This window comes from Uranotaenia lowii, chromosome 3 (assembly GCF_029784155.1).
Source record: "Uranotaenia lowii strain MFRU-FL chromosome 3, ASM2978415v1, whole genome shotgun sequence".
Classification (NCBI taxonomy): Eukaryota; Metazoa; Arthropoda; class Insecta; order Diptera; family Culicidae; genus Uranotaenia; species Uranotaenia lowii.
Window position 1 is genome coordinate 249,507,864 of NC_073693.1, and position 72,089 is coordinate 249,579,952.

At 33.2% G+C, this 72,089-nt stretch overlaps 2 protein-coding genes across 2 annotated transcripts; one reads left to right on the forward strand and one right to left on the reverse strand.

Moving 5' to 3' along the window:
- Positions 1-778: 778 nt before the first annotated feature.
- On the reverse strand, positions 779-37,639 carry LOC129756406 (uncharacterized). The gene is made up of 9 exons (XM_055753269.1): positions 37,553-37,639; positions 37,354-37,487; positions 36,946-37,192; positions 36,193-36,399; positions 26,000-26,095; positions 24,769-25,931; positions 12,495-13,287; positions 11,510-12,002; positions 779-1,106 (listed from the first exon to the last, which is right to left on the reverse strand). The coding sequence occupies exons 1-9, from the start codon at positions 37,606-37,608 to the stop codon at positions 969-971; spliced, it is 3,327 nt and encodes a 1,108-aa protein (XP_055609244.1). The 5' UTR covers positions 37,609-37,639; the 3' UTR covers positions 779-968.
- A 13,031-nt stretch (positions 37,640-50,670) lies between these two features.
- On the forward strand, positions 50,671-52,189 carry LOC129756495 (uncharacterized). Its single transcript, XM_055753396.1, has 2 exons — positions 50,671-51,348; positions 51,614-52,189. The coding sequence occupies exons 1-2, from the start codon at positions 50,676-50,678 to the stop codon at positions 51,685-51,687; spliced, it is 747 nt and encodes a 248-aa protein (XP_055609371.1). The 5' UTR covers positions 50,671-50,675; the 3' UTR covers positions 51,688-52,189.
- The last annotated feature ends 19,900 nt before the right edge of the window (positions 52,190-72,089 follow it).

Here is a 72,089-nt window from a genome sequence, read left to right on the forward strand (position 1 = left end):
GTCATTTTTGTCATTTTTGTCATTTTTGTCATTTTTGTCATTTTTGTCATTTTTGTCATTTTTGTCATTTTTGTCATTTTTGTCATTTTTGCTATTTATGCCATTTATTCCATTTATGCCATTTATGCCATTTATGCCATTTATGCCATTTATGTCATTTTTGCCATTTCTTCCATTTATGCCATTTATGCCATTTGTGCCATTTATGCCATATATGCCATTTATGGCGTTTATGGCATTTATGACATTTATGCCATTTATGCCATTTATGCCATTTATGCCATTTATGCCATTTATGCCATTTTTGTCATTTATGTCATTTTTGTGATTGTTGTCATAACTGAAATTTTGTAACTTTTTAAACTTTTATGATTGTTTTCATACAACTCTGGAACTTTTTTTTTGTAAAATGCTCTATACTTAAACTTCATTTCTTGTTTTCTCGAAAGTAGCTTTATGGTTCATAAACTTCTTTGGCTTTCAAAATTTCATTTAAATGGTACGCGGAATATTTTCAAACTTCAATTCTTTATTTATGAATCCGTTGTTCATTTAAACTAAAGACTTGCACATTAAATTTCCAAATAAAATTAAAATGTAGGGAATTTGGTCATTTTTTTTAAATTATTTTTATGCTATCGTAGTCCATTCAATTTCATAGTTCTACATCAAACCTCCGTAGAAAACTAAAAAAATTAGAACAAATTTTCAATGAACAAAAACACTGGAACTGCTTGATTGCATTGAGCGTCTGTCGCAGCACTGAATGATAACCAAATTCCGTAGTGAAAAGTTTCGGCAATCGTGATTGCGAGTAATTACAGTTTAAAAACGCACCAGTAGCTGTGCAAACCAACTGATAATTTACTGTTCCCGGGACCAAATACTCGGGGAGAAAAACCGTACATACAATGACCAAAACAAATATGTAGCCTGGAAAACTGGTGCACAAACATGGATGGCCAGAGTCAGGAAAAACTGCATAAACGAAGCTTCTGCAGCAGCTGGGCGACGTTCCATTGCAGCAACGGTGGAGTTCTGGCCAACAGTTTACGCGAGGGTTCCTCCAGGGTATCCTTCAGCAGATTGTAGACGTCCGGATTGTACTGGATTGTTTGTGTGTGTGTGGACAAGTGTGCAGAAAAAAAGGAAAAGGATTACGTTGATTTTTCTGGTAACCTACAGAAGTGAATGGTTGCAAACGGTGTCTTTTTTGATGACTTTTTCAAAAAAAAACTGCTTCCCTGAAACAGACCTACAAATTAAGGAAAAACAAATATTGAAATAACAAAGGTTCATTTTTTTCCAAAAAAAATAAGTTCATTGTTCTTTTTAATATTAAAACATGAAAAATATTTAAATCATTAAATGTTTTAAGGACTACTTTGTCGTATAGAATGATTGAACTGTCGAAACGAGAGCAACTATCTCTCCGGCCAGTAAGGAGTGTATTCGAAAAAATGCAACACTTTGTTTTGTGAATAACTTTTGAAAACATCGATGGAAATCGATGAAATTTTCAGCTAAACTACCTGATAATGTAATCTTTACGAATGAAAATTTTTGTGATGTTCTTACAAGTTGTTTTTGAGATAGCGTCCGATGAGGAAATTTTTCGACAACAATGTTTGGGAAACACGGGCGCCATCTCTAATGTAGACTATGAACCGCCTTTTTTTTCAAATCAAGGCAATTATTGATTACGTTTGCTGTTTTCTGAAGCTTCAAAATAACTCAAAAATTTGAATTTTTTCGAAGTTATAACAAATTTTGCCGATTGTTCTCCTTCGGCACAAAAACGACAAACGACATTCTTGACTTTTTACCACTCCACCACTGTTTTAACGTAAAAGCACGATTCCAGAGCCAACTCACACAGAGTTTAAACTTTGTGGGACTTATTTAAGAGCTTTTCAGAGAAAACGGTTGCATTTGGAGGCAGCTTTCTGTGAATTTTTTAGACATTCATCCTGTCAATCGTTATGAAAGAATGAGTAATTTGCAAGTTTCCCAGATCGTAAGCCTCCTCAAGAGCTAAACATCAATTTTTTTTAAAATTTTCTCCTTTTTCTGACTGCGGAAAATACAGGCGAGACTTGACATCGAAAAATTACTGGTTGAAAACCTGCCAGGTTACCGCTAAGGAGTTCGTTTTGCTGTTCATTACGAAATTTTTCAAAATATCTCTCCACAAGGAGTCCAAATATTTTGCGTACGATTTCACCACCATATTTTGTTTGTTTTACCGGTAGGGCTTTTTACTTTGTAGAAACGAATTCAAGCTTATTTATAAGTCAGCTAAACGAACCAGTCAAACCTCTCACATTCCTCTCACTTCATGAAATCAACAATCTTAACTTTTATTCTAATTTTAGCTCACTATTGGGTCCTCTAGGTCTTCTTTAACGGTTTACCATGTGAGTTTTGGTGGATTAGTTGATTTCCTGCTGTATTTGGGTCTCCCACCAGGAGTTTTCTGAAAAAAATTGTCAATGAACTTCAGTATTGGATCTCAAAAACCACTGGTTATATTGTTACCAAATTTTGTGTACGTACACATTACATTACTAGATAGTTTCACTGAAAGTTTCATCAATGTCCATCCATGCATTCAAAAGTCATTCACGAAACAAAGTGTTGCTTTTTTCGAATATACTCCTAAATTAGTATTTGAACAACCCAGCTTGCCTAATGAGATTTAAATAATCGTAAAAGTGATCAGACAAAGCTTTGCAAAACTAATAAATTTCTAAAAACAATGTTCATGCCTGGTCATATTAAAGTTATAAATAAAAGGGCTCATCTTTCAAGACATATTAAGTGATGTTTTAATGTAAATCTGCGCAGCTCAACCTTATTTGAAAGGTGTTAAATTGAGTGGCTACAATTTCCAACAATGATACTTGGTATTGGTTGTTTTCTCTAAAAATTGTAGTAACAGTACCGTTAATAATTGTATAGAAATTGGAAGTACGCGCTCTTTCACTTTGACTTAGAACTTCAATAACTTTTACTCTGATGATATTTTTTGATCAATTTTTCTGCGTAAGTAGACCAACTATCACACTATCTTATCACGAAATTTGAGCTTTCTAAAGATTGTGTGGCGATAGATACAGTAGTTCTACGAAAATCGGATTTTTTGGACTTTTACCATTCAAACTGCAATATCTCAGAAACCACGCAACGCTTTTTATTGAAGTTTTGTAGAGTGCTTGTTGAAATATAAAACTTACATGTCTGAGTTTTTGGAAAAGTTCTATCGATGGAATCAAAAGTGCAAAAAAAAAATGATCAAAAAATATCATCAGAGAAAAAAGTTATGGAACTTCAAAGTCAAATGACAGAGCGCGAAAAAAAAACTTATTCTATACTCACCCAAGCTTCCAAACTATACTGCACACCCAAAGATTTTAACCTTTGATGGAAATAAATCAAATTTTCAAAAAACAAAGGAAGAGATAAAAATTATCCGATTTTCGGATCAAATTTTCTTGATGCAAACTTGAACCAAATTAATGATTTTTGCATGAAATTTGGCTTCTAAAAACTGATTTCTGAATCTTAAAATACCAAATTTTGGTGTCCTTAATGTGTTAATATTGTTAAACGATACACTGGGAAAATATAGAAGTTTGTGCAGATTGTTTAGGTGAAGATGTTCCTTAAACAGCAATTTATTTTTGTAAAGAATCAATTCAACAATGAAAATCCTGTGGATGATTTTTGAAAACAAAATTTGGGTTTATCGGATAAAAAAAGCACTTTAATTTAAGCTTTAATTTGTGTTTACAATCTAATGTTGTTTAAAAAATTTAAATCTAGAAATTCAATTGACAAACAATCTCAACACATTAAGGACCATGAAGAAATCTATGATGAAAAACACCGAAATTCGGCATTCTTTATCTCAGAAACCCCTGGACTAAATGTAACGAATTTAGCATTTTTAAGTTACGGCTAATGTTGTGTTCAATTTTGTCGAACAAAGTTTAGTTTCAGTCCATTCAAGTTATACTCCCAAGTGTACACTCTGTTGCCAATGAAAAAACTAGATATCTCATGTGATAAGTTCATGATCACTTGAGTTCCTCAACAATTTATGTTGATTTTAAAATCCAGTTAAAAGTTAATTTTTTTCTGAATTTTGAATCTGCATTCTGGATTTTAATTATGAACCTGAATTCAAAAATTGCACTTTTAATCTGTATTAGAATTTCAACGATTTTTCAAATGCACAAAGAATACGATTTCCAAATCTTATTCCAGATCAGAATTTTCTGAGCCCTCATTTATGAATCTATTATTTTAATTTTGTGGTTTAGGTTGAATCTGAATTCACTATTTGAATTATTTATTTAATTTTTAATCTGTATTGTGAACAAAAATTAAAATATGAATTTACAAAGATCTGAATCTGACTTTTCAATTTTGGATGGTCATTTCGAAGCTGTAAATATTTGAATTTTATGTAAGAACTAAGTTTAAGAAGTTCAAATTTCAATATAAAACTAAATTTCTCTTTTTTCATATTCGGACAACTTTTTTCCAAAATATTTAAAATGCAATTGATCTCGAAAAAAAATTATTTTTATTCATTTCATACAAAATGAATACCCAAATTTGAACCAGGATTTCAAAGCAGCTTTTATTTTCCAATTTCTTGTGATTATTCGAACCGAAAATCAAGAATCCTGAACTGGATACGGAATCCGAAATACGAAAATAGGAGTACAATTTTGGTTACGGAAATTATAGAATCAGAACCTCCGAAACGGGTTTAATTTAATTCAAAATTTAATATTCAGACTTGCATTTCGATGAAGAAGTGAGAAAATTTTGAAAAACTGGAGAAGAATTCTGGACTTGGGATGGATTTTTGAGGTTTAGGCATAAATTTTTAGTCTAGATTGCTACTCATGATTAACCTTACTCTATTATCATAATTTGGTTCTGAATGTTAAACTTTGAGTGTGGAGGAGAATACCTCGCTTGCTATTTTGGAACCTTATGGGGGGGGGGGGGGGGTTAACCCCCAAACCCCCCTCCTGTTCCTACGGCCATGTCTCCTTCACACTTCTTGTACATTTAATCAAAAATGTTCTCTAACAGATTGCCAATTTGCAACAGAGGGTTAACAACTTATTTTTCTAAAACATTTATTCTTGCTGTATCTTCAAAACTACTGATACCGATTTTTATAAACTATATCATTTTTTAAACCGTCTACATCAGTGGTTTTCAAACATTTTTCTCTCACCGCTCCTCTATTTTTAGAGCTCACCGCCATCCTTGGAGTATAAAAGAACAAATTTGTATGAAATACAACAATTGTTAGATCTGGGCTTTTTTACCGCCCCTTTGAAGCCTCTTTAACAAGGCTGCTGAAATTATAGAAAAATCTATAATTTAACAGGATTTTTAGCATTTTAATTTTCATCACAGAATCTGTGTCGTAAAAAACAGAATTTCAAAACTATTCACAGACTTCACGGATTTTTAGATTTTTGTTTTTTTTTTTTAAAATTCAAATCTTATATGTCAGCATTAATATTGGATATCTAACTTTGTTTTGGAAAACATGATAATACATTGTTATCATTTTTTAATTTTTTTTAAGTAATATGTTAAAAAGACAAAATTCCTTATGAATTTTCAATTAAATCAATGATTTTTTTCGTCTCAGAAAATAGTCACAGAATTTCTGAGTAAAATCACAGACAGACATAATTTTGTACACAAAAACACAGATTTTTTTGACAACCTAGCTCTCAACGTCCCCAAGGGATGGTAGAGACCACTTTAAAAATCAATGTTTTACATGTTCACTATCTATTTATGAAAAAAATAGTATAATTTTGTTGACCATAAGACAAAATGGTTTAAAAATGGCGTATTTATCGCACAAAGCAACAATCGATAAACACTTCAATATTTTAGAATTCTATGATAAATATTATACAGAAATTGATAACCCTATCAGTCACTTTATAATTAATTTATCAGTTTTTTTTAAAGTTCTTTATTTGATTATTTTATCAGCTTCGATTAAGGGGGGGGTAGGGTCTAACACTTTCAAAAAATCGATTTTTTTATTTTTTTATTTTCTTATTGTGAAACATTTCAAGAATGTTGTGTCAAATTTTCAAGTCAATTGAAGCAAAACTGTAGAAGTTATAGGCCTTTATCTCCTCCTATCTTATACTGCAAGAAAGCAAGAGCAGAAACTTCAAACGCGTTTTTCTCGAAAGCACATTTTTAAAGTCCGTGGACATCGTCATTTGAAAACTACTTATCCGATTCTTTTCAAATTTGGAACATAGTTTCTACATATAAAATACCAGACCCCAACGTTTTTCTTTTTTGATTTTTTTACTTTGGGGAGATTTTAGAGGTGAAAAATGGCGGATTTTTTCGTGAAAAATCGTAGTTTTTACTTCAAACAGCCACAAAAATTTCATAAAAATATTTTTAAGTTAAATAAAAACGTTGGGGTCCAGAAAAACATCTATTAAAAATATTTTGCTCTGATTTTTTGACTTCAGATGATTCTGTGCTGAGATACAGTGTCCACCGCAAATCCTGTTTTCTAAAAGGCATCCTCGAAAATGCTCCGTCACCGGCTCATTTTTCAATATTTTTCTACGAAAAAATTACTAAATGTTCTTTTAACAATGCTTTGTATAATGCAAAAAATTTGAATACATTTGTTTGAACGATAGCTCTAGAAAAAAATCGAGAAAATGGTGTTTTTTTATACCCGTTAGACCCTACCCCCCCCCTTAACAAAATGTGTTTTAAATCAAAATAACTTGATTCTAATGAGAATTGGAATTGGAAATTTTGTGTTATGAACATTTAAAACAACCATTTATGGGCTGAAAACCCAAGCATTTTCACTGATTCGATATATGCTTCAAATCTAAGTTTGCTAGATTGTCGGGGTTTCCCTTGACTTGCCCGGATATTTCTCGCGTGAGCTTTCATTACGTCATATAAAACGAAATTAGATAGTTTTGTTGCGAAAAAATACAAAAACTGTTATTTTACTAGTCACAATTTCTTCCCATTCTGAATACTTGCAGCCTGGACAACATATTCTGTGTCTGAAATACAAATTTTAAAGTTATTTCGATTACTTTTTCTGCAGTTTTCTGTGAAATCTTAAGATGTTTAATACGACGTTATGGAAGCTCACGCAAGAGAATTAATATTTGGATAAAAAATCCGATCCTGCCGGGTAACCTAGATTTCCTTAAAAATAACCCGGATTTTGCCAAAATTTATCACTTTATTTGTTTAACGGACAAAAAAAATCAAAATGAGGTATTGTATTTTTTTTGTTTTCTCCAAAACGAAATTTTAAAGAAAGATTTATCAGAATAATAATGAAGGGTTTTCAAAGCCTAAAATTCGATTTAAAATCCAATGTTCCGAAAATCGCTCAAGAAAAGCAATCAGGATTCATTTCATGCAAGAATACTTATATCTCCGAGTGCTGTGATACGCACGTGGTAATAATGTCCGTTGAATTTTATCGAACATCAACACTAACTAGATACAAGAAAATATACCATGCCCCATCGGGGGCTACCGTTGCTTTTCGTCACGTGGCTAATCAATGGTGATCGACATACTTGATGATTTTTAACGTCGCTCCCACAATCGTTCATTCACGTCTATCCTCGAATCATTGTTTATAATGTTCGTTATTGATAGACGATCATGAATGTATCAGAAGAAAAATATGACAAAATGCCAGGACCACATGTTGAAAAAAGCCGTAGCACATGCTGGACAGTTCATTGCGGTTATTTATAGTGTTTTTGTTTATTGGCAGTGGCAACCTAGTTACTCACGAGTTTTGCCCTAACTGCTGTTATTTTGTTCGGTTATTAATTCAGAAGTCCACTAGTTTTGCACGAGATTTGAACCTCAAGCAGGCGGTTGCACCCCGTAAAATTTGTCAGTGTTTGGGGTAAACATAAGGGTGAGTATAGCAACCATATATTTGCATCGTCCCGGGTAACGATTTTGTTTGTTTATTCAGAAAAAGTTTTGCCCCGAGCTAGTGGAGAAAAACGAAAACGGCATTAGTATTGATTTTGTTGTTCTACGCAAACCGAAAAATTAAAAATCATGTTGTAACCTTTACACATCTCTCAGAAGGTTGAAAACCATCAAGGAAGGCAATCACCATCGAGACGTTCGTTGCTGATAGTCTGCGCCCTTTTATACCACATCATGTGTTTTGGGAATGTATCAAATTAACGAGCCTATAGTAAACAAAGAGACGACATGTCACGATTGGAATTTTTGATTTTCTGTCAGTGTCATTCCAATCGAGTAAAACCAAGCAGTCTCAAATGCAGCCGTACAGCAGGGTTGCAAGCTCATTATTTTGAAAGGGATCAGATGGCGCCTCTTTGTTTACTAAAGTCTCTTTATATCAAATACAACAGCGTCGTTGTCATGCATGATTGTTGAAATGATTTGGTTAGAGAGGAAAAATTGACTGCTTCGATTGCTTGGTTCTGAATTCAGTAAAGCATGGCTGATCGAAAATGATTGATTCTCGGAACATTGTTAAAATCTGCTGATGTGTTTAGCTTAAAAAAACTTAAGTGTTTTTCTTCTTATTTTTTGTTGCGTATTTGGAGTTGAAAAATCTAAATCTAAATCATCTAAAAACCTTAAAAAATCCGGGCATTGGATTTCAAAATTATCGACCAACACTCCGGGCAATATTCCAAAAATTTATGTCAAAACTCAAGAAATATTCAACAAAATAAAAAAAAACCATAGGATTTTATATTTCATCAAATCTCATCAGAAGATTTTACATCGTAGCTTATACTTCCATAATACCTTTCATGATAATTTTTCTTATATTAGATCAAAACGTTTCGTTATGATCGCATTAAAAATAAAAAATTACAACGCAATTTGTTGTTTTTTCGTTTGATTTGGCATATAAAGTGAATCTAAATTCGGGCTTTATTCAACAAAATCCGGGCAACCAGCCGGACCAGAAAATAACTTTTACAACTTATCCCAAATGAAGTTTTAACATCCGGGCAAACCCAGATTAAACCAGGTAACTTGGCAACCTGGAAACCTTATCCTAACCCCATAGGAAGATAAATATTAGAAAAGAGGTAGACTTAATTTGGCAACGATATCCAATCATACGGAAAATTGACGCCTGAAAACGAATATATAATTCTAATCAATGATTCTTAAAATTTATGATTTTGGTACTCGGGCAAAATGTTAAAAAAAATAAAAAAATTAGAATAAAATCACAGGTTTTTATATTTTGTTACGATTTCAAGTCTTTGCTGTAGTTTGCTTGTAGTTTAATCAGAATTAAAATTATTTTGAATAATATGTGTTTTAGATTATTTTGATTAAGATATTTTGATTCATAAAATAATTTCCTTTTGATATAATGTTAAGGTTTCAATAAGAACATCTAATAGCAAAATTTTCTCTAGAGCCACTTGTCATTAAAAAAAAATGCATGTTATGTATGTAACACATATCCACGTGAATCATTGTTTTTTTTTTCAATCAATATAATAAATTGAGTGTTCATTCTCGGGAATCCTAATTGATAATTTCGAGTAATCAACACATTTCTGGAATTTCCAAATCCTGAAAAACCATCTTAAGTCCCGAAAATTCCTGAATGGATTTCTCTATCCTCATACACTTTGATTTTTTTTATTGATTTTTATTTTTCTGAGTATACTGATTAACTTACTGCACTTTTTCGAATAAACTGATCCTATTTACATGATATACGATTTTTTGTCATTTTTTTATCTAACATGACAGTTCATCATTTTGAACATAGGACTTCAATTTCGAAATTTTCTAGTCTTACGATTTATTATGATAACCTAGAACAAATTCCATCAAACGATTTTTGCTAATGCTGAAAGTTGTGGTCACAATCGAAATTCATATATTTATTCCAAAACTCTGCTGATTTTCTCGTTTGCTTGTTCTTGCATATTTGACTGTTATGAAAGTAGGGACAGTAAAGAGCTTGTAAATGTAAATAATCCATAAAATTTTGGTTATCCTTGATACAGCATGACTTTGGAACAATACTGAAGCAGGATTAAACATGAACAAATATCATAAACACATGTGTTTGGTTTTATTTTTTTTTTCGTAGAGGGTTAAAATATCCTTTTTCAAATTTCTCCCGGGAAAAAGATTCTCACATTTCCCGATTTCCGGGAGTAAAAAAACGGCCGGGAAATGGACAATCATCCAATAACCAATGATGAAAATTTTGAAAATATATTTCTCAGCATATCAAGCTGAAAGTCATTGAAGGAAAAAGTAATTATAAATCAAAATAAGAAAATTAAAATCTGGAATCACTTTAAATAACAGGCTCAATATTTTTAATATTTAAAAAAAAATCAGTGTGATGATGTTTGGAGTCGTACCCCTTGGTGAAATATCATTACAACCTTTTATGAAATGGAGCTTTGGCTCAAAATTTTTGAAACTGGTTCGGTTCCAAACTGAAGCCATGGAGTCGGGAATGGGGTGATTTGCATTGAAGATTGACCGAACCAATAATCCGAAGAATGTAATTTAGCTCATACGTTGGTGAAACTGCGGCGAATCCATACAAAAATCAGTGTAAAGATGTTGCATTTTTCTTCTGTAGTTTTTTGCTATGTCATTTGATACTTTCAGAAAAATTAACGAATGTATTGATAAATTAGTGTTTCGAAAAATTCTAACACTCTCTGGAGCCATCTTTTAGCAAATTTTGAAAAACTTAGTGTGTTTTCTCTGAGCATTATCTTTTTTTTCGACCACTTATTTTAGATTTTCTAGAAGATATTTAGAAAAAAAATCAAAACCGGGTTGCAGATTCCTATTTTTATCTGGCTACGTGCTGAAGAAAATCTGGTAACCTTATTCATGAGTCATCTTCACTATCGCCATCGATGTTATCATGTTGTATAACAATGTTGTCAATTGACGTGATATCAACAAACAATCATCCCAAAAGGAGAGGGTTCAATTCTGAGGATTTTTACATGAAATCAAAATAGTGACAAAATCGGGTCAAAAAAGGTGACAAAATTGGAGTTCGACAAAATCTGGGCAGACATAATCGGTGCGTGACAAAATCGGAGATTCACTGTATTATCTTTATGGTCTTGATTTTGAGTTTTTTTTTTGTTCATGAGTGATCACTACTGACTGATACTACTCAAAATTGATGATGGAGATTAATCATCAAAACTAGAAGTCGAAATCAACTTTGAATTTAGGCCTTTGATGTCCTTCTAGAATCATTAATAACGTGCACTGAAAATTATGTTTCAATAATTAATGTCAAAACTTTGAACGCTGTTTTTTTTTTTAAATTGTTCTAAAAAGACACCGTCTGCATTGCATTGTTGAATCAAACAAACAGAACAAAAAGTATAAATGAAAAAAGACAAAACAACGCAAGGCGGAAGGAGCTTACCGGTTGATTGTCCGGCACCGGGTGATACTCGAGCAGGATTTGATCCAGTGGGGAGCAAAGTTCTTCCACCGTCACGGTTGCCGCCTTCCGGGGGTTCATGAGCACGGTGCCAAAAGCTGGTTCCTGGCGCCCGTCGATGAGCTGCCGGCACTGAATTAAGGCATCACGCGGACCGGAAAATTTGTTCCAGAAACAGTTGCTGAAGTTGTGCGTCAGGCAGAAGATGGCCATACACTTCAGATTGTGCAGCTCCATTGAGTCCTGCTTGGGCGAGGATTGGCCCTGCAGGTAGCACTGGGCGTCCTGTTCCGGGAATATAATCAGATTCATTCGATGCAGCTGCTTTTCAAGGTCCTCCAGCGAAAGTTCGCCCTTCGGTGGGACGATGGGTTGGGGAGCTTGCTGAAACTCGATTCGGTAGCCGGATTTTCTGACATGAATCAGCACCTGAATGGCGGTACAATCCAGGGTGACGGTGACGGTTAGGTCCGATCTGGAAAAAATGAAAGAAACTGCATCAATATAGTGAATGGCATTCAGAATGCTTCAGTTTCATCTTTGTAGCAGTAAAATCAATCTCATGATAGGGTTGAAGTGTTTTGTAAGTAAGTAAGTAGATGATTTTTTATGCAACATCTATTCCCTTTTTTGAAAAATCTTGTTGAATGATTAAAATTGGTTAAGAAATGCGTTGTTCTCTGGATGGGCTTGTGATATAGCTCAGTTGGCAAGTCTGTTGTCTCCTGAGCCGATGTCCACGAGTTCGAGCCCAAGAGTAAACATCGAACACAGTTGTACCGGATAAGTTTTTCAATAACGATCCGCCAACTGTAACGTTGATAAAGTCGCGAATGCCATAAAGATGGTAAAACGACTATAATCGAAACAAAAAAAAAAAAGTTGTTCTCTGGATCCAGGAACGAATTTTAAATTTTGAACATATCAATTGAATAACAAAAAGTGAGATCAACATGCTTCGACTTACGCTTTTCCCGTTTTTCTCATGTCCCATGATCGGAACGGCAAATTGTAATACTTCTCGGTAGCGATCCCGAATATGCCCAGCCGGTCGACCGTAAACGAGATCCTCTTATTAACTGGGTCGTATTCCTGCTCCTGGATGTTCTTCGTCGACCACCTTCCAATTGGATGTTCTCCAATTTCAACCGGTCTGTCATCTTCAAGCGAAGGATACTCTGTACTGGGCGCATTATCTTCAATGAATGACGCTTGCATTGACTTTCGGCGTTTCTTTTTGGGCTTTGGGCGTCTTTCGATGGACGACACTCTTTTGGAGAACCTTTTGAGGAACGCTTCCAGTGCCATCATTCGTGAGGTTTGTCTCGATACACGTTGCTGGGAAGAGCGTCTTCTGCTAGTGTCACGACGTTCTTCATCGATCTGTTCCTCTTCCGGGGGTTCCGGAAATATCGGTTGCTGCACTTCCCTCAGATAGTGTAGAAGTTGCATAAAGTTAGAAAGTAGATCTATGATTGCATCAGAACTGAAAGGGTCCTCAGAGGGGATGTTTTCGAAGAGTTTTTGGAGCAGATCTTGGAAATTAGACTCTTGCACATCGAAAGATTTTTCGATGATTTCCACGCACGGAATGACGACGTTGGGGGCAAAAAGATATGCAGGTTCTTGTTGAGCCGTTTTCAAATCGTATAGTAAAGCTTCGACAGGGATTGGAATTTCAGTGCTTATCAAAGGGCCCCAAATTGGAGCTGTCTTTTCTGTGCCACCGACATCTTTGTTATCAGGAAGCTCGAATTGTTCTGGAATCAACGAAAATAAAAAATATGATACAAATTCGACAGGGTTGTACTTTTATTTTTTGTACTTTCATTTTGTTTACTAGTTCATTTGATTGGAAAAATTCTGATTATTTTGAAGGGAAATGCTATCAATCAATGCTATCAATGCTTGTTTTTAGCAAAATTGGTAAGCTTAGTTGTATTTCAATAAAGGACGGGATTATTTCATAGTTATGAGCCAAAAATTGTGACTAGTGACCCATTCTTTTCATCACATGTCGTTAGTTTAGTTAGATTTTTCGAAATGAAAGCATGCTATGAATGATTGTTTTGGTAAAGATAGATTTTTTTATTATGTCATTGAACATTGAGATCTCCAATATTTCGGCTACATGATGGTCATGAGAAAAATTACCAGTGCTTTTTCCGGCAACTTTGCTTCCCAATCTAATTTTCAATACCTGTACCAAACGCTTATAAACAATAGTAAAAAAAATTGATATAAGATTTTAAAGTAGCCTTTTTTTTTAAATTACATTTGGTTTCCAAATTTCATTCATTGCCCACTCTTCTTATACGAGAAATATATGTACTTCACGTGAATATGAATGGTATTTACATACACGTATTCGGACTAAATCTGCCATGACATGATCCATGACTCATCTTATTTTCTTAGGTATTGGCGATTTGCAGCAAAACAATTTGACATGCAGCGTAAACTGATATTTGCTTATGGAACTAACAAAAAGGTGATGATAGCTGTTTTTTTAACGTGGCAGTACATACAAATTGTTTTTGAAATCGATTTTTTTTATGGAAACTGCCTATATCTGATACCCTTTTTAAAAATAATCCTTTGCAAGTTAGCTTTAATTTTATATGAATTAAAATATCAATAGTAGGAAAACTACCTTATGTTCCAGTGAGAGATGAACTAGCTGTGCTAGATTTGGACTACATGTTCGAAATCTATCATTTTCTAAAAGCTATCGATCTTCTTCTATAATTCTTTTTTATTTTCATATTTCCCTTTCTATCTTCCTTTATTCTCTCACAAAGTGTTAAGTTAAGCCAACAATTGTAAACAACCAAAATTGACTTTGGCTCCTTAAAGCCTAAAGGTATGAGCCGTTTCAAATAAAGAAATTGTAAAAAAAAATCAATATTATAAATTATTCACTCCAAAAATTTCAATTCCATAGAAGGCTATTTGAAGCTCTATTTGAAACTTTAGTTAAAGGCTATTTGAGAGATATTTTGAAACTTTCAAACATGTATTCGAGAAAATTCGGTACCCTTTGTTATCAAAAATTTTAAGGCACGCGGTTAAGTAGATATGAGACTTTTTGTTGATTGGGTAGATTTTCCTCCATGTCAGTTTTATTGACTATTTCATCCATGATCTAAAATAAGTTTAAACGTAATAACATTTCAAACGGACAAAACAAAAACTTTTGATAACTCTTCAAAAATGACCAAGAGTTTTCCCATCAAAAATAATTGAATTCTTGACTAAAAAGTACAAAACCTCAGATTCTTATAATTTTTGCACTTATAACATAACTATCTGGTTTCGAGTTCTGAATCTAATATTTGAACTCAGACAATTATAACTATTCATTTAGATCTCAATTTTTAACTTTTTCCATCAGGCAATCACATAAAATGCACGACAACACTACTAAATCCACAAAACATCAACCACATTCGTATTGACTGACAAAGTTATCTGTTGTTAGGATTTCATCAGATTCGGAGATTTTCTTACAGAAAAAAAAATAAATCTAAGAATGAAAAATCAGAACCAACACTTTGGTTGGCTTTCCTTACAAAAATATGAAACTTTGTTGAATTTATCAAAATTCTATCTCTTTTCAGAGCAGAGTAGAAAAAGTTTTATTTAAAAATAAGTTTTCTATACTTAACTATAGTTCGATGAGGATTTACATGAATGAAATGTTCTGAACATTTGTTGCGACATACAAATTACACATTTTGCACAAGATTGGTATGGAAACACGCAAAACACACCAAATATATTCTTGTGGTGTTCAAATATAAGCGCGTGGAGACAAATGCTTCCTAAAGACATGAACCCAAAAAACTGTCCAGAGATTCGTCAAATTGAAACGTTTTGGGCTTTGACGAAGGAAAATCAGAAAAAATACATGAAACCAGCAGACAGTGTTGATAAACTTAAGAAAGATTGGCCAAAAGTGACCAGTTTAAAAATTTAAGTTTTGCTGGAAATAATAACAATCTTAAAAAATTACAATAAAGGAGGCAATTTATTTCATAAACCATTTTTATTCATGACCATCACACAAATTTGAAAAAATTATAAACTATACTGATTCGATTCAAAATAAATCAGAATCAAAGTTTCAAATCCATGCTTTTTCTGGTAAGTTATTAATTGATATTTAAAAAAATTGATTCTTATTTTGAACTAAATATATTTTGTCAATATCATCCAAATACTAAAAACGAATGAATAATTAAAATCTCGACTAAAAACAGAGTTTGAATCTTTGCACATAAGATTCAGTGCAAAGAAATAGAGCACATAAAATATTTAACCAGGTTTAAAAAGAAATCGAACCCACATTCTAAAATGAATTTCAGATCAGCTCAGTAAAATATCGTGGTTGAAAATTTTTATGCAAAATTCCTCTGTTCAACTTCAATTAAAAATGATATTTAATCACGATTTGGAAAGTAAATCAATATGGAAATAATATTCGTCTTGATCTTAAAATTTTTTTGTAGAAATCACATAGATGATGATTGAATCTACGTCTCGGTGGTCGAGTGGTTAGCGTGGTAAGGCGGTAATCGCTGGTTCGCCGATGGCATGGGTTCGATTCCCATCTCGGTACTGGGTGTTAAATGTTAATCTTAAGTTGTCCACGTCATTTATTCAGTCTGTAAAGCCTAAATCGGCTAAGACGGTGTATATCTTTTTTTTTTTAATCGAATTTTATAAAAAAAATGTTTAATTTTATTTCAAGAGTGTACAAATACAAATTTGTAGGTCTTCAAGAAAATTATTATTGCAAATCAGATCAATGCAGAATTGAAAAAACAAAGGCAAACTCATTACAAATATTACAAAAAATTTGATTCGACTTTAAAATTCCGTAAATTTATTTGAATATAAAAAAATTAAATTCAATTTATCGGCCTTGTCAGTAAAAGTGTTGTTTTAGTGAGAACATTTCCAAATTATGAAAATGAAAACCCGATCCATGAGGAACAAATTGCTTCTGCAAACTTTCTAATCAAATTCTAATCGCTCATTTTAAATATATATTCATTTCTCCTTATTTTCATAATCTTGAAATGCTCTTACTTAAAGAATATACTTTTCAGCGATAAGGTCGATAAATTCAGTTAAGAAACATAACTAGCGGTGACTTCACTTATCATAAATTAAAATGAAAATATAATAAAGAAATTTCGGGTACCTATCTTCTTATTATAGATTTGGAAGATTTTGGTGTTTTGAACCCGAATCTTTTGTCACATTTTTGTAACTATCCCTCGTTTTGATAACATGAAGATTAGAAGATTAAAAGTGAATCAGTTTTGAGTTTAATCAATCGTTGATAACTGATTAACTATCCTAAATAAATGAAAGAAAAAGACTAATTTTAAAATGTTTTTTTATGATTAATCCAATTAAGGAATAATATTTTTAAAATCATTATCATGATGATGTTTACAATGATGCTTCTTCAATAGTAAAGTTCTACAGTTTGTTTTTTAAATTTAAAAAAAAAACAAGTGTTTCTAACATTAATTAAGAAAGTTTTTTAAAAGTTAAAGATTTATTTCCTATAACACATTAGCTGAAGTTTGCAAAACGATTCGATTTTTGCTTTTAAATTTAATTCAATTTTGTTGAAACTTCTTAAAAAATTCGTTAACATTCTATTTTTCACAGGATTGGAAAAGAACAAAAGAACAAACAAATTGAAATCTTATATAAATTTTTTCGTAGATGACAATTTACATGAGATTTTGAATGAAATTGATAAAAACCTTTATTTTAAAATTTGATGTAATGTTTTAAAGTTTTGTCAGAAAAGTGAATAAATTTCTTACAAAATTTGTAAAGATATAAAAGATTTTTTAAGTAACAAAAAGTGAGTAGTAATAAACTGCCGCTTATAGCAAGTCCGTCCCATTTGCGTTTTTGTTGAGTTGAGGAAACAGCAATTGAATTTTGTTACTTGTTTTGAGAAATTTCGTATTTTTCCGTGGTTTTGATGGCAGCAATCAACAGCATTTGTAACTTACGTGACAAACAAAAACTTTTGCATCATTGCTCGTTCAAAAATTCCAAAATTTAGTTTGTTTGTGTTGAAAATTATATTCTTAGACGCATATGCGACTATTCTCATGGTAGGTATCTAGCAAAAATGATAGCAAGTCAGTCCCATTCCATAGCCAACTGCAAACGCTGATGAAAAAACAAGGCTAGAAGAGAGCTAGTTCCGGTCTATCGGAACCTATTTCTTGGACAATAAGCATTCCAGATTGCCCAATTTTAACCAGGCTATCGGATCTTTAAAGAACAAATGGATAGTACTCGGTCTGGTGCAGTTGCCTGGATATCGAGGTAAAAAACCCGATTTTTTCAAAATTTTTTTCACAATTTTTGCAAAGCCCAAACCAAAAACATTTATTTAAATCCTGAAATGTACTATTTTTGGGACAAATTACTTCGAATATTAAATAAAATAGCTTCGCATACATTCTTGGAATAGTAAAATAAGATTTGAACGCCCGCCGTTGATGTGCCTTGGTAAAAAATTTGTTTTCATGTGTATATTTTTACCTTTTCTCTTGACATTTATAGGAAAATACATGGATTTTGACCGGATTTGACCGGTTATGGCCCGGTTTTTTGAGTTCAAACTTTAAAAATCCATTGCCCAGGAGATTGCCTTATTTTTGGGTGAAAATGATCAAATTTTCCCGGCCGGATATGTTCAAAAATTAACTTAGAAAGCTTAATGTAGGGTATGAAAAGGACTGTGAGTGAAGACCTCTTTTTCGTTATCATTTTATACAATTAAAATTTTAAAATAGAATGTTCGGAAGAATAGCAAAAAATATGTCACTTTTTTAAAACATGCGAGAAATTGCTGTAACAACCAGTTTGATCTGTATCATATCCAATATAACTGCAGGCTGCACAACTGTTTTTTTTTTTTTTTTTTTTTATTGAAGATAAAAGATAACTTACATCTAAAATTACAAAAGTTTTCCTCTTTTCTATCTAAATTTTTCTATTTTGTATTTCTATGAATAACCTGTCTAATTACGAAAATCGTTTAACATTTCTACTCCACATTTAATCTATTGCCGAACTGCTTATCAAAAATCTTTCGATTCTCCCATCGTAAATCACGCAGCTCTTTTTTGAAAACAAACAAGTTTGCATTTGGATAATGTTGAAGGCAATGCGAAATCCCACGAATACACCACCATAAAGTTGCTTTATCATCTTTACTTTTATCGTCGATCTCAAATGACAGAACATCTTCCAAATTGTTGATCCTTTTTTTTACATTTTTTCAATACTACCATTCTTATCCAATCGACTACTTCTTTAGCATTTTTACACTCAGATATTCTGTGGTGGTTACTATCAGTACTCGCGCAGAGTTCACAGTTACTATCATTTAAACGGCCTATATTATACGCAAATAGTTTTTCTTTATTTGGAACAATATTATTAGTAAAAGCAAATATACTAGATCTATCGGAGAACGAAATAAACGGCTTGTTGAAATTTTTCCATACTGTGTCCCACTTAATAGCTGAAAAATCATGTTTTATTTGAGGGACAATTTGTTTTCTATCTATCAAATGATTACAGTCCCTCCACTATCATGGGTCACACGCAATTATTAGTCACCGGCCATTTAAACTCCTGATATCTACTGAACTAAAAGAATTTTTTTCATAACACTATTTTTAGTTTATCGATAATATCATAAAAATGCATTAAAATTATTATGTGTGCGCTTAATACCAGTAAAATTGCAGTTTGATAAGTTTTTGTCATACGTTGATAATTATCTGCTGAACTATCGCAAAAAATTCCAATGTTATAAGGATGACATCTTAAACCGTTAAGCCCCTTATGCGGGTATTTGAAAAATTCCAACAAAATAAATAGGTTTTATATAAGCAAAAAGGACGAGTATACGTTTTCCAAATGAAACTGAGCGAATAAAACGCGAAATTTCAAAATTATTTACAAAATAAAATTGACCCATAATTGTTACAACTTCTACCAAATTTCACACAATCATGGGTCACTTTTTTGCTAGCAAAGCCAAACATTTCTTGGTTGCTATAGCTCTACCCAAATGCCCCTTGAATTCATACTATCAAAGAATGCCCCTGAATGTTTGCCAGAATCGCGATGATTTCCATGTTGATATTCGGGTGTTGTCATGGACTTCTATGTGACTAATAATTGTGAGCAATTTGACTAATAATTGTTACGTGCTACAATTTTGACCCATAATTGTGGTTTGGAAAAACGCTTTTGGTTTCGGTAAATTATGTTATTTTTTAACAAAACTGAAAATAAAAACACATTCGAACTCAAAGAGGAAGCATTTTATGACTGAAATTCATGCAAAGCTTGGTATTTGGTCAACTATCACCCGAATAAACAAGCATTTTGTGGTGAAAGGATACGTTAAGTGACTAATGATTGTGGGGGGACTGTATATATCAAAGCACAACTATTTAACTCAGATTTCGTTTTCAAACCACTTGCAGCTGCTAACCAATCTCTGAAGTAGTACGTCAAATTTTGTGGTTTAGAATAATTCAGAATGTACATTTCTTCACTTTTGTTGTCTATTAAAATTGTTTTAGCTAATAAGGATTTCATTTTTGAATCAGGATCTACCAAATTCAATCCGCCATCAGTACATTTTAGATATAACTGTTCTCGTTTTACTTTGAAAATATATCCAGACCATAGAAATTTACAAACCACTGCTTTAATCTCAGCAGTATGCTTGTTCGATGCTGGAAAGACTTGGGATAGGTACCACAACTCAGATAGAACGAATGCATTCAATATCCAGCTCTTTTGGAAAATATTGAGATTTCGTGTTCCGTGTGTATGCAAGAAATAGTTAATGCTTCTTATTACTCGATCATAATTAACTGTTGTTATATTGGTTATTTTGCTGTTGAATTCTACGCCAAGAATCTTAACAGAATCTACCTCTTTAATAAGTCAAATGATTCAAAACAATTGAGACTTTGCATAAGTTGGCTAAATTCTGCATCGTTCCTAATGAATATATTAATATCATCGGCATACGCGATGATATTTATGAATTTGTTATAAATAAGTACTCCAGGAATTTTGTTAGATATCCGCCTCAACAGTGGTTCTATATATAAAGTAAACAGTATCATGCTTAGAGGACATCCTTGTCTTACAGACTCTTTTATCATTATCTCATCAGTAAAAAATCCATTGAAAAGTATTCGCGATTTGCCAAAATTTTTGTAAATAACTTATAGTCACAGTTCAGTAGACTTATTGGACGAACATTGTCTAACTCATATTTTGATCCTTTTTTGGGAATCAAAGTAATTATTCCTGAATTAAAGACAGAGGGTGGCTCAACATTACCGGACAAATAATCATTGTAGATTTTGACTAACTCTTCTTTAAGAATATCGAAATGTTTCATGTAGAATTCTTAAGAAAGTCAATCTGGACCTGGAATTTTTTTCTTGGAACATTGTTTTAAGGTATCTTGAATTTCTTCAGCAGTTATGTTTCTGATTAATTCCCTTTTCTGCTCTTCTGTTAATTGTTTGGTGATTTCATTCAAAGGATTTTGTTCTGAATTCCTATTATTTAATGTTTGTTCTTCAAACTGAGTTGCGAAGTGCTCATAGATTTTCCTTTTTAAATTTGAAGTTTCGTTAATTATTACACCGTTTTCTTTTAATTTTAAATTTCCTGTTTTAACATATCTTTGTATTGAAGATGAAACTTGAAAAATAGTGATGGTTTCTTTTTGGATTAGACTAAAGTCATCTAGCTTGTTGCAGAAATATTCTAACCTTTTGGATTCTAATTCCATTAGTCGAACTTTAACTAAATCCATATCTTTTTTAACATCTTCACCGTGGTGTTTTCTCAGTTGCCAGTTGTTCAATATCCCATAAAAATAACTCTTCTCCTGTATAGATGCCTGATTTTGTTTTCAATTTTCTGTTTTGTACAAATATTTCGTTTTTGGTTTAACTACGCTGTTCCACCACTCACTACGATCTCTGCAATGTAAAGATCTAGTCTTCCAGCTGAAGTAATCTCGTTCAAAACTTTCGTTTACTTGATTGTTTTCCAAAATTTGCCTATTTAGTTTCCAATAACCTCTACCATTTAATGACAGTAAATTAGCATCATGTCTTGTTTTTATCACCACTGGCAATGATCTGAAAACGGAACTGATATTGTTTCAGCATCAATGACTACCTTAAAAAATTCTGACTGTACGTAAAATCGATCAAGTCTTGAACTAGAGTTTAGTCTTGTGAATGTAAAGTGATTTTTTTTTCAAAGCAAGAAGAACATCAATCAAATCGAAACTTTCAACAAGCCGCTTTAAACCATTTGAAAAATTTTTTTGGCCACTCGTTGTGTCTGTTGGATTGAGAACACAATTGAAGTCCCCACCAATAACATTTTGAACCACCCCAGATTTAGCAAAATGTACAGCTAAGTTGGTCAGAAAAATATCTTCTCTTTCTTTCTTTTTGTTATTTCCGGAAAATGCATATATGTTAATATAGTTGATACCATTCACAATAATTGAAACAATCCTGCCATTTGGATCCAATATGAGGTTTGAGTATTCGAAGGATTTCCTCAACAAGATTCCCGTACCCATCCCCTGCGAATTGACATTTACAACAGCGATATGCGATGGAATGAATGAAAAATTTTCGTAACTAAGCTCCTGAAGAAAAACTAAATCCAAGTCCCCCCCCCCCCGAAGATTTATTACTCGCAGACACTTTTCGTTGCTTCGACCTACCTCTCGTCAACATACTCTGGGCAATGGAAATACTTGCCGTCGGGACGCTGCCACCGCTTTCACACGCTTTGGAAACCGATTCGGATGATGATTCGGACTTGATTCCTCCTTCGATCTCCCTCATCACTCGACCACGCTTCGTTCTTTTTGCTGCTACCGTCGTGAAAACCTCTTCGTCATCAGCATCATTCGCCGTCGTGATATCTTCATCGCAAAATTCCACGTCTTCGGATCGCTCGTGTTCGTCAGGTTTTTTGATGATTAAACCCGACTCATCCATGTGGGACACAAGATCATCTCGTGCCACGACCTCTTCTTCGTTGTTTTTTTCCGTCGATCTAGCGTCGATTTCACTCGATTCTCCTCGAACCGATTCGTCAGTTCTTCCAGCTTGTGGTAAGGTTCCAGTTTTTTTCAGAGGAGTAGTGCCCAACACCGTCATACCCCCCTCATCCTTCTTCTGTTTGGCTCCGGAATTTGGAAGCCAACGACTTGAGCCAGCCGCGACTTCGCTATAACTTGCAGGAGCGTTCTGATGTTGGTTAAGACGATCACTCACTCTGACACGTTTCGGGCAGTTCACTTTTTTATGGTCTGTACTGCCACAAACGAAACACTTGTGCAGAAGCCCATCATAATACACACGGGCTTGGAAATTCCTCACATGTATAGCTGAGGGAATTTCGTGCTGGATTTCCATGTGCACACCTCTCACCGATGTCCATATAGGAAAGCTGGTGTCCGCTCCGTATCGTACCCGAACCATTCTCTGGATGATGCCAAACTTCGACAAAACCTCGGAAATCTCCCCGTCTTCAATCTCAGGAGACAGATTGAAGATTCTGACGTACTTGAAGACACTTGAAGCAGCCGAAAACGTCACGGTCGTTGATAAATTCTTATCATACGAGAACTCCATAGATGAGGGCAAGCGCAAAAGAGCTTCCTTCATCTGGTCTTCCGTCTTAAATTTCACGTACACGCAATGTTCCTTAGGTTCCTTATACATCGCCAGCAAATTCTCAGAAGAAAGTCTCATCTTCAATTTCATAAATTGGAAAATTCCCAATTCCGATGGTTCCTGTTTACCGGGTCCGAAATAAATGCGGAGCGAGTTAGTTCGTGCTTCCTCCATCTTATATGATTACAAACTTTTTCCGATTTATTTAAGATGGCCACTGCTCTAAACCGAACAATGGCTAGACTCTTCGTAAACAGTAGCTTTAGCTACACACGCGATGAAAATAGCCGCTCTATTGTAAGAAGTCGACTGCTCTACTCGGCGTCTCAAACCGAACTACTGTTTCAATATCAACGTTATATTTCAACGTTATTTTCACACTACATGGTCGTCTAAAACTATAATTATTGACTTTGGGGCCGACTTGTGATGATTTTCTCGATGGGACCGACTTGCGAGCCACCGCACGTATTGGAAACAGGAGTTATGACTGTCTTACCCTCAATTCCTTTACATTTGGACATGAAAACTTTAAACCAAATCAGAATTATTTCATGCGATTTTTTTCCGAGGAATCCAATGAAGGCTATTTGAGCCACCGCACGCATTGAAAAATGTAGTTATAGCTGTTTATACCCTCAATTCCACTACATCTTTTCAATTATTTCAGAAGAAAGCATGTTCGGACTTGAAATTGCAAAAATTGCATAAGAGAAGACTTTTGTTGTTCAACATTTTGAAGTCTAAATTTTTTTTTTCGGGATTGTTAAAAAAATATTGAGTAATTATGGATTAAAAAGGTACTATAACTCCGTTCGTATATTTGTGCGGCGTCTGAAACTACGTCCAATCGATTCTCTGGACATTTTCACTATAGAAAAGTACTTTATAATGGATTTGTTTCGTGTAGGAGGGAAGATATTGAATTTCTTCGCGGTTTATTCACTTTTTTCCCCATTGTGCAATAGCCCTCAATGCTCAAATCTCCTTAAATTCAGGCAAAATTTTCAACGTAATCAGTATTACAATTAAAAGTGCATTAAAAAAAAGCATAAAAAAAGTGATTGAACTTTTTTTTAACAAGTTCAAAATTCACTGTTGAATCGAATTGAAAGAGTTGCACTGATTTACTGATTTTGAATGTTTATTATATTTTTAAATTTACTTTGAACACAGAAATGGGATTCGGTCTCAGGTTTCACCATTATTTGTATGATTTAAAATGGAGATTCTGAATCTTATCTGTGTCAAGATTTTCATCTGTTATCTTTGCTTTGTATCTTGTTCGACTTACATAAATGTTGCTTGATCAGATAAGTTCACTAACCGACTAAAGTCTGTTAAAAAAAAAATCATTCTCTACTCTAAACTGAATAAAGATTTTGATGAGCGATAAATACCTAATTAAAAAAAGACGATATCTTGTCACAATTTACCCACCTTGCGGTTGGTCGGAGCTTTCCGCGTCCAAATCCTTCAACAAGTGGAACTCTTTGTAAAGCATTTCATTCAGCTTTTTCTCGATGAGAATTTTCTGCTCCCCGACAAAAGCTTTCTTCAGTGCCAGGTACAGGGCGTGAAGCTCGGCAAAAAACTTATACCCATCCGGAAGCCGCGGCAGAATCAGATCCTTAATCAAAAAGTGTAGCTTCGTCGAAACGGGGACATCGGTCAAGTTGATGTCCCGAACAAATGTTATTTTGTGTGGGTTTTTGATGATTTTCGGTGCACTGAAGAGTTTTTTGGATTCCTCCTCTTCAATACGCTCCTTGTTGAGATGAGCTTGTTGCATCTCGATTGGATATCGGAAGAAATCCTCGCTCTGCTCCCAGTACTCCCAGGTGCAAACAACCGGGGCGTTCCACCAGAAGCACTCGCTGCGAAGTTGGATATCGAATTTGATAAGTTCCGAATCCGATTCGCTAACAAAAACCTTTTCGGTCAATTTGAGCCCCAATGGAAGGGTTGTATACAGGAAATCAGTTCGCATTTCCGAGGGTTGGGGAAGTTTGCACAATCTCCGGAATGTCAAAAGACCGCCCGTCAGTCGATGGGAGCGTAAATTTATGTAACCCTTCGGAAGGTTTAATGAATTCGGTCCAATCCGTTCCATCTTTTCCTGGTACTGCTGCCATTCAAGTGTTAAATATTCAGCATCAATGTCAACCGTCGTTTCACTTGTCACAATTGGCGGTGGAACAGCCGGTAAACCGTTCTTTGCTTTTCCCTTTTTGCCTTTCTTTTTGGCGCCCTTTTGCTTGGCTGCCGGTCCAGGTTTGGCCCCCGGAGTACTCTTTCCAGCTGCTTCCGCCAGCTCCAACTCCCTCTGTTTCAAATCTGCCTCGTACTTCTGCCGCACAGATTTCATCTTGTTCAACGCTTGTTCCCGCAGCCGATTCCTGTCGGCCCATTCCATCTCCTGGGAGGCAATCAGATCCGGAACCTGCTCGGCGAGACCGCACTGGAAGGTCGGATCCAAATCCGAATAGTGGTCGAATCCACTCCAATATCCTTGAAGCATCGCTTCCTTCAGATCCAGAGACAGGGGCCGGTGCAATTCGGTCTGCAGCGAGCTCATCGAGAAAGATTTCGCCAGGTAGTTGCTGGAATTAGGAAGATTAATGACTTTGTTTGGAAAATAAATGAAATGCGCATTGTTAGCTTTTCATACTATAATGGCGGCAAAGGAACGTCACGAAAGCTCCAAAGATAAAAGCATAGGATGTCCGATGAGAAGGAAAACTCGGCCGTTATTTCATCCAGGGCTCTGGAAACAGAAGAGAAGAATTACATCTTCGTTAAAGTATAATTAATTGTGACTTTGAGAAACAGAAACAAAAACTAGCTCTCACCAGAACTATACCATTAATAAGGAATTTGTGTGAGTCGTTCGTCCAAAAAAAGGGCATGATTATTTGCCCATGGAAACAACAACCAAGAGACAGAGAAGTAGAAGAAATTAATCAACTGAGTAATCAAATGAAACATTGGTACACAGACCACAAGGACACTTCAGATTAAGATTAAACTGAAATGCATAAAATCATGTTACAAAGAGCTAAGAATGATAATCTAACAAAAAACAATATGGCCCAAATTTTAGAATCAATATTTAACCTATTATAGAGTCAGATAATGCTCTCGAGGAGCCCGTTGCAATAGACTGAGTCAATTTGGGGTCATTTTTGAAATTCTCAAACCCTGGGGCCTTATAAGTTTTGTTTTGGTGCAAAACTTATTCATGATTTTTTGCGGAATTTTTAAGTTTCGTTCACATGAGTAAATTTGAACTTGATGATTTTTATCAGAATTTTTAAGTAACGTTTACCTACATGAGTAAATTTGAACATTTAGGTTTGTATGGGAAAAATTATTATTTTGTACTGAAAAATCAACAACATTTTTGTTGCTTCAGTGGGAGCGAGTTGGCTAATAATTTTTGTGCCAATTTATGAAATCTCTAAAGGAAATTTTCCGTTGGACAATTTTGTTTAAGATCTTAACTTCGTATCTTATTGGGCGAAAAATTTATTAGCTGTTTAACAAGGGTATCTATGTCTTTCGGCATTGATAAACAATAAATTCCATTGACAGCACTGCTTGTGCTCCGCGAAGTATTGCATGAAAAGTTGTCATGCAATACCTCGCTAAGATTGCAAAGATGTCAATTGAATTTATTGTTTATCAATGTCAAAAGACATAGACACCCTTGTTAAACAGCTCATAACTTGTTCGCCTAATAAGATACGAAGCTACGGTCTTGAACAAAATTGTTCAACGGAAAATTTCCTTTAGAGATTTCAATAATTGGCACAAAAACTATTAGGCGGCTCGCTTCCACAGAAGAAACAAAAAATGTTGTTGATTTTTCAGTACAAAATATTCATTTTTCCCATACAAACCTAAATGTTCAAATTTACTCATGTAGGTAAACATTACTTAAAAATTCTGAAAAAAAAATCATGGATGAGTTTTACAGCAAAACGAATCTTTTAAGAACCTAGGGTTTGAGAAATTCAAAAATGACCTCAAATCGACTCAGTCTACCGGGAATTTTCCAAGGGGAGGTCCTTAGCTTTTGAACTTTTCTTTCAATAATATGATTGTAGCAGTTTGTTTTAAATCTTATCTAATTGATTTTGAATACAAGTTACATTTCTGCATAACACGATTTTCTGAGGGAAGCCCCAAAAAGAAAAAAAAAACGAATGAATGAATCCACAGTGAGCGAAAGGAGAATAGTACCACTATGTGTTTTGTTTGTTAAGGGGGGGGTAGGGTCTAACACTTTCAAAAAATCGATTTTTTAATTTTTTTATTTTCTTATTGTAAAACATTTCAAGAATGTTGGGTCAAATTTTCAAGTCAATTGAAGCAAAACTGAAGAAGTTATAGGCCTTTATCTCCTCCTATCTAATACTGCAAGAAAGCAAGAGCAGAAACTTCAAACGCGTTTTTCTCAAAAGCACTTTATTTAATTCCGTGGACATCGTCATTTGAAAACTACTTATCCGATTCTTTTCAAATTTGGAACATATTTTCTACATATGAAATACCAGACCCCAACGTTTTTTTTTTTTTTATTTTTTTACTTTGGGGAGATTTTAGAGGTGAAAAATGGCGGATTTTTAAGTGAAAAATCGTAGTTTTTACTTCAAACGGCCAAAAAAATTTCATAAACATATTTTTAAGTTAAATAAAAACGTTGGGGTCCAGAAAAACATCTATTAAAAATATTTTGCTCTGATTTTTTGAATTCAGAGGATTCTGTGCTGAGATACAGTGTCCACCGCAAATCCTGTTTTCTAAAAGGCATCCTCGAAAATGCTCCGTCACCAGCTTATTTTTCAATATTTTTCTACGAAAAAATTACTAAATGTTCTTTTAACAATGTTTTGTATAATGCAAAAAATTTGAATACATTTGTTTGAACAATAGCTCTAGAAAAAAATCGTGAAAATGGTGTTTTTTTATACCCGTTAGACCCTACCCCCCCCCCTTAAACTATGAATGGTTGAAAATCACCAAAATTTTGTTCTATAATTTGTTTTGCATTATTTGACGGAATAATCAAGCATGAATCAGAAAAAAACAGGAAGGAAATCAAAAACTTTGATTTTTTTTCCGTAAACTACACTTTTTCCAGTTTTAAGTCCTAGATGCCGGCACTATCATGCAGTTAAATCCAAATTAAGCCTCAATATTGATTTTTTAAGGTGTATTAAGGCCCATATAAGCTTTTCCGGATTTGCAAAAGAATGACCAGCACAAGAAAATACCACCGTCAAAATTCCTGCTCATCTCAATTTCCGATTGCATTGCAAATCATACCAATAAAACTGCTAGCCGTCTGGCCCATCAAGCTCCATCGGAAATTACAACATTATTCTGATCATTCGGTACAGAAATTCACTTTCAGTGACCCTGAAGTAATTCTAATTTTTTTTAAATAGTGATCTTAAAACTTCCAAGGCGTTCACACGATACCAAGAACCTACTTATTTCTCGACCAAAATCATCCAGCATACCTGTATTAATCCCGGATATTCGGAAATGTACTTGAATTCGGTTTAATTTCCATCTATAACTTACAACTTGAGAAACAGTGTTTGAATATTTAAAACATTAGTATTTTTTAATTTGAAGTCTGTTTTTTGGATTTAAATTCATCAAAAAATCTATGTTTCGTCATTTTGCATCATACTAATGAATGTTAATGAAGAAATCAAGCAGTTTGATAAAATATTATTGCTCAAATATCAAATTTTTAAACGCTAGATGAGCATCTTTTAAAATCCCCTTATAAATCCTTTGAAAACCTTTGGAATTCTGGAAAACTTCTTGAAATGCAGTTATCTATTCTAATAATTGGTAGAAGCATTAAAATTCACTTTTACATAGTGAATTTTAAGAAATAATCTTGTTTTGTTGGAAAACACAAGTGGTACTATTCTTATTTTGCACCACTTTTTCATATTTTTGGTTCTCAACGCCAATTGCTACGTCCAAAGAAAAGTAAACTTAGGCTTGATTTGTCCGTTGAAAAATTGAAAACAAATTGTTAAAGAAAACATTGGTGATTTTCAATCCTTCATATTTTAACAAGCAAAACACATAGTGGTACTATTCTTATTTCGCTCACTGTATATAGAATTTGAAATTTAGCCAGCGAAAAATGTAATCTTTACATTTTTATTTCATTGCATGATGTATGAATAAAAGAATGAAGATGAGCCTCACTTTCGCTTGAAAAACCATTAAAGAAATTGACAGAATTCTGCTTTAGATAAACATATAATTCACAAATGAAAATTGGAGTAATTTTGCAAAAAAGCAAATTCAAAAGAAGCAAATGGATCAAAAATATATGTTGGAAATCTTAACACAAATTTAAAATCAGTTTTGATAAAGATTCAAAAGATTCAAAATTCTAATCTAGATTTGAACAAATGTTTAGAATTTACAATTAAAACTAAAAAATTGAAGTCATGGCCGTGGGAACGGTGGGCAAGACTTTGGGAGTTGAACCCCCTTCCCCCCATGAAGGTCCAAAAATGCCAAGCAAAATGTTCTTTTTAAAATTAAAAATTTCAAATTTTCAATCTAATTTTGATAGACGACCAAAATTATTCAAGAGTAAAAATCATGAATCAGAACTAAAGCAAGAACTACGAAATATTATCCCAGGTCAACAGTTCCACTTCAGTTTTTCGAACATTTTCTCACTTATTGATAGGAATTTTGTTCCATTTCTAAATTTCAATAAAATAAAAATAATCCTGTCATATTGCCCAGAATTTGCCCGAATTGTTTCACTTAATTTGCGAAAGCAAACAAAATTAAAATTGAGTCATTCAAATTATGTATTTCGCTTCCAATTTTTTTTCAACAAATTGAAAAAAAATTACATTAACGATTAATTGAAGATCGAAATATGATTTAAAATTTTCTGAGGTATTTCTTTAAAACTAAACAATATTTCATGTACTTCTCTTTATAATATCGAAAAATTTCATAAATTTACAAGGCCCGGATACTCGCCGAAAAATATCTGGAAAGCTTAGGTTAGAATTACTACAGATTTTGTGGTTGAGGAGCTGCTAAAATTTTATGTCTGTGATCAGATTTTGAATTCTTTATCCATTATTATTCTCGAATTTCAGTTTTTCATCATTAACACAAAATCCTGATTCGAATCGTGGATTTTTTTCTAACAAATTAGTTGCGTTTTCCATATATGAAACTCATCATTTTGGAATATAAAGGAAAATAATTGATAATTGTAATCAATTTTTGAGATTATGATTTGGAATTTGTATTTTTGACTCGTATAAAGAATCGCAACATGAGAAAGTTTCATTAAGGTGATCCAGATCGAAAACAGTGTGCAATACACAGTATTAGCAACTTTAATTTAAATCCACAAGTTGAATTTCGAATAAATAACTGAAGAAAGAATTCAGAATGAAATCTAGAAATGCAGAATTCAAATAAGAGTTTTGATCAGGTCCGGATGTTTCTCGGGAGCCCCTATCAATCGATTTATTTTCATGCCATCCCATAGAATATGGGAATGTAATACGTTATATTTTTTAACATTCAACGGAACCGAGAATGAGTTTATTATTTTACCTTCAAACAACCATTATTACAGCTTAGAATAAGAAATGCCCGGATTTTGCCCGGGTTTATTCTCATTATCATTCTTAAATCAAACTAAAAGAATACAAATTGTGTTATAATTTTTTTAATTATGCGTCCAAAACAAAATTTTCTGAAAAAAATTCATAAAACTAATCACGAAATTTTTTTGAAAGCTTAAAATACGATTTTAAAATCTGTTTAGAATTTTTTTTTCTCTTTTTTTCTCGATATTTAATGAGTAATTTCTAGGTTTTGACCAAATTTGCCCGGGTTTTGCCAGGATTTTGGTCTACCATTTTGTTGTGTCAGACCATTTTGGATGGGTTTCGGATGTGAATCAGAAACTTGTGTTGTAGTCGACGGATAAAACGAAAGAGATCGTTCCTTTTATTTCTATTTAAAATACAAATACAAAAAAAACAATAACGAGCTGGCAACATTTGGAATTCAAATTTATGGCAAACGGTACGAGGGGTTTTGATAATATTACTAATAACTCAAATCAAGGTGACCAATACGATCGAGATTGATCACATTTTTAAATCAAATGCCCGGATATTGCCAGGGTTTCAGATAAAAATAGCCCGGTTTGTCCGGCCTGAATACGGACTGAAAAAATTCTGGCAACCTTAGCTTAGAAGGTAGTTTCACGTATCTGCAAACAATCATTGTTAAAACACAAACATTTCGGAAGAATTATTGAACCACCAAATCGAAAATGAAAACTTTGATTACAGCTGTCCAATGCAAAATTCTATTCGTTATTTTTTCAATGTCTCAATCACCAACATAAATTCTCTTTTTCACTTGGTGTGTGTTTCGTCGAAAGCAGAATGAGTTTTTCTTGTTTGGCAATTAGGTATTAACATTAGGAATTAACACTTTGAATCCGAAATTAAAGGAATAATAGAAAAAAATTCAATTCAATTTCCATGGAGATACAGTGTAAGAGTTTGAGAGTAAAGTTGAGAGTTAAATTGATCTCAAGATCTTGAGTTTTCAGAGAAACCATGAAACGAGAAATAAAAATCTCAATGAATTTGATTTCTACTGCAAAACCTGAAAGAAGATAAGATTAAAAACATCGAATAAAACATGGTAAATTCGTAATCCAACTATGCGAATACGTTTTGACAAAGATAACTTTCTTAGCAATAAATTTTAATTAAATTATGTAGTTATGTCTTATCCTCAATTTTTTAAATTTTTTAATTTTAGTTTTTTTCATCAGAATAATAATGGATTTTCTAAAAGGAAAATTCTTCCCCTGTGATTTATTGTAAACAAATAAATATTGTCATATTCCCTCATTACATTCTGCTTGAGCCTTTGAAGTGGAAGAGTGTATGCGTGAATTGAAAATGGTCCATTGGAAAATGATATGCTGAATTCCGGATGTTTGGGAATGGATTTTTTTAAAATAAAAGTACCGTAAACTAGGGGAAATTTGACCATTGGGATAACTTTGATCAACATGAAATTTTTGCAGATCATCATCATTAACTAAGTCCGAAAACTGTTTTCTACGTTTGAAAGCCTATAAATTGAGCTTCAAAAAGGCTAAGTTTGGTTGGTAGTTGGCAATTTTTGATATCATTTCAAATGAAATTTAAAAGTTTAAAAATAACTGTGTTTTTCAAAGACTCACGAACAAACACCTCTCCTGATAAAATGGTAGCATTTAGAAGCAAATGGTTTGTTTTATGTGAAAGCTTAACTTTTTTTTGTTTTTATGGTCATTCTATGAAATTTGGATATTTAAAAAAAACGGAGACCTGTATACAACAAATGGATAAGTTTGAAGAAAAATTGAAAATGGGAACAGTGGGAGGAGGGATTTTTACCCCTAAATGTATGCAGAAACATTGTACATGTTTTGAGTATATTTGTTTTTTAAAGAAATCGTTGAAAAATTCAATTGAGTCCGAACAAATTTTAACTATTATTTATGCTTTAAGCCCTCTGTGCTAATTTGCATCAAAACAATAATTTTGAAAATATTGAGATAGAATATTCTGCTAACAATGGTCTTGATTTATACTCCTTACCTAAACTTTTTAAGTGTTACAAAAAAGCAACCTCTTGCAAAATATTCGAAAAAGAATTTAAATAGTTATCAATGTTTCCTCAGATTACGGTACCTCTTAATCGAAAGCATAAAACCTTGATTTAATCAGTAAGAAAAGCTCATATATATTCGAAAATCGAATCAAACACTGAAACTGGTCTGGAAAATTAAAATAGTAACTCAGTATTGCGTATTGGTCTTATTTAAGTAACTACAGTTGTTTTGTTTAATGTGAGCTTAGACAAATTTCAAAAGTGATTAAAAAGTATTTTAGTTAGCCCTTTTTTATATCTATAATATCCGAATATTGTCTGGAATAAAAAATCTAGAATTTTTATTATATGGTTTATTATCAGTTAAATTCAGTAAACATGAATATATTCATGAATTTCATATATTTTTTTTAATTCCTCACAAATAATGTAAAAGCTTAAAATAAAAGCAATTTATCTCTGTACTTCATGCGAGAAATTTGTGCCTTTTGAAAATCGGAGATTATTATCTAATTCCACCTATTCTGTACTGCGAATGTTCTTTCAAAAAGTGATAATTACTGTAACAAATTCAATTTTTTTTGGTGATTGCTCGAAAAATATTTTGACACCAACAATGTTGTTACAGAATGATTAAACCAGAAAAAAAGTTTGTAGGTGATATCATTAAGCCAATTTGTCACATTGGGTACAGTTTTTATGGCATTGAAAAATGTTAAAATTTGTAGGGGAGAGTGGGGTATCATGGGCCACTTTGTTTCTTTACTTCATAATATTTTTATTATAAAAGATAAAAAGAAATGCATTTTCAAGGTGCATCATCATTAGGCATTTTTGTTTATTTTTAAAATAATTGAATTCCAGAGTTCTGAGTGTTTAAAAAAAAAAGATTTTTTTTTTATTTTGAATAACTGTGGGGAAACATGGGCCACCAAACCCAAATTGACATGATTAAGTGCAAAGTTTATGAGTTGACCCAAAACTGAAATTTCATAATTAATTTAGTTATTTTAAAGCAATTTCAGATGAGAAAATAAAAAAGAGAGTTGTGTATGATCGAGTAGTTCGTAATGCTTGGCTCGTGAACGTTTCGGCAAAATTCCTTATAAAGGTTTTTTTTCGTATCTATCGTATTGGAAAAAAATGGATAGGTACATATTTTTAACAACTCTTTATTTGGCATAAGAAAACTTTGCAGATAGGAAAAACGTATTTTAAGTCCTGAATGTGTATAAAATCTATTGAAGTTGCCATTGGTTTAAAGTCACCTTAGTTACAAACAGTTTTTTCACCTATTAATAAACAAGCACCCAAACTGTTAAGACCTTCGTCAGTCATCTTCAGGTTATGGACCCAGCCTAACTGAAAGTACTACTTTTTCAAGATTCCTTTAAGAAGTTTTCAGAACCGAAACAGTAATGAGGAGATTTAAAGAGCGTGTTTATGTAGCTGAATTTCTTGTTGCTCGGGACGTAGCTTTGATGGTGCGATCTGGAAATGAGGTCGTTCAGAAGGTCGGTTATTGCTCGATTTTAAAATTTTATATTAAAAATAAAAACTTGCTTAAGATGCGAGAAATTATATCATCATAATTTTGTAATCATTAAAAGATAACATTATTACAATAAATAAGTTTATAAATTGATTCAGTGTGGTGTTATATAAATGTTGCATCTAACCCCGCTGTTTCATGATGCCCCGTTTGACGGTACCGTAAAACATGGTAACTTTGATCATCGGTGTATATTTGACCATCAATATTTTTTTCCACATTATCATCCATAACTTAGTCTATAGTTTGAATTTTTGAAAACTGTTTTCTACGATTGAAAGCCTGTTAACTGAGTATCAAATAGACAAAATTTGTATTTGTATCTGTTAGTAAAAATGTAAATTCAAAATCATAAAATATCTATCTTTTCCGAGGCTCGCAAACAAACAGCTCTCCTGATGATACTTAAAAAGTATTTAGAAGCGAACGGGTGGTTCAATGTGAATAGACAACTTTAATTCTTTGTGTATGTACAGTTAAAGTGCTATTTTTATAGTCATTTTATGATAATTTTTTTGATATTTAAAAAGCAACGACATTTTCCAAGAGTAAACCCTTATTGGCAAAAGGATAGGAATGCTATTAAATGAATAACTTTGAAGAAAAAATGAAAATGGAAACAGTGGAAGGGCCTTGGGGAATGTATGAAGGTAAAATTTCATCTGTATTTTGAAGCTTATACTATTCAGAAATTATTACAATTTTTGCCCCTAGATGTCTGGAGTATCATTGTTTTTTTTTCGATTATAAATGTTTTCTGAAGAAAACGTTAAAAAGCAAGGCAAAATTGATAATCTAGAATTTGTAAACAATAATATAGGTGTTTGTTATCCTTTATGATCAAGAAAACTCGTTAAAATGGAGACTGATCAATGTAACCCCAAAGTATCAATTCCTAAACAACGACAATATCGATTTTTAAATCAAATTTAAAGTAATTCAAAAAATTTCTGCAACCAATTTTTACGTTCATATGAGTCCAGTACTGGTTTTAAAAATATGAAACATGCCACATTCCCCTTAACAGAAAAAATTATAAAAAATATTGAAAAAAGTGATCAATATTACCCCGGGTTGCGGTAATTTAAAAACTATGAAAGCTAAAAAAAGCTCAGAAATCTAAGAAGCTAAAAAAAACTAAGTTATGATAAATTTGAAATCAAATAAAGAGTCCACCAAAGCTATGAAAGCTTTAAAGCCAAAAAAAAAGAAAGCCAAGAATGATAAAAATCATTAGATATTTAAACGCTAATAAACTTAAAAATAATAAAAAGTAAAAAGCAAAGAAAACGAAAAAAAAAATCAAAAGTTAAGATAGCTGGCCCACAAATTATTTACGGAAAATGTAAATAAGCAACCAAAAGATACATGCTAAAACCAACATGATGTGGTCTGTGAGTGAGCAAACTAATAAAACTCAACTATGCCATCACCGAGTTGCAAATGGACAGTTCAAGTATTTCGGGCAAGTATCACGTAAATAACTCGATGCGCGGGACGAACTGCCGGTTCCGTTCCAAGGTTAGAATCCAGAATTAATCTGTTCCCATTACGCCCAGAACGGACCAACTTTTATCAGCGGTGGAGGCAAAACGACGAATACTCACGTCATATCCCGCCAAATGTTTCCGCCAACGCGGGTTGTAATTTCTTGGATCACGTCCGCAATTTTGCTGCGGATTTCATCCCGGGCCTTGACCACCTCGGCCTGGGGCTGTTCGTGCCGAAAGGAGTCATCAATCAGGGTCAGTATTTGTAGCGCATTCCGGATGCCGGGCAAATACCGTCCGGCTACGAAGTTTTTGTTTCGATCCCTGGAAGCATGAAACGGAAGGGAAACATTCAAGAAGGGAAGGTTACCAACATTTCGGTACTTTTTAGCAATGATATAACAGGATCAGAAATCAGTCAAAAAAGATGTTTTGAAAACTCATAATAAACCCAAATTTAAAAAAAAACCTCTCCTTCAATGGACCATATTTACTAAATCCTACTAGAAGAAGCCCTGAAAGTATTAAATCTTTAAAAAAATCAATGTTCGTTTTAAAGGCTGCCGTTTGAATTCTTTGATTTTTTTTTTGAATAAATTGTAAGAGACTTGTAACATGGAATATTCAAGTATGTCCCTATACATTTCAAAACCAAAGATGGTGGCTCCAGAGAGCGATGTAATTCTTAGAACAAAACATTAGTCGAATGACCAAAAATATGAGATATCATCCAAAAATTTCTAAAGTAGCTGTTTTTTTCGAAATTTCAGAGCTTTAAAACATTTTTAGATTTCAAATTTCTTCTAGAAATAATTGCTCTGAATTTTTTAGTTTCCCCGAAGCTGGCAACCCCCAGAATCCGCTACTGACCTACAAACTCGCATCGTCTCCAGCGGCAGGGAATCGTCCTGGGTCAGCGGCGACCTTTCGTTGACATCCATCGTCCAGCTGGTGAAATTCCGCGCATTCTCTTCCAGCTCGTAACTCCAGCGGTACAGAAATCCGCGTAACTCAGCCGCACTAGCCGGGTTCGGTAGTTTTTCGCACTTCAAATACTGGGCCCAGTTGGATTTCTTCTGCTGCTGTTTTTGCCATTCGGTGGCAGCTTTTTCTATTCCTGGAATTGAGAACGTTCGTATTTTTTTAGGGGGTGCGGAACAATTACATTTGCATTCCAGCGTGTTCCGGTGCAACGAAAAACATCCAAAAAAAAAACAATTATTTATCACTCAATCCATTTTGATTACAACGAAAGCCGTTCGGCAAATTTATACCTACTTCTGAATTGCTTCAGGGTTTCCACCAGCGTTACTCGCCTCTGGTTGTACTGCTTCAATTCAAGATTATCTTTTTCCACTTGGAGGGCTTGTTGTGCGCCCCATTTTTCCGCTGCTTGAGTCTGAAGAATTTCTCTGGAAGGATCAATTGCAAGGTATGAGGGGAAAAGTTAAGGTTAAAAAAAGAAAGATCTATTTACTGTTGCTGTTCGGCAGTTAATTTTGGACCTTTGTTTTTCTTTCCCTTTTTGCCCATTTTCTAAAGTTGGTTTTATTACGGTTTGGACATTAATGAATTGGTTACTTTGATTATATTCAGTCGATAACTTGGACTGATATCTAATAAAATGTTAAATACTTGTAGTTTTTTTCTGGGCAGAAGGAACCCAATGTGGTGTGAAAGTGTACCCCATATTGGAAGCAATTTTAGTTAAGGACTGTTTTCAAAGACATGACACACATAACGTGTGTGAAACTTTATTTGCCGTAGAGTAAATAAAAAATTAAAAATACCTTCTAATGTAAGGTTACGAGATTGTCCGGATTTCTCCCGGATATTAAATAAAAAAAATCAAAAAGTCCGCTCCTGCTCGGTTGCCTTGATATCATTGAAAGAAGTCCGGATTTTGCCCGGATTTATTCAATTTGCCTTGACATACATACCTAAGATTTGATGGCAGACAACTTTGAAATGAAATATTTGCCCGGATATGTGCTATAAAAGTTTTGGCAACCTTATTCTAGAGTAGTTATTTTTTTCAGGGTTTTCTACTTATTTCAGGGTTCCAAAAACCTGGCTCGCGATCGGTTCGGCAAAATTCCTTATATTGGATGGAATAACAATTTTTCATCTTCATTTAGCATAAAAAAAATGTACCAATAGTTAAAACGTGTTTTCGGTTCTGAATGTGTATAAAAAAATAAAAATTAAGGTGGTCCAGGAATCCCAACAAGCTATGATTTGCAAATTGATTTTTGTGATTCATAGATATTTCATCAAAAACTCCTTTTCCACGTGAAAAAACATGACAAAACTTAACTCACAAGCGTATGAATTTATTTTAGTTATGAACTTTAGGTTGGATTGAATTCTGTATCGCAACACTAATCTGATATATTCAGAGCTGCCCACGTTACCCATCTTTCCCCTACATATTTTTTTAATCAAATTCAAATCAATGCGATTTGATACAAAATACAAAATTTTGGGCAGGAATATTACATGTCTACATGTTAAAACAGTTAAAACAATACTATAAGATCATTCAGTGTTATTAAACAATTGAAAAATTGGAATATTAATTTGTTGAAAACGTTATTTTTTTTTTTACAATGACAAAATGAAGGTTTGAGTCACTCAACTTCAAACTTAAGTTTCATTGTTTTGTATTCAAAGAAAAAACACCGCTATAAGCTATGAATCAAACTATTATGCCAATAAAATTTACACATAAACTTTAATTTTGAACACAAAAAATACACAAATCAGAAAAATGTAAATTTAAAATAACATAAAAATTAAGGTTTCACTTAAATTCTGTGAAATATTTGAATAACTTCCCTAAATAGTTTGTTTTGATTTGTACACAAGAATGAACAGTGACAAGATTAAAATATAATCAACATCTTTTGATATAACTATATGATTTTTTTATTTGAAAAATTATGAATTGTGTCGTTTTCAGGATTCAAAAAGTCGTTTTGAAAAAAAAAACTTACTTAAAAAAATTATCTCTGAAAAGCGTGGTTATTTTTTGGTAATACATTTACACAAAATGTTTCTGAGATCAAAAATAATTGATCCATGGTAATTCTTTACCTGGATTATAATGTATGTGTGAGATATCGAGGAAAATATGCAAACTCTAAAGAACGGGCTCAAACCTGGTTAGTTGTGTTATTCAAATGAAAATGGAAATTTCACTGTATTATTATTTGATAAGTTTACTGATTGAAAAAGCTATGCTGCATTCTTGTGTGGTACATTCTTTAACAATCTCTGCACAGTTTTAAAATTTAAAAGCAACAGACTAGGCTTTTGATATAGCTCAGTTGGCAAGTCAGTTGCTTCCTGAGCCAATGTCCGTGAGTTCGAGCCTTAGAGTAATTTCTAATAGATATCAATTTCACATGTTTTTTTTTCTAAATATTCACTTTTCACACTGTTATTGGTAACTAACACTCTCTGGAGCCACCCTCAATCTTTCATTTTTAATAGTTTTTTCAGTATTCATTAAATATTACAAAAGCACAAGAATTGAAAGAAAAAACAAGTAGGTCTATATTTGTATTTCATTCTTGAGAAAAACTACTCTTAAACCAAAAATAGTTTTTTCTTGTTTCAAGTGTCACAAATCACATTTTTGAGATAATAAATATTTTTCATTTACTAAATTTCTCTTCAGGAAAAAAGTTTTCATTGAAACTTATTGCATACTTAAACAAATAAATTTTTTATTTAAATTAAATTTTTAAATAACAATAAATACTCTCTGGAGCCACAATTTTAAATTGTATGAATGACTTTTATCTTATTACTGTTGAATGGAATCATTTTTTTATGATCAATTAATATCATTTAAAATATTCCTAGAGCTTCTGGTATGGAATTTCGTCTAAAAATAAGCTACAAAATTGGGACAACGTACTCTCTGGAGTCACTTTTATTGAAACAATTGATTATCAACATATAAGCTCCCTTTGTTGTTTTAAATGGAGTTTTTACTTTGTTTGCTGGACATTTGTTATATTTAAAAAAAATCATTCCAACTAGAATGAAAAGAAAAAAAGTCAAACCAATGGAATTTTAATTCTATCAAGTCCTAAACCATTAAACTTAATCTTCTTCGAAATTTTATGCAAATATATAGTTATCAAACTGATTGATACAAGCATTCCAATGCACCAAAACTATTTCAATAGTTATTAACAAAAAAAAAAACATTCTCTAACTTCATCGTAATTGACATATTTAAGCTTTCGCAAATACGTTCTAAAAATTAGATTGATTCTTTCCCAGATGTCAAGAACCATCCAACGCTTTTGCAGTCTTTACAAATTTAATAACGAATTTATGGAGGACTCTTTTTTATTTTTGAGGTTTTCTTTTTACAAACATTAAACTAGAATTTATTTAATAATTAAACTTAATGAAATTTCATTGACCCAGTTTGTTGATCAACACGCTTTGAGACACCTCGAAATCAAGTCAGAATAAGCTGCAATTATGCACAAATCAGTGTTTTGGGCCAATCTACAAAATGTGAATTTTTTCTATAGGTACATCCATTGTCATCCAACCATGTAGTTTGCTACGAGTTTTTCACTGACTGCTGTCAACGTGTTCGCTGATTCATTCAGTAGTCTACAAGTTTTGCATGAAATTTGAACTTAAAAAGCTGTGAAAAACGTTAGAAGTTGCCAGTGTTGCCGCTGAACTGTCAATCAGGAAGTTAGTGGTACCATCATATACATTTGCATTATCTCGGGTTACGGTTTTGTTTGTTTTTAAAGTAAAATGTTGCTACTGTAAACCTGCTATAATTTTCAATTTATCGTCATCTGAGTAGATGATCACGAATTAAAGTCTTTGTAGTAATTCTCGAATACAGTTACACCTCAAAGGTTTTTCAACGCCTTTACACCAACAAGGGGAAAGTTGGATAAGACGAACACTTTCGATTTTTTGCCTAAAAACGGTATTCTACTTGTACTGGTGATGATGGGAATTCATTTAATGCGGTGTAGGAAATGAGTTCCTTTCATAAAATAAGTGTTGAACATCTTCTTTTTTTAATTCTTCATCTAATATCAACATGGAAAAAAAATTTATGCACCCTGGAAAATTGAAAAAAAACTTGCGTTCCTCTCTTTCTACAAAATATCGGATACATAGGCGATGGAAGCACAAAATCTGACAGCGATTTTGGGTGAAGTGAAACATAAGCAAAGTGGTTATAAAAACTGAAATTTTAAATCACTGTTTAGGATAAAATGAAGAGAAGATTAAAGTTAATATTAATGTGTTCTCTTATGTCTCTTATTTTGCTGCTCGAAATTAAAATTTAGCCAAAAAAAAAACAATAAAAAATTTTTTTTCTTACTTATGATTATCACGCAAACTAAAAAAAAAATACTTTTTCTGAAATAGAAATGTGCTTAGTTTTTTTAGTTTGAGTTTTTGTATCCAAATATAGTTTTCTGAGGTGGGGTTGAAGTAGAAAACACCGGTTTTTATTTGAAAACAATTGTTTTTATTTGATTTCAAATTCATCGAATAGTATCAACCAGAAAAAATTACTTTTCTTTAAGTTCAATTGAACGGTTGATAAAAAAAATCCGTTGTTCAATCTTGAATTTGATAAAAAAAATTAACCACGATTGGAAATGTGAATTCTCGATTAGAAAAAAAAAACCATTGTGAAATTAGGGGAATATATTCAATAGTTGAGGACTAAATTTTATTTGATACAAAGAAGAAAATCTTTTATTTTATTTCAAGTGTGCAAGTGATCAAATCAAAGATTGAACCTTTTTCTTTATAAAATTTTGATAGTTATCAAAATAGAGGTTAAAAAAGTCGAGTTTTGAAGTTCGAAACAGAAACTTTATATATTACTGCTACTACTTCGAATCATTTTTCGAATTTTCTAAGGCTTAACTTAAAATTATAATCGATTGAAAAACATGATTGAATATATTGAAAATAAATGAAACCGTTATAAATTTTCAATCGAACGTTTTCATGTTTTAAAGTTCAAGCTCCGAATATATTTTCGATTTCAATTGAAAAAATGGGTCACGGAAACGACAGAAGGTGGAAACTATGTTTTTCTTATGAAGAATTTAGTTTCAAAGGCTAACAAAAAGATTTAGTGTTCAGAACATAAAAATCCAGAATAAGAAAACAAAGACAAAGTTTTAAACAATATTTCATAAAATTTAAACAGTTTGACTTTCAAATTCGGAAAATTGATTTTAAATTAAAAAAAAAGATGAAGATCAAAATATAATTTTTTAACGTTTTAGAAGGATTATTTTTCTATTAAAAAAACTCGTCCAACCATTTTAAAAAATTATGAATATTTAGCATTTAATTGACGAATCAAGGGAACAGCATTTTAGTGCCTATGGTTTAATGATTGATTTGATAGATTTAGGCGTTATGAACTCGAATCATTTGTTAAAGTTTGCTTATCAACTTTCATTTTGGCGATATGGAGTTTATGAGCTTTAAAATGTTTGAGTTTTAAGTGAAATCAATCACTGATGAAATAGCAACACTACGTTAATGAAATAATCTGATCCTGAATTTGTTTATTATATTTATTTCGTTCAATTAACGAGAAAATTTGGAAAGATATGATGATGCATGATATAAATAAGTTAAGTTCTACAGTTTTTAAAAATATCATTCAAAGTGTTTCTGACATTACTGAAAAAAGTTTTTAAGAAATTGAATTCATTCAACAAAATTTGTGCAAACCTGCAAAATGCTTCGACGATTTTGCTATAAAAATATCTCAAATTCAATTTTGTTCTATTCTTCTTAATGGGAAAAACTTAATAAATAAAATACCTCCATAACTTTTTTCGCAGAACTCAAAATTACTTGAAGTCTTGGGGAAAGTTGCTAAATGATTAAAAATCTTAATTTAAAAATGTTGTGTTTTTGTGTTAAAGGTTATTAAAAAAAACAAAAGCTGATAGAAAAATTGCAAATTTAGATACAGGGCAACCAAATTAGGAAAAATTAGCTAAGAAGAACAAAAAAATACTACATAAAATTAAAACTGAAATTGGTGTCTTGAAGAATATTTCATATCAGCACGATTTTTTGTGGATCAAAATTTTAAGTAATACAGTAGGAGATACTAGGTTTTACATTTTGTTTTGCTCCTGATGACCATCGTAAGTGGTTTCCAACTTGTTGATGTATAAAATTAGTATTCGATGAATTAATTTTGGAGTAAAAATGGTTGGTTTCAAACTCTGAACTTGTTTAGTTACATTTCTTATTAAGAATGTATTCTAAAGACGAGGTAGGGTTTTTGTATATCAAGTTTAGAGTTTTAATACCAAAGGTAATCAAATCGAAATTCACAAATAAAAATAAGTTTCCATTCGTGAACGGCATAGATGTAGTGTCGTAAATTGAAATGTCTCAAGCCTAGATTAAGACTAATTTTCGCCGGATCCGAAGAAAATTTCGGACTTGTTGTTAACACTTATTTAACACCTTTGAAGATCAAGTAATTTCCCGTCACTACGTTAAAAATCTCCCTTGGGGGAGGGGGGGAGGGGGGTCAACCCCTATCCTTCATAATAAAGCGTACACGGACCTCGTTTATAAAATCATAATTAATTCATGGACACAAATCATAAGAAAACACTCACGTGTTGTTCGAAATTGAATAAAATTTTCATAATTTTTGACTTCTTGATGCTGAAGTGTTTTCCGCGAAATTTGGAGGTGGTTGATGTTTCCTAAATCATTGTCAGATTGGTTCCAAGCAGATCTTCTTCGATCTTCTGAATTAATATATCGTAATTCCAGGTCCATGACACTTTTTACAGGTGAGCTATATGCATACCGCCTAATGATTTAAGCTTTCAAAAGATGATTTGAAAGGATGTTTATTCACCTTTGTTTTGCAACAAATACGAAGAAATGGAAAGAAAAACATTAATGGGCGCATAGTTCAGATCTTAATCTGCACTTTTATCATCATTTCATCTATCTACATGGCTTTTTTAATTGAACTTTTTCAAAAGTTAATACTTACTTTTGAAGTAATCAGATTTTCATGAACTTCGCTCCCCATATTTTTATTTTTGTACAGTTTTAAGCAAAACCAACAATGTATGTGTCTAAATATGATTGACGAAAAATAAATAAATTTTAAACGGCAAATAAAAGTTTTCATCTTTAACTGGAAGCATGATCTTCAAACACGCAATACGCGAAAACCGGTGGTATATGAAACTTGTCGTTAAATGATCATATGAATGAAAAATCTATCCATTCTAAACTGACAAAATTTTATTTTCTTTGTTTACATTTTTGTCACCCTATATTGAAAAGTTCACAGTTCGCAGCAGCTATTTCGCCTCCTATAGTAGTGTTCTGAAGTCTATGAAGCTATTTCATCTACTATGTTTATTGAATTTAAAAAAAAAAACAAAATCACCAGCATCGATGATGTCTGTAATTTTTTTGTGATCGACGCGTTCTATTTTACATAAATGAAACTTAAAACTGAAAAAGAGTGTCCTGTGTGTATTAGTCTGTGCTTCCACTTAATGTTTTACCACATCTTTTTTCAGACGATACGTCTCTCTTTTACATGGAAAACTTTTATATACCATTATCAAAAGATTTAGTTTTCAATAGTTTTCTGCCAATGTTCTTACTAAGGAGATTCAACCACACAGTGATCCAAGTATTTCAAACGCCGTTGTAGAAAATGTTGTTAATTTCAAATATCTGGGATACTGTTATACGAAAAAAAAAACTGATGCTATCACATTGATAATCTGTAAAGAAATGTTATCTTTCAGTGGAATGAAATGGAGAGTGAAAAACTTTATACCTCTTCACGTCAAACTGAAGCCCACACCTCAGAGATGGAAACCTTGAGAGCATCGATACTTCAATGTGAAAATCCATAGGACTTCGCTTCAACATCTCTTATCTTATCGAATAAACGAGGGAGTCCAAATTCCGGACTACTCGGAGGCCAAAGATCCTATTATGGCATGGCATGGTATGGCATGGTCTCCATCTTGTTGAAAGAGAACATTCTCTGGCTCTTCTAAGTTTACCTGAATCCACGAAAACGCCTGATTCTGTACGTCTCGGTGGTCGAGTGGTTAGCGTGGTAAGACGGTAATCGCTGGTCCACTGATGGCATGGGTTCGATTCCCATCTCGGTACTGGGTGTTAAATGTTAATCTTAAGTTGTCCACGTCATTTATTCAGTCTGTAAAGCCTAAATCGGCTAAGACGGTGTATGTCTTTTTAATTCTTCAAAAAGTACATGAAGACTTCAGTGTTATTTATCACTCCAGCTTTTCAAACCATTCGAAGAAACCGATCCAAATACCATAATTCAGGTGGGATGCTTGGTAGTAAAATTGAATTTCACATTCTCTAGAACATTCTTAATTTCAGGGATGCAATATACCGGATCAATCGAAAAATGATTTTCGCCTGAAAACATGACGATCAACTGCTTCTTCTGCAATTTGGACAGCAATCTGCTCAAGCGTTCAAGTTATCCTATTCGTTCTGTTATCGAATGATGCTTCGCACTTGCCCTTGATGATGCATTTAAGTCATCTTTAACCAATAGTTTTATGGAAGAATTCGAGATATATGCTTCCTTAGCCAGCATCTCGGTTGACCGTACTGGATTCCCTGTCATATAGCGTAAACAGTACACCCAAAAAAGCGGTTGTAAAATTTCAATGCCACTCGGCGTTAACTTTATGCCAAACATGCGCTGAAAAGTGTTTTGTACCGAAAATGGTGTGATTGGGAAAACCCTACTGGCATAAAGACTTGAACTCCCAAGCGACATGATGCATGACTACTACATTTGAGCTAAATGAAATGAAAAACAATAGTTCATTTATTATGATTTGCATTTTCGTCCAAAAACGAAATTCTCGAGTAACATTTTTCGAAATGAATATAGATGGTATTTTTGAAATTTAAAATACGATTCAAAAGCTGCTGATGTGTTTTTTATGTAAAAAATATCATGTGATTGTCTTTGTTCAAGTCAATTGTCATAAACTTGTATAATGTATAAGATTCTAGAAGATTCAAGAAGTTTTCTTTGATTTTCAAACCACGCGCATGGAATGATCTGGAATTTCCACACGTTTCCAGTTGTTTTCCATGCTCAGAAAGTTCCAGAATCATCTTTATTTGTCAGAAGTGTACGTGTCCGGAACATTCCAGAACGTTCGATGCGCCTATAAACAGCATCTTGCGCAGACTAAGAGTTCTATTATGATTCAATCGTTGTTGTTAATCTGATCCGCATGTTTAAATGTCGTCCGTCGCTTAAGTAACCTACCAATAAGTGCCCTTCCAATGTGAAAAGTAAAGAAAAAACTAATAATAATCAAGAATAATAAAGAGTTAAATTGAAGTGCTAATTAAGCTAATTTTTTTCATTGGTTTGCCAAAAATACAGTCCGTTGCCAAGACAGTCTTCTTAAATAAAAATGGATAGTTCCTGGGTTTTGACCAAATTTGCCCGGATATTGCCCGGATTATGGATTGAAAGTGCCAAGGAAAATCCGCTGATTTTGACGTGCATAACAACCGTTAATGCACGCAGCATTGCCATGTTGCTACTGGGTCATTTTATTCATCAGGGTGGTTCAAGTTGACCCGTTGGTTTCAGAACCATCGTAAGGCATTCACGGTAAAACTACTCCAATCGAAAAAAAATTGCAGCACATCAAAAAATACTTGGTTCAAAAACTTACTTTCGAATATGTTTATCAGAATAAATTAAGGACCCGAAGATTTTTTTAAAATCTCTTTAGGCATACTGTCATTTTTTATAACCCATGAACATGAGAAAACTGGTCTACAAATTATTTGTTTCATTCTTAGAAACAGACCATATGTGGTGTGTTATAAAATGATCCTAGAGGTGTTTCCAGCAGCTCAAAGTAGCTCAACTCGACTAGAAACCACCGTCCATAAGCTAAAGGGCCAATCCCGCTAAACGCCAATAAATCCCACCGGATGTGGTCCGTTTCTTCGATATGGTTGCCCTTGGTATTGGTGTGGAAGCCACGCCGTCAGCCATTTAACATCGCTTGACTGCATCGTCCGTACAAAAGCCCCGGTCCGTCAGTCAAGTCCGGCAAATTGAACTTCCGGCCCACACAACGACGACGACGACGACCCGGTGCTCCGGTTTCCTGTTTCCCGGTTCCCTCTCTCTCGTTTTGACTCGTCCAACTCACAATCATCTCTCAATCGAAGGTTCACGTCCTGCTGAATCGCTCCGAGTCGGATTCAATCTCCATCTATCTCTTCCCATTTCTGCCCACAGACAATAAACTTCTAGACGTTCCTTCGCTGCAACTAAAAGGTAGTTTATGTAGTGCATCGTCTCGGATACGATTCACTGGTTTGTGTTTGCTGTTGATCCTTCACGAAGCCGAGCCAAGTCGAGCAGCGAAAGCAGCAGCTACAGCAAGATGACTTTCTTTGTAAACACACACTAACTGGGACATTCTGGTTAACAATTGGGGCGCAAAGCTCCGGGAATCCCGGGCACCAATTAATCAGTAAGTTTAATGAAATTTCTGAACCCCCCGGTGCGCGACCAACAAACACCGGAGGCAGACAACCTGCCGTATGTATAGTATTTGGATGGGGTAGTGAGGGACAAAACGCACTTATCGGTAGGAACCAGTTATAAACACACTTTATCTTTTCTCCTGTGATCGATACTATTTCGTCAAATATTTTCAACAGCTGAAACTCCAGGACAAATCTCGGTACAGAAAAAGTGCTAAGAAAAACAACTGTCAAATTGATCAGTACGTTCGAATTCGCGTTTTCCTGTAATTTACAGGACTGTTAAATTTTTCCTGTGAGTTCGAAAAGGCGCTCTCTCAAGATTTTCAGTAAATTTAGATATCTTTTCCCCTTTTTTTTATTTTTTTCTTTTCATAAAAATGAATCCCAATGCGTTTGACAATTAGATTGAAATTTAATTTGAAATGAAAAAAAATTTTTTGTTTTCTTTTTTAAGTATTATTTAGCAATGTGGACACATCTCAACCGCAACACAATACACAGGCGGGAAACTTTCTTTGTAAATAAAAAAAATATATATACGTTATAACATTTCCCACCGGCTACCTATGACGTACAACATTTCCCACCGGCTACCTGTGAAACAGAATGGAATAGCGCCACGCGCCAGACAGGTGAACGATGGTATGGTATCAGGTGACACACGCGCAACCGCGCAGGGGACAACCTGGACGACGTGGACGACTCGAACGGTGACCGACGACGCGATGATGGTTATTGCTGACTCGTTAATTATAGTTTAATAAAACAATCAGGGAATCAGCTTTGCTCTTCAGTCTTAGTTTAGGATCAAGTGAATAAAGTTAAAAAGTGAAAAGTGTAACAAAAGTAATAATAAAGTTTTTTTTTTATTACGCTCGGCACGACAAGAGCATAACTGGCGCAGTCTGGACTAAGTTGGAAAGTAGTGACTAGTGAAGTGAAGAAAAGTGGAAAAAAAATCCTAAATCATCATCAACCAGCCACGAAGAGCAGCTCATCCGAATTGAGGGAGAATTACTAGAGGCCCGGGAAACCGTTGACAGGAGGACACTGTTCAATTTGCGACCCCTAGGGAGGAGAAGCAGCCAACTGGTAACCTACATCCATCACTTAACGAGGCTAAGACTCCGGGAGATGAAGGTCACGATTATCCCGTTAATGTAAGTAAATTTTTCTTTACAAATTACAAGAAGTGACTTAAAACGATCTTAAGATCGAGTGAAAAAAATATTGTGGTTTATCATTCTTCATTTCTCGCCATAGAATTTTTCTTTCATGAAAAGAATAGAAAGATTCGATCAAAATAGAGAAATGGCGGAAGAAATGTCGAGGGAAGAGCTAATCGCTCATTTAAAAAACTTGACAGATAACCAGAATAGTTTGATACAAACAATTAATGAAATGAAAACAAGGGCAGATGACCCATTCATTCATTTTCGGACACCGGATCCGATAAAAAACTTGCCGAATTTCAAAGGCAACAAGAAAGAAGCACAAGCTTGGGTGGAAGACGTGGAGAATACTCTCGAGTTATTTTCGGGGTATTTACATAGCCCACTTTACCCGCAACTTATAAGGGCTGTAAAAGCCAAAATTATCGACGAAGCTAAGGAAATACTAATTGCTTCTGGAAACCCCAACACATGGGAGGAAATTAAGGAGGCAATCCTCAATTCATACGGAGATCGTAGAGATCTCACTTCACACATTCAATCCTTATTCTACATACAACAAGGAAAAAGGACTATCACTGAGTTTTATAACAAAATAAAGTCAATTGACACCTCAGTAAAGGCAACAGCATCCACAATGGATGAGTATAAAAATGCTACAAAAGCGATCAATTCGTTGATCAGTTTAATAACCGTCACAAGATTCGTGGATGGATTAAATGAAAATGTATCGATGCACGTAAGGAGTTGCAATCCAAAAACTTTGGAAGATGCATACAATACAACTCTGCAATTTTCAAATGCAGCGTACCGAACGAAATTAAACGAAAACAAATTATCTATTCATCAAAAACCACAACCGGGGAATAGCAAGCAATTTATTTACCAAAAACCACAACCGGGGAATAGCAAACAAATTCTCAAGCCGCCTTCAGGGAATTTTAGGCAAGGTTCAGGGAAATTTAAAAACATTAAAAACCCGACAATGGACGATGACGTATCGATGAGAACAGCAAAGTCAAGAATAGATATCAACATACATGAAAATAAAAGTAACTCAGAAATTATAAACGAAGATAATATAACTTCAGAACCGGACGACTCAGTAATCGAATCAGACGATGACGATTATTTCGCCGAGGGTGAAATAAATTTTCAGGTGGAAGAGACCGAAAACCAAAAAGACAAACCCCAAGAATTAGAAGTAGGAAAAAACGTTTTTGTCAAAGTTAACCAACGAATCACGAAAGACAAGGAACCATATAAAATCTCAAAAGTTAAAGAAAACAACGACTTAACTTTCAGGGACTCCTATAATGTCAAGATTCACAAAAATCGACTAAAAAGATAACCTTTTTCTGACCGTTTTGTTTCAGACTGATAGCGCTGACGGCAGCAACCACATACCATGACATAACGACAAGAAATGGACTTTTGACTATAAAACTAGATACAGTAAAAACGAGAATAGGCTACGAAAGATTGATACACAGAATCAGTTTAGACGAGATTAGACAAAACATCGACTGTATAGAAAAGTTAGCTAACGCACTTAACATAACAGATCACTTAGAACAAACTCTACGATTCAAAATTAAAAAAGCAAACGAAAAATTAAATGGATTCTACCCAAAAAGATTTAGGAGAGGACTAATCAACGCACTAGGCAAAGCTGTTAAATTCATTGCTGGAAACCCAGATGAAGAAGACTTAATGCTCATCAATAAAAATTTAGAAATTTTAGAAAATAACAGCAACACAATAATTGATAATCAAGCAAAGCAAATTAAAATCAATAGTTTATTTCAAACAACTATGAATAAAGTCACAAAAACCCTCAAATTAATCAAAGATCAAATCTTCTCTAACGACACACATTTTCGAAAAGATCTAGAAGTTATAAATCTTATATTCAACTTAGAGATATTAATCAAAACACTAGAAGAACTAGAGGAACAAATTGCCTTTTCTAAATCCAACTTTTTAAACAAAAATATTCTTAGTTCTCAGGAGAAAGAATATATTTATAAATTTTTGGTTAATCAACAAATAGACATCAAATTCGAAGAAGAAATTTATAAATTTGTAAAAGCAATAGCTTCTCTGCAAAACAACCATGTTATAATAATTGTTAAAATCCCAAAAGTAGAGCAGAAGGAATACACGCTGATACAACTGGAACCGGTCAACATTAACGGCAGCCAAATCAACACGGACATCCGATACCTAACCATACACCAACAAACGTTTTTCGAGCAAAAGGAAAAATGTTATATTTGCGACAACACATATCCTGTGGAAGATGAATGCATTTCAAGAATACTGACGAATCAACAAGCAAAATGCCCCATGTCCAAACAGCCGGATCAACCGATCATTAAAGAAATAAATGCAGGAACGATATTGGTCAACAGTCACAAAGCAATCAGCATACTGGACTCATGTGGAGATTCTCGGATCATCTCAACACCTATCATTATCGAGACAGGTAACTGCACAGTTACAGTGCAGAATTTTACATTCAAAAACACCTTTCAAACAAAACAAAAACACGAATATCTCACTCCAATATTCGGAAAAGAGATCGAAATAACCAAACAAAATTTCAATCTCGAAGAAGTACATCAAATGCACATTGACAATCTAAAAGAAATACAGAATCTCAAGCTACGCATGACCAACTCACAAAGCATCGGAGGAATAGCCATTGCCTCCATCATCTTGTTACTACTAATCATATCTTGCATCCGCAGATACAAAGCCAAATCGACTGAGCATCAACCTGCACACGAAGAAGGAAGGATTACCTTACAATCTTTCAGCTTGAAACCAAAGCTTCCAGGAGAAGTACCTATTGAGACAAAACCCAAGGACCAGGGAGCAACCCTAAATTCTACATCGAAAGCATTCTTCTCAGCATCAGGATTTACATCGCTTACGAAGCATCAGAAGTCAAACGAGGACGCTTGACACTTGAGGGGGGAGGCGTTATAACATTTCCCACCGGCTACCTATGACGTACAACATTTCCCACCGGCTACCTGTGAAACAGAATGGAATAGCGCCACGCGCCAGACAGGTGAACGATGGTATGGTATCAGGTGACACACGCGCAACCGCGCAGGGGACAACCTGGACGACGTGGACGACTCGAACGGTGACCGACGCGATGATGGTTATTGCTGACTCGTTAATTATAGTTTAATAAAACAATCAGGGAATCAGCTTTGCTCTTCAGTCTTAGTTTAGGATCAAGTGAATAAAGTTAAAAAGTGAAAAGTGTAACAAAAGTAATAATAAAGTTTTTTTTTTATTATGCTCGGCACGACAAGAGCATAACTTATATATTTACTGAAACGCCAGATGACACTACCGTGTTAACCTGGCATGTAAAGCCTTGGAGTGGTGGCTTAAGATCCCACACCGGGTGAAAGCATCTTGCGTACGAATCAGCCTCATTCTTGACATCTGTATGGAGAGTGGGGAATCATGGGCCACTTTTTTTCTTTGTTCCATAACTTCTGTATTATAAAAGATAAAATGAAAATAAAAAATCTGACTGTTTGAAAAAAAGCAATATTTTTTGGATTTTGAAATATGGTGGGAAATCGTGGGCCACCAAATCCAAATTGACCAAATAACATGCAGAGTTTATGAGTTGACCCAAAACTATGATTTTCAAATTCATTTCGTTATTTTAAAGCAATTTCAGATGATGAAATAAAAAAGAGAGCTGTGTATGACCGTATACATTCCAAAACTTGGCTCGCGAACGTTTTGGCAAAATTTCTTATATAGGATGGACAAAATATTATTCATAACTCTTCATTTGGCATAAGAAAACGTTACAGATTGGTAAAACGTATTTTAAGTTCTGAATGTGTATAAAAACATAAAAATATACATAGGTGATTCAAGATGTGTGGCCCACGATTTCCCACAAGCTATGATTTGCAAATTGGTTGCGTTTGTGTGACTTATTGATGTTTCATCAAAAATTCCTTTTTCACGTGAAAGATCTTGACAAAACTAAGAATATAAGCGTTTGAGCATATTTTTGTTATGCACATTAGGTTCCTCATCGATGAAATTAGCGGGTGTTTTTTTAATTATGTAAGTAAATTTTTCTAACTTTTTTTAGCTTGATAAATAAAAGAAGCATATGATGCGTATTTCAGTTAACAACATATAGGAATATATGCTCACGCAAAGCGACGACGATGACAGTTGGTTTGAGATTTTTATCTCAACACACATCTGAGATATCAAAAGTGGCCCACGTTTCCCCATGGCCCATGATACCCCACTCTCCCCTACTTAAAAACCTTGCTGGACCAGGTCCCGGTGGCACGTTGCTCCGTTCTCCGCAACTATGTCGGCAGAATGTTCTGCGCGAATACACCAACAAGCAATCTCAACAAACAGCGAATGAAAAAGAAAAGGGCGATTTTAAATGTTTCGCGGTAAAAAACGATGTCCGAAAAAATATCACGAATGTGAAAACACAACTGTAATTTCAAAGGGATATTCAGCATTTGTTACGACCTCCTGAACACTCGAAAGAGAAATCCAGAATCAAGTGATTGTCACGAGATTCTGTTAGATATCTCTCCTTAGCCCAGGAAAACTCTTGTATTTTGATAGTTCAAGGGTCTGCCATTTTCCTGTGATTCAGATGGTCGTGGTCCCGAGCAAAATAATTGCAATCTTAGAGCGAACAGTTGTTACATTATTTTTAATTTATTTTTATTTTATTTACATAGTATTCCGTCTCACGACATAACTTAACGAACACAATTCCTAAAATTCACTCGGTTCATAGCAACCGTTCTCCCATTTCTCGGGCACCCCACGTTCGCCAGATCACGCTCCACTTGGTCTAACCATCTCGCTCGTTGCGCCCCCGCTTGTCTTGTTCTTACCAGACTCGTAGCGAACACCTGTTTTGCAGGACAGTCGTCCGGCATTCTCGCAACATGTCCCGCCCAGCGTATCCGGCCAGCTTTCACCACCTTCTGGATACTGGGTTCGCCGTAGAGTCGCGCGAGCTCGTGGTTCATCCTTCGCCTCCACACTCCGTTCTCCTGTACGCCGCCAAAGATGGTTCTTAACACTCGTCGTGCCTACGGGCACAAGACGAGTTGTTACATATATGTACCATAATCCGGAGTAAGGTTGATAACTTTTTTCAATATTTTTCGAATATTTTTTATGTTAAGGGGAATGTGGCATATCTCATATTTTTAAAATCAGTACTGGGCTCCTTTGAGCGGAAAACATTGTTGCAGGAATTTATGAGACTATTTTAAATTTGATTTAAAAATCGATTTCGTTTCTGTTCAGAATTTGATGCTTTGACGGTAACATTGATCAGTCTCTATTCTGACGGTTTTTAAAGAGTTTTCTTGATCATAAAGGATACAAAATACCTTTATTATATTTACAAATGCTAGTTTATCAATTTACTTTGCTTTTTAACGTTTTCTTTTAAAAACATTTATAATCGAAAAAAGAACAAAGATGCTGCATACATTTGGGAGCAAAAATTATAACAAATTCTAAATAGTCTTAGTTTAAAAATACAAATGACATTTTACCTTCACACATTCCCCTGGCTCTCCCATTATTTCCATTTTCATTTATTCTTTTAAGTTAACCATTTGATAGGGTTCCCATCCATTTGTAAAATACGGCCTTACTCTTGGATAATTTCCTTATTTTTTAAAAATCAAAAATTTATCATTAAATGGCTATAAAAATAGCACTTTAACTATACATATACAAACGAAAAAGATGTTCTTTCACATTCAACAACTCGTTTGCTTCAAAATGCTGTTTGGTATTATCAGGAAAGCTGTTTGTTTGCGAGCCTTTGAAAAAATAGATATTTTTTATTGAGATTTTGAAATTACATTTTTACTAACAGAAAAATTCAAATAGAAACCAAATTTTGCTTATTTGATACTCAAATAATAAGCTTTCAAACGTACAAAACAGTTTTCAAAAATTCAAACTATAGAATAAGTTATTGATTATAATGTGGAAAAATTAATTGTTGGTCAAAATTACCCCGGTGATCAAAGTTACCCCCGTTTTACAATACGCTACTTTTTTTTCGTGATCCATATGTTACAGTAATTAAAACTTCAAAGCCCATCATCTGTTTTACTTTTTGGTAATCACAATATTGAAATTGTTATAGAAATATTTTTTATTGCTTTCAAGTTACCTAAATTTCTAAGTGTAAGCTCATCAGAAGTATGCAAAGTGCGCCACACGAAAATTTACGCCTGATAGCCGCAGAACTCAAAATTAAAAAAGGTAGTTAATAACAAAATATCAAAAAAACTGGAGAAGGAAAGAAATCAAGATTGGTTAGTTATGGTTGCGAAAAACTATCTGAAACTTAGAAAATAAATCAAAACCATTTTTATTCTAAGCGAAAAGCTTTCTACAAACATGCCAAATTTTCGGTATATTTAAACGAATTAAGTTTTGAAAAAAGTCTATCCATAAACAGGATTCAATAATAAAAGAAAAATTGTTGTTAAAATGTTATGTTAAGATTCAAAAAAATTTTTTTTTGTTATTCGAGGCGAGGCATTATAGTTGCATTGTATCGACGTGTTTGGCGAGTTTTACAAATTGAAAAACGTTTTTCAATAGCTGTCCAGACGTTTCGTCTGCATTGTCAAAACGTTTTCAAATCAGTTAATCTCGCCGAAAAACGTTGATACAATTAAACAACCTTTCCTGATTTTAAATGAAAGGATGTGAAGATAAAATTAACAGATTTTCTTTCATTAGAAAACTTTTTGAAAACTATAGAGAAACACAAATGAAAGGATAATTTAAGCATTTTTTGTAAAACTCTAAAATTGGAAAAATATTCACATTTAACTAGTTCTAAACTTCACATAAAAACTAATAAACCCTAAAGAGGATTTTTTTCGATTTCTAGAAAAAAATATTTTTTTCACAAATATCTGAAAATTTCAGATGTTTTGAAACTAATTTTTTTTACATCGTTTATGGATCGTAAACTCCGCTAAAATTTTGTTCTATTTCTTAAGCAAAACTGTAGATTATTATTATCACATTTTGAACGTAGAGTAAATTAATTGGAAAAAACTTCATCCGGGATTCAAAATTACACAAAAACCTCTAGAACATATAACTTTCCGATTTTTTTTTTTCATTATGTTTAAAGCAACAGATGAGTTTTATACGACTTCTTTTGTCCAACAATTTGAATTTTCTTATACATAAATTAACAAGCTTGGTAAAGACATGATCAAAAAAATATTAAAAATGCTTAGGAAATATGAACTTAATAAAAATCATTCTTTCCCCAAATTTTTGAAGCAAAGTTTTTTTCAGACGCTGGGTGAAATTTTGTAATGTCTGTTTGTATTTACACGGTTTTTCTTTTACCTCATCTACATTTTAACCAAAAAAGCCCACCAAAACGCTGAACAGCTCTCGATATTTGAATTTAATAAAAAGGATATTTTCACGCATAACAAAAAATTTTAATTTATCTACATACAAGAAGAGGATTCTCAGGATCAGAGTTAAGCCGAAATTAGATTTTTTTTACAAACTTTTATGATTGAATTAAATCTGCGAAAAGATTCGAAAAATACATTAAAATCGAGCACACAGATAGCGTATTATCTTGTTTTTCAAAAAAAACTTCCATGAACTGAATTTTAAAAATATTTCTGTTATGTTCAAATTTTATTTTTCGAATGAGAATAGAGAAAAAAAAAAGTTATACGCAACAATCAAATGAAGTAATTTTCTCAAATAATTTAGAAGTTTTTTTTGAATTCGAAAAATTAAAATTATTTTCATACACTGCATTTGACATTTGTCAGCTGCCGTTCTTGGCATAGAGGTATTCTAAGAAAACGAATTCTAAGAAAACGGCCATGCCGGAACGGCCGGTGTGCCGGAAATTTGTTTCGGAGTAAGGAGCTCCGAAAAAAAGCAACTCTCTGTTTTGTGAATAACTTAATGATCAAATTTTCAGCTAGGCTACCTAGTAATTTAATGTAACAATTTGGTGAGTGGGTTTTGAGATACCGTTCAAAACAGAAACTTGATGACAATATTTTTGGGCAGGATCGAGAAAAATCCATGAAAGTCCCAGATGGAGACCCAAAAACAGCTGGAAATAAACTATTTGACTAAAATTCATATGGTTAATCGCTTAAACAGTCCTAGAGGATCTAACAGTAAGCGAAAATTAAAATAAAAGTGAAGATGTTTGACTGCTTGTAGTTGAAGAAAATAAGTTGTTTTATCAAACGCAATCCGAAAAATTCTGTAGGAGAAATGATATAAAAGTCAATTTTTCTGATTGGTTCATCTAGATGATCAATAAACAGGCCTGAGTTCATTTAAAGAAGGTAGAAAAGCTGCCCACCGATAAAATAAAATGAGGAAACTGACGATCTGTGGAGGCTACAAATCAGTCAATAATGGTTGATAAAATGAATAGCTAAATATACGAAGAAGACTGCCTCCAAATGCGACCTTTGTCCCTGAATTGCACTTCAAGAGGTCCCACAAGGTTTATATTCTGTTTTAATTAGATCTGGAATCGTGTCATTTTGCAAAAGCTGTGCTGGAGTAATAGAAAGTCAAATATGTTGTTTTTGTGCCGAAGGAGGACAATCGACTATATTTATCATAACTTCGATCAAATTAATAATTTTGAGTAAGGCAAAACTTAAGGAAATAGAAAACGTTATCAGAAATAGCATTGATTCGGAACTTTTAACTTTCAAGATCTAGTTTTCGGTCCTTAAAATACATACAATGAAAAGTTCCCAGGCAACTGAAAGCACCGTTTCTAAAGTTGTAGTCAAATGAAGCTAAAAATATCATGAAAATGGGTCATTTTTACCCATTAATGAGTCTAACTGTAACAAAGTTGTTGCTGATTTGTCACAAAAAATTCTTTTTTCATTATTAATCAATCATTTCGCACGTTGTTCTCTTTAGTTTCATGAGATGGTTTTCATAAAATTTATCATTTGGTGATCATCATTGATAGTCCAATAAACGGCTTTCAAAAGAAATAAAAAGTAGGGTACAAAATGTTACTAATCATCGAACTTTATATGTTGTTTTTAAACAATTTTTGTATGAATTTATCTGTAGTTAGTTATAGTAGAACTGTGATGAAAAAAATTCAAAATATACAAAAGAGAACAAGACACCAAGTAATATAAAAAATAAAAACTTCTCCATAGGACGCTATCTCAGAAACCAATTTACAAAACGTGTCACAAATTTGCTCACTTCTTGAATACACATATTTTTATTCAACAGCTTCATTCAAGCAACTGTCAAATTTATTTTGTTTACAAAGAGAAGTTCTGATAGTCGACTATTTTTACACAACCTTTCAAATATTTTTCAACGTGCAAAGAACTTAAACGTTGATTTTATCTTTCTTGGAGGTGCTAAATATGTATATGTAAAATTTTTTCATTAAATTTTATAGAGGTATTGTAATTTTTTTTCAATCTTTGATAACTACATAGCAACAAGAAATATAAGGATGGCCGATGTAGATAATTGATGTGTTGTATAGGATTTTCGCTAAAAAATAGCTTAAAACGATGTGCACAATACGTACCTACAGATCATGTTGTGTAATATCACAATCTTCTATCTTATATAACATCAAGCTGTCAATGTCATTCTGAATTGTCGTTTGAAATTTTATCAACATCAAAATCTAAGAAACGCATTGCAGGGCACAAGAGGATTTTATCTGCTGGTAAATACTATCAATATTCCCAGAAAAACAATGCGTCAACCAATCTTATTCGATAAATTTTATTTTTGGGAAAATTTCGGCAAAAAAAAACAAGAAGGTTTTTCAAAACCAACCAGAACTCCAAGCTTAATATGTAATAGCATAAATTTGTTGATTTATTACATCGTTTCAATGTATTTAATATAGTTACCTTTTTTTTCTTGTGTAGGAAAATTCTGAACACTTGATTGAATAAAAATTTTTAAATAAATTTAAAATCAGTTTTTGTTTTTAGTGCGGATTTGTGAGTTTACCAGTTTTAAATGATTGAAATTACTCTAAATTAGTTCATTTGAAAAAAGGCAATATACAAAATCTGACAATTGATTAAAAATCAAGCCATCAAAGCATTTCAAAATCAGTTATTGAAACAAATGCACCAAAAATGTAATTCGAAATGTTTTATCTATTAATCTCTGTGTTACACCCTTGCTCTGAAAATAAGTTTCAATGAAATCGCCTTCATGTGTACATTAGGGTTCCAGAAAAATGGGTCTGATCGGATTTTGCAAACCGACCATAAAAATTTTAAAGATTGGCCTAAAAAACTGAACTGTACAAAATTTCATGTCAATCGATCTTAACTTAGCGTTGCTTCAAAGCACTCAAAGTTTAAGGGTTTTGACCACTTAAGGGAGGACCAAAAGGAATCGATAAATCAAATTTTCAAGTTGAGATCTGGTGTATTCTAAAATTTTTTTATGGAAATAATAATTGCCATCAAGAAATGTTTTAATCTCATCTCATTTGTCACTATAATGTATATTTGAATGTTTAAGGAAACACGTTTGAAGCGATTTTTTATGTTAGATCTGAAACTAATTTTATTAAAGTTATAAATATAACGATGTAGCGTATCAAGCTCCATTTTTGGGATAAAAATAAAGTTGCAATAACTATGAATGGAAGACTTCTAAAACAGTTTTGTACTAGGAGTAAAAGTTAAAATTTGTCTGAAACTTTGATGTTTTTAAACTTGGGATACGATACGTACTCATTAAAAATACATGTTAGTTGCTTCAAAAAATAGATTGGATCACGATTTCGTATGAATGGAATCAAAGTTTTTCTTTGCACTTTCATTGCTGATACTTTAGTAAAACTGAAACCCAACGGCCCACTTAAATATATAGTTTTCAGAAAGGTATTTTATCTTCCATATGCGAACTAATCTGTGAAAGCAACATGCGCCATTATGTGTGCTATAAATTACCCAAGAAGTAGGCTATATGCAACGACTTGCTTAAAATTATCGTGCGTATATTAGTAGCGCACGCATCGAAAATTATGTTCTGGCAAAATAAACACATAAAATTTTTCATCTTTGGTGTGTTTTGTCAGCATAAAGTTTGTAAGTCACATAACTTGAAACTGATTTTCAGTATTTAAATGGTCTAAAATAGCATGTTTTTTTTTGTTTCGATTATAGTCGTATTAACATCTTTACGTCATTTGGGACTTATCTCAATGATGCAGTAGGCGGAGAGTTCTTGAAAAACTTATCCAGTACAACTGTGATCTCTTGGGTTCGAACTCACGGACATTGACTCAGGAAGCAACTGACTTGCCAACTCAGCTTTATCACAAGCCATGTTTTATTTCGATTAACCGCGTTTCTCCTGACTTTTATGAACAATTATCTCAACGTACTCTTTCTGTCGTTGCAGGATATGGTAACCCTAGGTTAAACAAGTGTTTTTAAGCAAGGACAGGTAGAATTTTTTTATTTGCCCTTCTCATCAGATTGAAATCTCTCATTTCTAGAACCAATCTCACTCTGAACATCAACGTGTCAGATTCGATAAACACCTTGAAAGACCGTAACGTTATAGCATTACTATTTCAAGAGAATCCACCGAATTACCGAATCCTACCGAAATCAGGTTGACCATTCGTAGAAGGAGAAAGATAATTATAAATAGACGAGCTGCAAGCTAAAAAGTTATTCCCAAACATTGGGCCGTCCGCCATTCGTCGAAGGACAGAATGAACCCTTCATCATTAATGGATAATTAATTAAACGAGTTTTTTTTCTCCTCTTTCAACACCATTACTTCTAGAAAGGTAAACACTTCCTTCGGATGGAGGCGTTTTGCTCTTCACGGCCCCAATATTGCTGCAAATGCGCTTTACTAGAGAGTTGGCGGACATTTATTAAGACTTTGCGGTGTAATTTTCCACCTCGGCGCACCGAAAGTTTAGCATCACATCTAATTAGAATTAATGTTTTTTAAGCTACTGGATCACACTGGTGGGTTGCGAAGCTACGGTTCCGTAAACACAAGAATGAGAGTGCCTTCTTTTTTTCATTTAATTAAAGCTGGTGACTTATTTTTGGACCGATCAACTTCTAAGCAGTTTAATTTACGAAAAAGGTTACTTTTCAAAACTAGACGGACAATCCCGATTTTTGTGCCATCAATTTCAGCAAAATCTTACAACCGTAAAATCCATCTCAAAACCTTCCGGAATTGCACCTCATTCGATTCCAATCGATGCAGAGAAATCTTCCCCAAGGAATAAAATGATGACCGTTCACAAACTTTGATGTTCGAAAAGTGCTTTGGCTTAAGGAATACGGAACTGAGAAGAAACCTTGTCACATCCTTGAGCTTGGGCAGGATTTGGGCAAATGATATTTCAAACGAACGAACAGATCACAAACTGGATTTACCGGTTCCGATACTTCCGGGTCCGGCAACGGCCAGCAGGGAAAAATAAAAATCCTTGCTCGAAAAATGCATCATTTCCGAATCTGCTGCTGCAAAGCGACATCTTGAGAGGGGCAAAAAAAAATCCGATCCAACATGGGCCAATAAAACTGCAACTATACGCTAGCTGGCCCAAAATGCTGTCGTAAAAGTCTTTGATTTGATGATCCGTGGTATTGGAGCTGAGCAGTTTTGGAAAGGAGCAGCAACGTTTGATGTGAGAAATTTGTTACGGTTCTAAATTGAATTTTATCAGTTTAGCAGTTGAAAATAATGATTCGATCACAGAGTTACAGAAAAATTCAACCCTCCAGAACTTCAATTTCGGGTACCGTAAACTGGGGGAACTTTGATCTCTTTTTTCATTGCCATTTAGCTCGGAAGGCTTCAATCTTCAATAACAGTAATTTTTATGAAGACTAAACTGATTTGTTCAACTTTTTTTTCAAAAACATTTATAATGAAAAGATGGACAGTGTTGCTGCATACATCTAAGGGTAAAAATTAAAAACATTTCTCAAATTTGTTCGGCCTCAAAAACAAATGGAATTATGCCTTCATGCAATTCCCTAGGTCCTCACACTGTTCCCATGTACTTTTTTTTTCTTCAAATTTAACCATTTTAGCCATTTTTCTTAACCGGGCTTTTTCATGGAAAATGACTGTTTTATTTTCAATATCCAAAAATTGTCACCAAATGGCCATAAAAATAACACTTAAACTAATCCTAAACTAAGAAAATAGTTGAACTTTCACATAAAACAACCCATTTGATCCTAAATACTTAAATTTGATCAAGAGAGATGTTTGTTTGAGAGCCTTCGAAAAACCAGATATTTTAAGATTTTAAAATTACATTTTAAGAAATATCAAAAATCTCCTGAAAAAACCAAAAAACCACCACTCTGAAAATCACAGATGTGTGATGATATAAACATACAACTGTCATCACCGTCGCTTCGCGTAAGCATATTTTTCTATACGTTGTTGACTTAAATACACATCATATGCTTCTTTTATTTATCAAGCTTAAAAAAACTTAAAAAATATATTACCTAATTTAACACATAGCCGCTATTTGCATTAATATGGAACCCCAAGTTAATAAAAAAAATGCTCATACGCTTATAATTCTTATGCCACATGAAGAGTTATGAAATATATTTAATCCATCCTCTGTAAGGAATTTTTCCTAAACGTTCGCGAGCCAGGTTTTAGAAATTATTCGATCATATACAACTCTTTTTTTCATTTTCTAATCTGAAATTGCTTAAACTAACTTAAAAAATTATGAAATTTTAGTTCTGGGTCAACTCATAAGTTTTGCACGTTATCCAGTCAATTTAGTATTTAGTGACCCTCAATTCCCCACAATTTTTCAAAATCCAAAAAAAAATTACTTTTTTTTCAAACAGACAGAACTTAGGATATAGTTTATTTAAAAAAAATCAAAAAAATTGCCTAATGATACCTTAACAATGTACAAAACTTTTCAATTTTTTTTCTTTTTATCTTTTATTTTAAAGAAGTTACGAATGAAAGAAAAAACTTCCCTACAAATAAAGGATATGATTGAAATAAAGGTGTCTTGTCTGCAGAACATGAAATACAATATTTTCGAAATAAAAATTCTTGGGTTGTGTTTTGCCCGTTTAACCTCACAATTTGCACAACTTTAATGTAATTAAAATGCTCACAAGAATTACACTTAATTACTCGCCATTTTTGCAATTCAGTAAACCTTTTGTATTGCAACTCAAATCTTGACACACAAAAACCTAAACTCAAGAATGGATTTTTATGAAGTGCAACTAAATTAGTTCAAAATTTAAAACCAATCATTTTAAAGTTAACAGTTACAACTCATGCATCAAATATTAACTTTACATATCAACAAGATTGAAGCCATGTGAGAGGTGTTCAATATTTACCATATTCAATAGAATAAGCAAAAAAAAATCCTAATCTTAGCATTCATTATTTTAATTCTTATCTCTTTGATCATAAAAAAAATCGTCTTCTGACAAATACAAATAAAAAAAAATGAAATATTAAAAAAAAAACAATTTCAGCATAAAAAAAAAATCCTTTTCACAGTCAAAAAGGTTTTAATAAATTACACAAGGCCACATAGTTCACACTTTTCCAAGGTGCAAAGAATTTAGCAACTTATGATTTGGTGCCTTTGAACCAAATACGTGATAATTTTTTTATCAGCTTTTATCTTTGAAATAACTTTTGAAAATAAATCAAAATCATTTAAGGATTTTCAACATTTTTTTTACAAAACCTTGAAAATTTAAAATAAAGGTATGAAACCAATTATCAAATTATCTCAACAACGCAAGTACTATCATTTTCTGCGAAAAAAAACTATATGTAGAAGATTTCTTTATATTTCCTTTACCTCATTTTGTAAGACATGGGAGTTTTGCCGATTTTTTAATAAAAAAAAATTTGAAAAACAATGAGTTTTAGATTTATTTTAAAGCAAACAAAAAATCGTTTTTCAGGATTAAACAAATTTATTCAATGGAAAAAAACTGTTATTTTTATTCAAACTTTCTCGTGTATTGGGCGTAGTACTAGTAATGATATATTTTAGATCATTTTTCGTTATTTTCATCAAAATATTATTTCTGAATTGAATGAAGTATAATAAATCAATTCAGAATTAAATTTTTCAATTTTCATTAAGATAAATATGTGAGTTCATCAGCTAAATTCAACTACATTTTGAAACTCATAAACATAATATCCACTAAACTCGAGGTGAAATATAAAATCTGACAAAAGATTAGAGGTCAGGGCACATAAATTAACCAATTTTTTTAAACATTTTGGTTTTAAAATGCAGTTTTTTAAAGTAATGAATTAATTATTTAGATAAGTTTTTGAAATGGTAATATGTTTTTGTAGGAAAAATTTCCTTCAAAGTTGTTTACAAAAATCTTATAGTTTTCATGTTCATGTTTTGTTTTAATTTTCAAATAAACTTTCCAATTATTTCAAAATTATTGTTTAGGTTTTCCCAAATTTTGAAGGCATACTTTTAAAACTTTTTTATATTTTTATTAAGTTTGTCATTGTCAATTCTGAGTTTTTGATAATAAAACAGAGTTTCTACATTTTATTCTTCCAAGACCCAATTTTTCAATAGACGGTGGCAAAATATGCAGAGCATTAAATTTTGAATGACAAAACCTGTGCTTGAAAACTATAAATATTACACTTATTTTTATTATTTTAAATCATCTTTATTAAATCGATCATATTTTTTTAATCTATGAAAATTCTGAAAAAATAATTCGAAGTAGCTGCGGCAAAGCTAAATTTTAATTTGCAATGTTAACTATATTTTTAGGTATATGCTTTGTGCTTCCAATATTTACTACAATACCGGGAATTCCTTAGAATAAGGTATGATAAAAGTACGAATCGGGTAAAAGCACGTTTTGAGATTATTACAAACTGGAAACAGCAGAATTTCCAACTCTGACGTGGATTGATAATGATTTAATGATTTACATCCAGACATAATTTATTTTCGTAGAAGTTGAAAATACTCCGAATATGAGATAAAGTAGCTTTTTTGCATAAATTATGTAACGTAAATAACGTCAAAAATGTTTGAGCAATCTAAATTCTGGCATTCAATGAAAGTGTTTTTGTTTTCAACCACTTTTAAATGCCGGAAAAAGAACTTCACTAATATGTCTAAACTTTGGGTAATAAATTGTGGTTGTTCACTGAAGTAAATCTGAATGGCAAGCTTAACTTTTTTTTTAAATGCACTCGATACATGTGCGCATATTTATGTTTCTACAAAGAAATAAATTGCTCAAATACGATGAGATTTGGATTTCGTATATCTGTTGAATATGAGCAATTCGTGAAAATCTCCGAATTCGCGCAAGTTGTTCATGTTATGGATTTGTATCAGGAGCGCGCACAGAAGCAGCTGCTTTAAGCAAAGATTAATTTAAAATAACTTTCCCCTTGACTTTGAGCAGAAATGTGGAATTTTGAATGGTCGTACTTTTACTCCACATCATTCAAACTTGATATCAAGTGATATCAAGTAGAAGGTAAAACAGTCTCCAATGCATTCAATCAGTACTTTTGTAACATTGGAACTCAGCTCGCAGCCACCATTCCCAGAAATATTAATAGCAATGAACAACGTTCTGATCGCAGCAGTAATAGTATATACTTTCGACCAGCTACAGAAGAAGAAGTTATTCTTAAAATAAGTAAGCTTGATTCATCAAAGAGTCCAGGACCAGATGGAATTCCAGCGCAATTTGTCAAGGCGAATCATACAATTTTGGCTCCTTTAATGAGGAACATCTTCAACGACTGTATCCAGAATGGTGAATTCCCAGAATTCCTCAAAACAGCACGAGTTCAACCGATTTACAAAGCAAGAAAAAGGAAAGACTGTAGCAACTATCGACCCATCTCGATATTGTCAGTGTTTAGTAAGCTTCTAGAACAGCTGTTAGCAGATCGCGTCTCGCAATTCGTTAAACAGCATAAGTTATTATAAAGGTACCAGTACGGGGTTCGCGAAGGATCAAGCACTCTAATAGCAGCAACCGAGCTAGTAGATGCTATTCATAGTGCCCTGGATAATCGGAAGTTCATGGGGGTGTTATTTTTGGACTTGAAGAAGGCTTTTGACACAATCGACCACGCTATTTTACTTCGGAAACTAGATACACTTGGAATCAGGGAAAAGGCGAACTCCCTCTTTGCTAGTTATCTAGCCGAAAGGAAGCAATACGTCCAAATAAATCAGTCATCTAGTGACCTACGAGACCTACCGGTTGGAGCCCCCTAGGGTAGCAATCTAGGGCCTCTCTTGTTTATCCTGTATTTAAACGACCTGCACAAATTACACTTACATGGTAAACTTACTCTGTTTGCGGATGATACGTTGCTGTCGTACGAACACTCTGATGTCGGGACGATTATATCGCAGATGTCAATGAATCTTGCACAACTTAAAGCATACTTCGACAGAAACCTTCTCTCGCTCAACCTGGATAAAACCAAATACTTCATTTTCAAATCAACTAACCGTTTGCCTACACAACATGATCAGCTCCAAGTTAACACTACTGTAATACAGCAAGTCAAAACATTCAAATACCTGGGCCTTAAGTTCGACGAACATATGAGATGGGACGCGCATATAGACTGCCTAAGAAAAGATCTAAGTGCCATACACAGCATCCTTTGGAAGATATCAAGTTTTATACCCACAACGCAATTAACATGTTTGTATCATGCATTCGTGCAAGCAAAGTTGCAATACATGATCTCAATCTGAGGAGCTACGAGAAAACAGGACATAAAAGCACTCCAAACTATGCAGAATCGATGTCTGAAAGCGGTGTATAAACGACCCAGACTTTTCTCCACTCTCGAATTGTTCCAAGAAGCCTCTCAATCCATTTTACCAATCGCCGCATTAAGGGAGCTGCAAGGTGTCATACAAATTCACAACAAGCTGCACAATCCACTGTTCAACTCCAATCAACAGATCCAGCAGCTGGATCACAGATTTCCCACTAGATCGAGAGGAAATCTAACGCATAGAAGAGCAAATACCGAGAAGATGAAGAGCTCCTCGGAGTTTTTCAGCAAGATTAAATACAATAACCTTCCACCATATTAAAAGCTAGTAACAAACAAGGCCAGCTTTAAACGTCAAGTCAAAGCCTACCTTAAAGCCAACCTAACAATCTATATAGCATAAATTAGAATCAAAACAAACTAAGTCGTGAAGCATGTGACCAACAAGTCTTAAAAATCTCCGCTTAACAGAGAGCAATCTCAATGGGGGCTTGAGAAAGTCAAATTCCTCACATAGTATATATGGTCGGGATTCGACCAGACCGAACTGAACGCCATAAACTTGATTCCGAGAAAATCGAGTTCAAAGTTCACAGCCCTACCAATTGATACTATTTTATAAGATATAACATTTTACCATTTTACCATCACACTTAGACTCTTATAAAGCCGTCGAGGCTATACTGGTCGATTTCTGATTACCCAATAAGTCGAAAACTGAAGTTTAATAGCAATGTGTTTGCACCCAGTTCACTCTGGTCGAACCAAAATGTTTGAAAAATTGCCATGCGCTATCATTTGACTGGGCAATTTTTTCTAAACGTAGGAGCCTACTAATAGGCGCTTTGCGAGCAGCACCCAACGAGTATGGCTGATGCTTGGAAAATGTTTTTTTTCGTTGAGCCAGAGTGAACCGAGCCATACAAATTTCGCACTTTTGAAATCCGGAATATCTTTAATTGTTACTTACCGGTTGCGTTCTGAACAACAGTAAGCAATACAATACAGCATTTTTCATCGTTAAATGTTAAAAATTCTAACATCCCTTTGAGTAAATTGGAAAACGAAATTCAAGGGATTCGGTTCAGTCTGGCGGAGCGAAATTTTAACAAATGCTTACAATCCGAAATACAAAGTTTTTAGCCACGGGAACGTTTTCAATCATTTAATTTATCAGACATAAGTTCGTCACGAGCCGAAGAACTGTTTTGAATTGAAAAAACCAACACACAAAAGATTATTTCGCACAAAACCAGTTTTCATGACCAAAACAGACTTTTTGTCTTTACCTCTAAGGAGGCTCTCAGTTCACTTTGGCGCAACGCATTTATGCCATTTCCACTGTCTGCAATATTGAAATTTTCTAATAAAATCAGAAAAAATAGGAAAAATGTTCTGATTTTCACTGGACAGGTAGTTTATCATGTTTCGCATCCGCTGCAATAGATAACTCATTTTTTATCAAATTGGCGTTCAGTTCGGTCTGGTCGAATCCCGGCCATATCTGCCGCTAATCGCCACAATACCATTCTGCTTTTATATTCCGTCTCCACCAGCCACCAGCCACCACCCGCCACAAAACCACCGCCACCAACCTCCTCCACAAAGTAATCACAGCCGAAAACCAAAAAAAAAAAAAATTAGAGGGAAACAAAGAAATTATGTTAACTTTGAATTGTTTAAATAACTTTAAAAAGATGCGTTAAAAAATGAATAAATTGTGAGGAGGTTTTATGGTTTTATTTTGAAGCAAATTTCTAGTTCAGAATATGGATTGTTATTTGAATAACTTTCAAATGACTGACCGGAAAAAAACAATAAATTAAAGTATTCTGATTGATTGGGAATCTTATCAGCAAAATTTATTATTTTTCAGAGCATGTGAGGTTATACTCGAGTAAGAAAATGGTTTTAGAAATAAATATGCTTATTTGTTGTGCATTTTTGATATAATCTTTAGCTCAATTTAAATTTCGAACCCCTTCCCCATAAACGGGTTCTTCGCGCGGGCCTTTTTAGACTAAACCTTTTTTTTTTTGCTCAGATTACTCTGGAGGCCTCATTTAATCCGATTTTCCCTACGTTCCCTACACGGATAAACAATATACGGTTAAAAAGATTTTGACGAGACTAGAAAAAGTTATCATGGATTAAAGATAATCTACCGTGTGAGAAAAAAGTTCTGAATTGAAGCTATTGTATTATTTACTAGCATTTTTGAACTTCGCTTACCGATAGAGATAAAAGTTTAACAAATTTCAATAGATCAGTTTTTAATTTAATCTCAAATCATCAATTTTGCCATGTACACAAGTAAAAATATCATCGGCTGCACAACATTAATTTTCAATCACATTTTGCCTATTATGAAAGTTCAACAGTATCAAAAATAAAAATTTTAGAAAATAGTTCATCTGAAATTAGAAACTTAGTTGGAATTTAACTTTCATAACATGAAAATAAAAAAATTTAAACAAAAATGGAGAGTCACCGATCGGATATTTTAATTTTTGGTAGAAATTAACAAGAAAATGCTCTAAATTTACATCAAACTACTTCATCGAAGCACACCATGCCTAGTCTAACACTAAATCAAATATAATTGAAACCAATATTTACCACACTTATTTTCTTTATACAATGAGAAGGCAACACATCAACATCCTCTAGCGGACAAAATGGAAACACTAATTCGAGAAATTCGTTTAACTTGTGAATAGCGTGTATTTCGGACTCGACTTGATCAGGGATGCCAATTATAATAAATAAAATTATTTATTTCTATTCTTGCACCATAAAAATTTTAGGGAATCAACAAACAAACAAAAATAGGTTAAAGAAGACATCTCCCTTCCATACTTGTAAATATTTCTGAACAAAATATGGAGTGAAGTTATAACTTTCTATTACCTTCCTCATTTGATTATTTCAGAAGAAAGATTTGGATAGGCAAGAATTATTTTTTTAAAAAAAGATTTTATATTCAATCGGTCAAAATAGAAAAAAAAACTGTTTAACTGTTTATAAAAACTTTGCTTACTAAAAGTTAAAGAAAAAAATATTTACGGAGAAATATAGTTATTTTTTTTTAAACTAGATGACGGGTTTCGCTTTTCAATTTGGCAAAAAATGGGTTTTTTCGACGATTCGTAATGAAAGATGGTGTTGGTTCTCAACAACATTGGTCACCTTAAGCTGAAAACCAAGTTAGCTCTTTTTAACCGTTTGTATTTTATGGTTGTAATGAGTGTTGCTAGTTAGTTCTTTTTGTGTACAATTGTTACCGTTTTTCGCGGGAAAAAGTGTAATTATGGATTGCATTGAAATAAATGATCTCTTCCGTTCTAATCGAATCCAAGACAAGTTGGTTTTTTTTCCGTAATGGTCTGCCCAAACAGATGGTATTGTTTTTATCTCATGCTTGATGTTTTTTATTAATATTTTGAAATTTTCAAACAAATTGGTTTCTTATTATCAAACTATGAAGTTTGTTAGATCTTTTATCAAATCCAGATCTTGGGTCAAAGTATATTATACGGAGCTTTTATGCAACAATGACATGACTAAAATCTAAAAAAAAAGACTAACAATTAATATCCTATACTCTGATAATGATTTTGGATTTATGCCCAAGAGACTTGTAACATATCTTTAAGTTTCCGAAAAACATGAAAGAAGTGTAGTGGTGGTGCGAATTTTGAATTTTTTTCTCAAATGAGCAGAATTGATTTTTTGTAAGTGTACGTAAACTAAAAAAAAGTGATGAAAACATGTTCGGACGTCATCCATGATCAGCATTTTGACAGCTCCAAATTAACATTTTTAAAGGGCACAAATTGATTTTTTTTTATTAATAGAGACAAATGTATCCAACAGGATTGCGATATATTTCTTATGGTTTTCCCATAATTTATTGGTGCACTGTGCACGTGAACTTACAACAAAAATTTAAACAAATGAAAAATCAAAGCTGAAAAAGTTTCACAGAAACAATTCTCGAGGAAAAAACAAAAATTCAGCGCATTTACTTTAAATAACACGAAAATTGAGTGCACATTGAGCATCATGTGATTTGTAATTAGCAAGAAGAAAAAATACGGTTCCCACAATGGAATTTGACTAAATTAAATAAAAATTCTTCTCTGGTTCCGAATGGCATTTGTGTTAGTTTCGAAATGAAATATTTATATAATTCCTTAAATTTCTACTATTACAAAACAAATAATAATCCAAAACACAAAACTATTTATAAACAGTACCGTTCATAATTGTATTTTAATTGGAAGCAGGCGCACTTTCACTTCGGATTTGGACTTTCATAAAATTTCAATAAAAAGCGTAACGTAGTTTCTGAGATATTGCAGTTGGAATGGTTAAAGTCCAAAACGTTCGATTTACTTAGAATTACTGTATACGGTACTGTATAACTAGGAACAATTAATAATTTATCATTTTTGAATTTCCATTTCGTATAACTTTATCTATATTTAATTTTCGTCTCTTAGCTTATTTTTTTTAAATTCTATTAAGTTTCCTTTAATTTTGATTTGCCGTTTTGTATAATATATTGTAGGTAACGGATCACTGTTAAAAACTCGAAATGAAGACGGAGATTAAATAAATTTTATGGAATTCGATTTAAAGAAACTGAAAGGCGCAAATGTTTGATTAAGAATATGTAGTTTGTTTGTTTACTCGCTAAGTGCTGGCGAAAATTCTCAATGCAAAAGTCTTAAATCTGTGCTGTCAGATTTAATCGTGAATGTCGTAATTCAATGTATTGTTAGTTATTTATGAAGTCATAATAAATTAGTCATTTATTACAAGTGCATGACCTAAACGTTTTTGAGTCTAATAACATTCCCTTTCCATTCTATTTTTTTCAAAAAATTGCCCTAAATCGACAGTAATGTTATCACGATGTTTAAGGATTTGGATAAAGTTTTAAGAATAGTATGATTTGCACTGTTTATAATTTATATTTATTCAAAAAGTACTCTTTTTACTTCCGCCTTTTCGATATGCTACGCCACACTTTTTGCGATTGTCAATTGAAAAATCAGGACACCTGGTATCTCTGATCAAAGCTCCGAAAAAAATCACAGTGAAATTCTTCCATTTTTGTCGCCAAATAGCGCTATATCGGTTCAAGTATATCTGACTAAATTGTATGAAATTCTTATAATATTTTCACAACCTAAAACATGAAAAGCCCATTTTTCGTCCCTTAGGTGAATTCAAAACCGCTTTTTCTCCCTTCAATTGATTTCGAAATTCAATAATACTCTGGTTTGACTTTGATTTGTGCGCATCCTTCAATGT

Coding starts and splice junctions, on each gene's coding strand:
- LOC129756495 (XM_055753396.1), top strand. CDS start 50,676: ATGAATAAAGTCACAAAAACCCTCAAATTAATCAAAGATCAAATCTTC. Junction 51,349..51,613: donor ACCTATCATTATCGAGACAG/GTAACTGCACAG, acceptor TTGCATCCGCAG/ATACAAAGCCAAATCGACTG.
- LOC129756406 (XM_055753269.1), bottom strand. CDS start 37,608: ATGGGCAAAAAGGGAAAGAAAAACAAAGGTCCAAAATTAACTGCCGAA. Junction 13,288..24,768: donor AAGCTCCGACCAACCGCAAG/GTGGGTAAATTG, acceptor CGTTGATTCCAG/AACAATTCGAGCTTCCTGAT. Junction 1,107..11,509: donor CGGTGCCGGACAATCAACCG/GTAAGCTCCTTC, acceptor CAAACAATCCAG/TACAATCCGGACGTCTACAA.